At 48.1% G+C, this 70988-nt stretch overlaps 2 protein-coding genes across 3 annotated transcripts in view; both read right to left on the reverse strand.

Annotated features, from left to right (window-relative positions):
* Nucleotides 1-15482: 15482 nt before the first annotated feature.
* On the reverse strand, nt 15483-43448 carry GATA3 (GATA binding protein 3). Of its 2 annotated transcripts, none has more exons than XM_081062434.1 (6): nt 43265-43448; nt 33048-33676; nt 30233-30769; nt 24873-25018; nt 20527-20652; nt 15483-16697 (listed from the first exon to the last, which is right to left on the reverse strand). In XM_081062434.1, exons 2-6 carry the CDS (start codon nt 33286-33288, stop codon nt 16413-16415), a joined length of 1335 nt encoding a protein of 444 aa, XP_080918560.1. In that variant the 5' UTR covers nt 33289-33676; nt 43265-43448; the 3' UTR covers nt 15483-16412. The 2 variants fall into 2 exon arrangements, with proteins under 2 accessions (XP_080918560.1, XP_080918559.1); XM_081062433.1 differs by lacking the exon at nt 43265-43448 and adding an exon at nt 34097-34327.
* A 21846-nt stretch (nt 43449-65294) lies between these two features.
* The window catches only part of TAF3 (TATA-box binding protein associated factor 3), a 143488-nt gene continuing 137794 nt past the window's right edge, over nt 65295-70988 (reverse strand). The window contains exons 5-7 of the mRNA XM_081053583.1: nt 70869-70988; nt 67996-68102; nt 65295-67272 (exon numbers count right to left, since the gene is read on the reverse strand). The exon at nt 70869-70988 is cut by the window's right edge and continues 136 nt beyond it. Of these exons, the coding sequence (XP_080909709.1) occupies nt 67158-67272; nt 67996-68102; nt 70869-70988 (342 nt within the window). The 3' untranslated portion in view covers nt 65295-67157. The remainder of the gene's footprint in view (nt 67273-67995; nt 68103-70868) is intronic.

The following is a 70988-nucleotide window of genomic DNA, read 5'->3' on the forward strand; positions in this document are numbered from 1 at the left end:
CAGAGGACACATGGTTTCTGCCTTCAGGGAAGTCATCATCCAGCAGGGAAGACAAATGTTAAAAACAAACAACTATGATGTCACATGATAATCTGTGAAGTGGTGTTATAATCATCCTCTCGCAGACGATCTCATATATCTCCCCAATAATGCTACAAGGTAGATATTAGTGTTTTACACATGATGAGGCTGAAGTCCAGAGGTCACCGGGTTAGTCAGTGGACACTTGTGGACTTGAACCCAGGTCTTCTGAGTGCAGCCCTAGTGATACATATTCACCAGTCTCTTTTTTCCCTCTCTCTTCTAGGGTCCCTCAAAGCTTCAGGTGGACCCCCAGAAGACCACCTGATGCTGAATGCAGCTTTAAATCTGAACGTGAGGGCATTCACCCTAATGTGATCACCTTCGCCTGGTTGATGCAAAACCTGCAGATTTCCATCAGTCGGGGTTCATGCTTTTGTCATTGCCGCTGTTCTCTGCCTTTATAGAATTGCAACCCCCTGAATGTCACTCTGGGACATATGGCCCCCCAACTATAAACTGCCACCGGCCACTGCTGCTGAGGGCTGCCCTTCAATGCCTAACAGTGACAATTAAACATTGTCTATTAAAGGAGCCATAAAGAAGCCAGACATCCTGCACTGACAAGTAGAGTGGGGCACAAACAATGGGCCAGATTTTCCTGTCTCTCAGGGGAGTCGCTCGCTCATCTTTCAGAGGAGAAAAAAAAATCATGCCATGAGAATCTGGTAGAGTAACCTCAACAAGGCCCAGGGGTGGGCAGGGGCCAGGAAAGGTAGCCTGGACACAAAGGCCCACCCAGTGCTTACTTAGCTGCTCACGTTCTACCTCCAGCTAAGAAGCAGAAAGCAATTTTATTTCTTCTGAATTCTTATTGTCAGTCCTGCTGGTTTGTGTTATTTACTGTGGGAATCAGTCCCAGAAAAGACAGCTGGCCTGGCAGGCCACCCCATCCACAGTCTCAGTTTGATTCCCGCTCTGCTCCCCAGACTGCTGAGCATTGCTGGAGAAAGTCCCTAACTTCACCGGGGCCTGCCCTGCTGCGTGGCATTTTGTAATCACCGCCTGCTGACTCCCTACCAATTCCCAAGGAAATCCCAGAAGGGATTCCGTGGAACCCCCAAGCCGCCAGGCCTCCTGCCTTACTGAGAACATGGTCCTTGTCATGACGTCCCTCTAGTTCGCACGGTCAGCCTCAAACAACTAGAGGTGTGACAGCCCTGTCATGACACCCTTTCCTCTGCACCCCCACCCCCACTTCTGAATCTTTTTACATCTCTTTTCTCAAGAGGAGACCGGTTCTACCTCTTTTCTCCAAGGTCTTTGTTCCTGATCCCTTCGTCTCCCACCTCCTATAGGTTTCTCTCCATTTGGCCCCATCTGTCTTCCATCTTGAATCTTGGTAAGAACACTTAACATGAGATCCACTCTCTTGACGGATTTTTAAGTGGACAATACATGACTGTTCACTATCGGTACAATGTTGCACAGCCAATCTCTAGAGCTGCTTCACCTGGTTTCACTGAAACTATGTCCCCTGATTAATAACTCCTGTTTCCCTAACTCCCCCTAGGCCCTGGCAACCACCGTTTCACTCTCTAATTTTGTGAACTTAACTATTTTAGATATAGTTAATATAAATGGAATCATGCCATACTTGTCCTTCTGTGACGGCTTATTTCACTTAGCGTAATGTCCTCCAGGTTCATCCATGTTGTCATATATTGAAGTTTTCTTCTTTTTTAAGGCTGCATGGTATTCCATTGTGTGTATGGACCACATTTTGTTTATCTGCCAATGGGCATTTAGGGTGTTTCCCCAACTTGGCTATTGTGAATAATCTTGATTTCAGTTCTTTTGAGATAAACACCCTGAAGTGGGACAGATGATAGTTCTATTTGTAATTTTCTGATGTGCAAAGGTTTCGGCTTCTCCACATCCTCCCCAACACTTGTTATTTTTAGCATCATTTTCAAAGGTATTACACATATTGATGGTTGGGCCCTTCTAATAATATGAGTGATAGTCACCATCTGTTCAATATCGGCTCTACGTTCTGCACTAGGGCTAAATGTTCTATCTATGTTGTCTCATCTAATCATCATGGAAACCTGCATTCGACAGATGAGAAAATGCATTTTCTGCGATCCAAAAATGTGTGTCAGTTATTCTGTCCCTGTGAGTTCTACATAAGCTCTGGGAGCTTGTAGAATTAACTGAGATTTGGCCTTGGTGCCTAATTTTCAGAACATCAGAGTTTAGGCAGCCACAGATTCTCTCTATGAAGAGCCACTCATACGGAATCTGCCTCTGCTATTAATCAGCTCTAGCCACGAGTCAGGAAGATACCAGAGGCAGGAAAAGCAGTCAAACCTGTTTGTCTTAATGTGTCTGAATCGTTTGGTTTTCAGTTTTGAAGTTTCATGCATCTTTTATGCCATTGTATCCCCACTGAAGGCACAGCCTTATGTGTGGGACATTGGGGACCCTTAATACATTCATTGAAATTGTTTTTCCTCTTTAGGCTGTAGTTGAATTATTGTGCCTGCACAGCCATAACACATTAACCAGACAAATTTGCCTTGCTCACATGGAAACACGTCTTCCAAAAGTGCCAAAGAGAAAAAAATGTGCCTCCTCGTTCACTCTAGGGTTCTAAGACTCTTCCAGATTTGGGAAGGATCGGAGACCCGAGACCTATATGATGGCTGATTTCAGTCCTTGCCTGAAAGCTCTAGAAAACCAGTTTTGGTAAGAGTTCAGATAGTTGATTGACCCTTAAACCAAGTCCCAAGAACTCTTCCCAGCCTCTCTGTGCTCCATGAGAGGCCCAAGACCAAGGCCAGCAAATACACACACTCGCCGTGCCTGCCTCCCCAAGGAACAACAGGCCCTTTAAGTTCTTGTCAAGTGGATTCCCGATCCAAACACGAGAGAACCAGAGTGGACCTCACCGACCTTTTCCTCCAGGGAATTTGGCCCTACATAAAGAGGAGGTGACCCTGAAAAATAACCTCTTTCCTACCCGAATATTAAGCTTCTGGTATCTGCTCTGATGGAAGAGAAAAAACACACGGGCATTTCAAGATAGTGAATAAACCTAAACTAATATATATTTGGATTGGGAATATCAAGATAAACACACAAACATATAAATGCTTGCACATCCATGGAGAAACATGTAGACACACACCCTCAGAGATAAACACCCACTTTTCTGTCCGTCCTCAATATGACTTGAATCTGATCCTATTCTTGGAGGCCAATGTCTCGATAGTGTTAAATTTGATTAACTTTTTCCTTTATCTGGGGATCCCCCTGAATACGTGTGGGGCTGGTGTCCACACTGCCAATACTTCACTCTGGATGCCAAGGGTACTTTATGCATTGGGTTAAATAGCATGTTGCATTATAATATGTTTCAATATCACCCAACTACTTGACCTCAGTCAGTCTTGGTGAGACTAACAACCCTTGGGGCGGGGGAGCGGGTAACAAAATAGGCCACGATGGAGCTGACAACACTTTCTGATTGATACAGCCTTCACACAAGGAACCATGAGCTGTAATTACCGTGATATTCCATGGTCTTGAAATGAGGAAACTCTAACACAAGGAAAGTTAAGTCCCTGCTGCAGTATCACGTAAGGAGAAAGTTAGGACAAAGTCTGAGAATCTCTAGCATTCTAAATATTTTTTTATCATTTTCTGTCATAAAACTAGTGATTCCAAAAGGTAGAAAATAAAGTCCTTGGCAAATATCCATTTCTCATACTGACGATTTTAGTTCTTGCCTCTTTATAATATCGATAGAGAAAAGCACACATTAACACATTAACACCTGAATTGTACTTACTGATGCTATACCAATCCTTAGAATCCTAGGGATTTTTCTTTTAATGGACTCTCAGACAGACATTTAGAAGTTTGTCTTTGTTGGCTAATTCCTGGTGAAGCAGACGCTTTCATTGCCCAATAACTGTCTTTTTAAAGTTCAGTAGCCACCTCTGGGAAGGCAAGTCATTTTGATTTTCATTTGCTTTGGGTCCATTCTGAATGTTTTGATTTGTTCCACTGTTCCTTGATGGGTGATACCATTTATGGTGCGCCACTGTGGAGCCACCTATTCACACAACTTGGAATTGTCTGGTTTCGGGGGTGCTCTGTGTTCAAGAGTAAGGCACAAGAATGGATCATAGTACCCAGCTTTATCTTGGATGTCATTCGTTGCCTTCACAACAGCTATAACGGTTGGCCTTCCTGAGATGCAAGACCAGTCTTCATCTAAGGCTTCCTATATAACTCTTGTGCCCTTAAACATGCCTCAAAACAGAAAAGCACTGAACCAGTCTCCCCCTGTAGCTCCATCTCAATTCTGCTGCCTCCTAAAGTCTTCCTTTCAGCATCACATCCATCCACCCTCCATGATTCCATCCTCCATGCCAACTCCAGAAGATTCTCCCAATCTGGGATGTTTATCCTAAATAAATTGTTTGGAATAATTTTCTAAAGCATTGGGCTCGGGGTCACTTAGCTTCTCACCCACTCCACTTCCACTTTGGCCCACAGATGTGCTAGAGCCGCGCTCTCAAGTTCAATGTTCCAGGACCACTGGCAGGCTTCAAACAGGATTCTACATGGCAGAGATAGAACAAGATAAACACATTTTTGTAGCCCTCCTGCTCTCCCTGTCCAAATGATCCTTGACCAGCTAGGTACCTCTCCGAAGATCCTACCATTAACTAATCCTTGCTAGATAATCCATTGATAACTAAACTCTGGAAAGACTTTAGTAATTTAAAGGATAATAATTACTGTTCAACACTGTGGGCTGAATTGGTGACCAACATAGTTCTCCAGACATTATATACAGTATTTCACTTAATCCCCACAATGACTAAATGCCCAGAATATCCCCTTAATACAGATGAAGCAACTGACACTCTTTGCTATTAAGTGACAGAGCCAGAATTTGCAACCATGCCATCTGGCTCCAGAGTCTGTGCTCTTTACCACTGCTATTCAACAGCAAAGAAAGGTGAAGGGACAGATGGCTGCCTGTTGCATGGCTGACTTTGGCCTTGGCAGTTTTCAGGTCAAAGAATCGATCTTGGCTCTTCTAAACTTATCTCTTCCCAAATCCTTCATCTGATGGGTGGCTATGGAGAGTATGTCCCTCTGCTGTCATCATTCTGCCCCGAACTCATGGGGGAATAAAGAAATTCACACGTGACACACCAGCTTTGGAAAGCTGGCCGCACGTGCTGGGTCCTCCCCCTCACCTTCATTCCTTCTCCCAAAGCAACAGCACCAGCAATATGGGTCCTCAGGAGCCCGTTTCAATCACTAACCAAACCTGCTTCTTGGCCAAGCCCAGTGAGACTGGGGATAGAAACCAAACACACCCAGAAGTGAAGTACGCAGCACCATAAGCTGAAAACAGGCTTCTAAAATTCTGCCCTCGTAGTAACTCTGTTCAAATCCCAAAGAGGAAGGGAATCATGTGAAGCCACCAGCTCCTCCCCCCACAACAGAGCAAGCAAGTCTGGACCCAAATGTCACAGGAAGTCAGTGACAGAGAGATCTGACCATTTCAGGGAGTCTGGAATCCCAGTCCCAGATGCTCTCCATTTTCCTTCAGTGCACAACTTTGGACTTGCCCTTTGGGTCCTTGAGCAAAGACCTCAGGGTTGTGTCTTCATCTTCATTTTGGCCAGGCCCAGGGGCACCGTTTCTTTTTTAAAAAATGACAATAAAACAAAAAATTTTTAAACACACCAACATTCCTGCTTCCTTTCCTAGACCCATACCTACTTCTGACAGGGCAAGCCATATTAATTAGCATCAGCCAGCCACTCTCAGATCTGGGATGAAAGGCAGGCCATGTACAGTGTACCACTATTAATATTATTATTATAATAATTATATTTTATGGCAGTTTCCTAACCTCTGCTGCTCAACACTGGCTAATTTCTCCATTATAAAAAGTGGGTTCTTTTATTGGACTGAGTGTTTTGCGATGAGTTTGGTTGAATTTTACCAGCTGAGACATAATTAAGGGGGGACAAGTCTCCAAGTGATGCCTGAAAACCCGTTATCTACTCCAGTGTGCAGGCAAACAAGCAATTTGAAAGAAAATGACCACTCTTTGCCCGTCGTCCAGTAGGCAACCACATCCTCCTTCTGTCTTGAAAGGGGATTGTAAGATCAGAGCTTCCACACTGGAGATTATTGGGCAAAGATGGCCAGTGACCACCAAGCAATCAAGTCTAAACATAAACTGCCTCTGCCAAGAACATTCCCAGAGGGACACCGGCCATGAGCACTCTGGCTGTGAGTTTTCCCTCCAGTTCTGACTGCTGTCTGCTGTGAGACATTGGGCAAGTAACCTCCCCTCTCGGGAGAGGTAAACGGTTGGGCTGCCTTTCAGGGGAGAAGCTGCGAGCCCATCACTCAACCTAAAGAACCAATGGAAGAGTGCTTCCATACACAAAACGCAATCCCAAAGCCTAGGACGTAGGACCATAGCGTCCTTCAGCTTCTGAATTAGGCTGAGGACTGGCCACTCAGAATGGAGAGTAAAACTCACAGTGTGGGTCTGGAGCCTGGCCAGCTGCAAGTTCATGACTCAATTTAGCTTCTCTAACTAAGCCTCTTTGTCCCGCTGCATAAAACAGGGGTGACAAATAATGATATCTACATGCTACGGCCATTGGGACGGTTAAGTGAGAAAACACCTGCAAAGCACATAGTGAGTGTTCAGTATTCAGAGTGGCCACCAAATCTAGAAACATAGAAGAATATTTGAATGTTTATTGATATTAATTTCCTTACATGATAAACTGATTGCTACGTTTCCAGACCCGGTGGCCATCTTCCATATCAGCTGATATTCTTATTGAACAAAGTACACTGAGCTCGGTGTCGAAAGACAATGGAAAGCCCCTCTGCCCCCAAATATTGTATCATTCTGGTGCCTAGACAGGTACTGGGTTTAAGTTTTAAGGTGTTAATGGCTTCTTTTCCATGCAAAGCCCAACAAAGAAGCCTACACTTTCCTATGTACCTCCAGAAAAACAAGGCATTTTTTAAGAAGAAGATCACAGTTTATCCCTTTCTTAGCACGGCAGTCCACTTTGACAGCGCCGTTCTCACGTCTGGTGGATTTCTGCACAGTGGCCAAAAGTTCTATTGTCACCGGGATCTGATCTCAGATGTGGAAAATGACAACCCTCCCCTCCCTTCTTCTCGTAGCCTAAAGTAAGCTACGGATTGTTGAGTATTCCACTTTGTTTTATTACTTAAGCCTTCTTTAAATATTCTCCAGAGGTGCCAGCCAGTGAGTTCACCGAGGCCGTGCCTATGCTAGACCTACCGGCAGGGTGGGATCCAACAGGAAGCAGAAGCCACGTTAATTATGGGCCAGAAGGTTGGGCTGAGGGGGGCATGCGGCTTCTGTACGGGACATTCCATATTTCATGTGGACGAGCTTGATCCTTTAAGCTCTGAAAACACCCAGAGGGCAAACTGTCAGCGCCACGCACAAGAATTTTGCCCTGAACAAAATGACCTTTGAGTACTTAACTGGTTTCATATTCTTCAGGCCTCTGCGTACATATTCCCTCTTCGGTCACTCTCTAACATCTTAAATGCATTTGTTTGCTTGTAGGGGTGGCCCTCTCTGGCCAACAGCCACTGATTAACATCTAGTCTGCAAACCGTGTAGAAATACAATCCTTGACAAAATGGGGAAGTTCCGAGCAAAGCAACATATTGTATTGATTTGCAAATTTCAGGCCATTGTGAGCAGCCTTTCTCACGAAATTACAGCTGTGTCTTCAGTGAACATCCACTGGGTCTCTAGGATTAAGCTGGGACTCTTTCCTGTCACATCATCACAAATATTAAGTTCAGTGGCTGATGGGTGCAAAGCATGGAATAAAACATCCATAGGACTTTTTTTTTTTAAGATGGGACATCAAGGTGAGATCGTTCACTCGGGATATCTTTATCTAGATGTCCAACATGTTTCCGTCAGCAGTAAGCCAAAGCAGCATTTCTCTTAAGTTTAAGGCTTTGGCTGTAGGTGTTTCTATGTTTTACTGCTAACACTGAGAACAGATACACCAGTTCTCCACAGTCCAGGACAGGCCCTTGGGGACAGGCCTTTCTGTGTCTTTGGGTAACTCAGATATGTCCCCAGAGCTTCAGTTTCCCAGGTCGTGACAGAAAGGAAACACAGGCCAGCAGTACACCTTAGAGGACCGTTGGGATGGAAAAAGTGGATTGATACATACCTCTTGCTTTCCTCCTCTCCTTTCGCCTTTGTCCAGCCAGCTGGCTACGAGGGCGGACATTCCGCCAGCTCTTCTATCTGTGGTAATGGAAAGCAGAGACACCTAATCCCCAGACTTCATCTTAGCCATGCTGTAGTTGGAAACCTGTACTTGCATCAGAGCCACTGGTGACCAGGAAAGCAGGCCGGGGTACATGCTTTCTCCTTTCCTTAGAGCAGACATGCTAAGGGTCAGAGGAGGGGGCTGGACCTGGAACCTTTGAAGAAAAGTTACAGACCGGGCTTGTCTGATCCACAAACTGGGTGGTCAGCCTCTGATGGACTCTCGAGCATGGGACACTGGCCAGAGCCACAGCACAGTGACTTCGGCTCCAAGGTGCATCGCTTCGTGCCTCCAGGAGCCCAAGTGGCACCTACTGTCCTCCTGATCAACCTAGGAAGGCATGGCCCGCCTGTCTGCTCTGTTATAATCGAGCATCAGAACCGGCCCAACCAGTGAGCCATATCCGCATTCACAATGTAATTGTTCTCAGGCACATCTTGTCATCCCAGAGACTGTAAGCCTCTTAAGGGGAGTGTTGACTTCACACATTGTTGGATTAGATGCTCATTTACTTGGCGTACTTTACTGCGGGCTGAGAGAAGCCTATTTCTTACCCCCATATATACTGCTACTCACCCACTAGAGACTCTGAAATTTCATTTTACCAACTGTCGTGGGGGTTAAATACTGTCATGGAAATGCCCTCACATATACACAATTAAGAAGGGCAGAATAACAGGGGTCTCTCATTTTATGACACTCCACCAATACAGAAAGGTCCCCGTGGCACGAAGACACAGAGACTGGCCTTCCTCCCCGCCCATTCCATTCACATGTCAAATACATTCATCGTAAGATGAACAGGATTACATTCCCACCTCACCTTGGGGTCCAAGGATCCCAAGTCACCCTGTGAGACTAAGACTCATATATAAAACTGCCCTGGGCTTGAGAAAGGAATTTCTCCATTTCCTTATTTCTTTACGCAGTACCTTGGTATCAGAGGAGACATGCACAGCCAGTGAGTCCAACGCTGGTTGATTAACATCTGAAGCAAATAAAGGCAGGATCATGGGCTTCGTCTCCAGTCTGGGCTCGTCACCTTTGCAAAGTAGAAAAACTGCCCAGCTTCCATCACACACCTCACCCCAGAGAGGGAGGGAAGGAAGGGATACGGTAACCCCTAAACCATATCTTTCTCCAGGGAGAGAGATGGCTACAGATTTTTGACAAAAGAGGAGTAGGAGGTGTGAGGGTGGAAACAAGAGCTCGGAGTGAGACAAGGAAAGGGCCGTGAGCCAAGGAAGGTAGGAGGCCTCTGGAAGGTAGAAAAGGCAGGAAACACTCTTCCTCCCAGGCTTTCGGAAGGAACCAAGCCTGCAACACCTTGACTTCAGCCCAGTGAAACTGACTTCAGATTTCAGACCCCCAGAAGTGTCAGAGAATAAATCTGTACTGTGGTGGGCCGCCATGTTTGTGGTCATCTGTGAGAGAGACAGTGGGAAACTAATAGAGATTTGGGCTTCATAGAGGCCTTGGACATGACCTTTGCAAATAGTTTGCCTAGGAGCCACAGACTTTGATGTACACACGCCCATCTACTGCTACCCAACCAGAATGTGGTCAGATTGGAGGCCACCATGTCTCATGAGTGACTTTGACTTCTCTGAGAAAGGGACCCATGTATGTTCAAAGCAACATAGCATTGTCCCTCGTGCATCCAACAAAAGGTAAGGTGTGTATCTTATGTGCCCGGGCTGCCATACTAAGCAAAAAGTGACTGATTTCTCCTCACAGGCCAACCTTCAGCAAGGGGTGGGATCTATGCCCAGCTGGGTCCAAATCCCAGTGAATCCACTCACCGCTCTGACTTTGGGCAAGTAACTGGCCCTCCCTGCCCCACAATTTTCTTATCCATTACACAAGGATAATGATCTTCCCACTTGACAGGGCTTTTCTGAGAATCAAGTGAGAAAATCGATTTGAAGACCTGGGCAGCTTGCCTTCCACACAGGATGTGCTCAGCGGGAAGCTTAGCTACCATTTCTCCGTGGTCTGATGGGTCCACCTATCATATTGGTTGGTCGCCTACATGTGTTGCAACAGCCTCCCAGCCCATATTCTCAGTCTGAGTCCTCTCGTCATCCAGTTTAAATGAGCTCTGAGAGTCTGGCTGCACAGATGACCAGTCCCCCTTTCCTTCCAGGAGGCCCCAGGTTTCCAGGCAGCTGTCACGAGTCCTGGAGTCGGCAGAAGAATGAACCCGATCTGTTGATCGCTGGGAATTCTCTGAGGGAGGCCCAAGTTGCTTAAAGGCACCTCAGGAGCCTCTGTCCCAACAAGGGGGCCCCACAGGTGTCCAAAGGGAAGAAAGCGATGGCTTTGTGCACTCCAGTCTCAAGTTTATAAAAGACAGGTCCGCTTGTGAGCTTACCACAGGAATGCTTGCCTGCACAGAAGTAGAACTCAGGGAAGGATTTCTGACTCAGTGTTATGAGATGTCAGTGGAGGGAAACTCAGCAGCTTCAGCGGGGAGTTGGCAGGGACCATGGGTGGGGCCACGGCTGAAGCAGGTGGTGTGTTCGGAGCTGGCTGGTGTCAGTGCTCCAGAAGTACCCACTGTCCTTGCAATGGCCGTGAGAGGCAGTCCCAACACACGGAGTGGAACCTCCTGGACCATGAGGAGGGAGGGGGTGGCCACCTTGAACAAGGTTCATCTTCCTAATGACCCCCTCCAGTACACAAAATGGAGTTTTAATGACCCTCAGAAAGCAAACGTTGTAGCCAAGCCTCCCTCCCCCAGCCCTTCCTCCAGGGCCATCGGATTCATTAAGGTATTCCCTATCAAGTATTCAAAAGGCCAGGAGGCACAGGGCTCCCAAATCCTTGGTTTCTTCTGCTTCTTTAAAAAAACTTTATGTGTGGTGAGGGGGAAGGGCTACTTTCCAAGACTGGTCAGTAAGTATCAACTAATTTAATCATCAGAAAAAGAAAACAACTTTCATTTTCTAGAAGTTTCTAAGGTCCATAGGCCAGAAAAAAAAAAAGAAAGAAAACCGATTGGTTGATTTCTTAGTCAATACCTGGTAGTTTAGGCGTTGTGCAACCACCCGCCACATCTTTCTGCAGTGGTGTCCAGTTCAGAACAAGTCGCCAAATTAGGACCCAGCGTGTTCAGACTACACCCCTTAAGTTGCATGACGCCAGGCCCAAAGCAGCTTCCTTAGGAAGACACACTGCCCCCCAGGTGTTTGCACATCTATCTGGGGGCTGTCGCCGGACAGTGCAGAGGAGCGCTTATAACGCATGCCTTTCCTTTAGCCTGAGAGCTGTAGGCTGGGGTGGGGAGGGCAGGGGCGGTGAGCCCTCCAAATCCCTCTCCAATGCCAGCCTGCCACACTGTGCACACAGACATGACAGGGGATTGTAAAAATGCACCCCAAACAATGTGGCTAATGTACCGAGATCCCCTGTAAAGAAGCTCAAGGGCTTGGAGATATCAGAGTCCACGTGGGGCACCCTAAAAAGAACAGCTTGAGGGAACATTGGTCTACTTCTTCTGCTGATCCCCCTTCTCCAGAGAGAAAGAGAAGGGGCACAAGGACAAAAAGACTGGACTCTGGTATCCCCCTAGAATAGCCCATAAGCAATTCAGGCAGAATTTCTTTACACAATGGATGAGTGAAATGTGAAGCACGCTGCCAACGTCAGCAATACAAGCAAGTCCTGTGTATTCCGCTCAAGGGTGGCGGGGGGCGGAGGGGGGGGGCTGGACACATTTCAGGAGGAGCAGAGAACCTGCAGGAAGGGACATTAACTCCTGTCTTGGCTTGACAGTCAAAAAATACAAGTTAATTTGTTTCAGAAACTAGTATAAGGACAGAGGGGAGTAGAACTACCCCTGCCCCTTCTGGGATCTTTTGAACTATTATTGGTCAAAATTCTGACAGGGGTGTGAGGATGCCTTTCTTTTTTTTTTCTTTTTTTTAAAAAAACTTTTATTTATTTTAAGTGTGTTTTTCCAGGACCCATCAGCTCCAAGTCAAGTGGTTGTTTCAATCTCGTTGTGGAGGGCGCAGCTCACAGTGGCCCCTGTGGGGCTCAAACTGGCAACCTTGTCGTTAAGAGCACCGCGTTCTAAACAACTGAGCTAACTGGCCACCCCGGGATGCCTTTCTTAATAAAGGATGTTTACCAAAAACAAAACAAAACAGAAAAAGCCAGTGGAATCATGGTATTTTCTTCTTAAATGAGTCTTGCGATCATCTCACGCAATTATGCAGATAAAGAGTTGACTCCCAGAAAAATCAAACCAAGGGTCTTGCTGCACGCTGTACATTAGTGGCTGCCAGGAACAAAACCCAAGGTCCCAGACTCCTAGGACCTTCGTCATGACGTGTTCAAACGATCAATGAGTTTCTCTGAATTCCGAATTTTCTTCCCTGTACTGGGCTTTTGTAAAGGGTGTCCAATCTGAGGGTGAATTCATGCCATTTAAGCAAGATAGAACAAACAAAAATGAAAATGTTTTTCCTAAGTTTGAAGGCACAGGACAAGGGTTGGTGTGTTACTCAGCTGTTTTGGATAATGGTTAAAATTTGTATTTTGTAGGTAAAACTATAATATGCTACCCCTCAAACATCTCCTATTGTCCTTTCATTTTTAATCTAAAAAACATTTTTTAAAATTTCTCCTTAGCTTGGAAACAGAAGGGAATTTATCAACAAGAGGAGTCAATAATGACAGCTGTCCAGGTCTAGATTTGGGGGAGGGTTTGGGGTTGAGGACAGGGGAATGGAAGGAGAGAGTACATGGAGCAGTAATGCTTCTACACCTTTCAAATGCACGTGAGACAATTCACCGTTGTGAAGAAAGTACCAGAGACACGGAGTAGATGGCATTCGAGTCTGGACGTTTGAATTTTGTGAACAGGGGTTTTACTAAACTCAGGTCAGGCATATACCTGGGAAAAATTCACTCTCTTCCCAGAGTTCTAGACTTAGGAAATACTAAAATGAAGTCCTGCGATGAGGAGCAAACTTTACAAGTAAGTTTAAAACCTGAGAAAGGTTTAGAAAATAGAAACTGATCTCAGAAGGCAGACTCTGGCTGTCCCCACTTCCGGTTACCTGCTGTCTGCCTGGCGACCAACCCACAGGCCCTGTTAGGAACCTCACCACAGGGCATGTAGTTCATTTTAAAGGGGAATAACATGTAAATGTCACAAAGTAAGAATGAGACACTGCAGTCTTCGTTTCTCTATTTCCTGATCTGCTTAAAAAACAAAAAGTGGTTTTAAATGGACTTCAAGCTAGACACTCACTCGGTATACGTTGACTGCAAAAGAAACAGCATTTAAATTCAAAATGCTTACCTTCTGAACTTCCACTGTTAGATATACAAGAGTTGATAACTTTTTCTATCATGTTGGCTTTCTAAATGTTTTAGAGAAATAATCCAAACTTGCACGTGTATTTCTCATGTAATGTATGGATGAGCTAATTCAACTATTTCAAAAGGGAGAAAAAACATTGAAAATTGAGTAGGGGTACAATTTACTCAAAAATATGTCAATACTGTTTTAGAACTATAATCCTGTTCTGTTTTTCTAGATGAAACCCTCTCTGGTACTGCTCTTCTAGTGTCTTAAACTTATTTGAAATGAAGAAAAAAAAGAACAAAATCACTGAACCATGAAAACATACAACTGTCTAATGAAGAAACTGAATCATAGCTATCATATATATTTTTTAAATCAATTGTATCCTTTTCTAGAAATGTCTTAGAACGTTGAATCAATAGACAGAGTGATAAAATGACATTTCTCTGAAGAAGGAATAGGACCTAATGTGCCATTATCACTATAGTACCTAAAACAAAATGTGGCTAGAGTACTGGGTTTGGGATTTTTCTGTGTGCCCCCGCCCCACCTTTCTCCCACCCCAAGAATGTTAGGAATTTGAACTCCCTATTCTTAAGGTGAAAGGGCATTAATTAACTCAGATCTGTTCACGAAGAAAAGAGGTGGCAAATCCTGAGACACTGGAACCATCCAATAAACTCTCCCACATTTAAGATAGCAATAGATGGTGACTTCCTTTGGTGCCTCAAAGGTCATTGAAAAAAACCCATGCGAATTACAGATCATTAATTGGGAGCCAGTAAGATCTCCATTTGCATCTCAGTGATTCTCTACTCCTTTATTTCAACATTGAGCTTTAGGTTTAAAATATTTGCTAAGAAAGCAGAAGAGGTGATTAACAGAGATTTTAAAATGTGCCATCGTTACACATTCTGTCAACAGAGGAAAAGGAAACTATACAGCGTAAGTTACAAAATGGTTATTTCATGTTTCGCGAACGTTCAGTAAACCCTCCACAGTGATGTTATTCGACAGTAGAAAAGCAAAACAGAAATGAACTCAAGAGCCAGCCCAGCTCCTTTGGGTCTTCGCAAAGAACCTCGAGGAATCCCCCAGCTGCAGTCCGCCTGGGGGGTTCAGCGTGGACATCTTCCCACTGCTCCTGCGAGAAGATGGTCTACTCAAGGTGCACAAGAACAGGAAACTGCAGCTCACTAGGGGACCACAGAAGTTACTCCTGCCCCAGGACATGCCTCTGGGCTGCACAGAGAAGCTCCGGAGATGCAGTTTCCCAAAGGAATAAATGCGAATGACCTGGGGTTTGTATTATCTCCTAGTGAAACACTCAACACGTTTGGGTGTTGTTTCTTTTTAAATTCCTTTTTCTTAAATTAGCTAGAGCTACCAGGTTCTAGAAGAGCTTGGCCACCACTTCGATAACGATGTTATTGGGTTGTCTTAAAATAGTTTCAACTTTTATTATTATTTTTATATTATTACTCCAACAGACTGGATTAAAGGCAGTGACCACTAACACAGACCACAACAGAGCTAACAGCCAGCCAGGCTGCTCCCAGGACCGGGGCTGACGGGCCTACGGCGCTGACATGCACGTCGGTAGCTCATACACGGCTACCCTCAAAGCACAGGCTGCTGGAGGCGTGAGTCAAACGACAGGTGCTGCTGTACCCTTAGAAGCTATTTAATAAATATCATCAAAAAAAAAAAAAAATAGAAAAGAAGCCCTCCGGAGCACAATTACCTTAGATCAACTGAATGTCATCTAGTTTATTAAACCATAAATTGAGAGAGAAGGAAAATATTAAAACAAAAAAAAAGCAGATCTTAACACTAGCAGTAAATAAATTTGTACAACGATTCAGTCTGTATAATATGATGAAATAAATCTACATCTTTTCTTATTTTGGTGCTTTGAATTATACATACAAACGACAATTACAGGGACGTGTTCATACAGCATGTAGGCCTGGAAAAAGGCTATGTCAAACCCTTAGTGGCAATATGTGAGTGTTAACACGATTGCCCAGAACGGATAGAATTTTCTATGCTGAGGCCCACAGCTTTGAACGAATGATTTGCCTACGACATTTTTTTTTCTTTTTTCTTTTCTTTTTTTTTTGTTTCTTTTTTTGTTGTTTTTTTTTTGGTTTTTTTGTTTTGTTTTGTTTTTTGTTTTTTTTTAATGCATCAAACACCTGTGGCCAGTGAAAGGAAACAAAACTGGCAGTTTGTCCATTTGCATATCAGACCTAGTTTCTTCTTAATTTCCATATTTTATTTTCCCCATATTCCTTAAAATTCTTGGCGTCCTTCATGCCTTCCTTACAGCTACCCAGATGCAATAGTCTTCTTCAAATGTACAGTATTTCTTACAATATAAGTTATATGCAATGTTCAGCATTTTTTTTTCACAGCACTAGAGAGACCCTGTTAAATAGGGAAGATGAGTCTGAATGGCTTATTCACAAATGGGATCCAGATTCAGTGATTGGGGACGCAGACACCACAGTGAGCTCCTTGGCAAAAGTAGCAAACATCATTTTGCTTTCTGCCTTCAAACAACAGATATCCATCGGTTCTCGGCTTCATGATACTGCTCCTGCAAAAATGCACACAGAAGGGGCTGGAGGGACTCTCGCCTGGAGACCTTTACGCGTCGAGTAGAGACTCTAACCCATGGCGGTGACCATACTCGAAGGATGGTGAGGTCCAAAGGAGAGGCTGGATGGCGGGTGCATCGGCGTTGGAGTGGTCAGCATGTGGCTGGAATGGCTGAAGGGTGAAATGTGGCTGAGAGAAGACATGTGTCTGGAGAGGGCGGCTGGGTTGAAGGAGCTGCTCTTGGGGAAGTCTTCCAGAGTGTCATGCACCTTTTTGCACTTTTTGGATTTGCTAGACATTTTTCGGTTTCTGGTCTGGATTCCTTCCTTCTTCATAGTCAGGGGTCTGTTAATCTAAACAAAGATCAATTTTTTTTTTTTTTTTTACTTTTTTGCTGGCTCTGAAATGGTGCAGGCTTTCACACCCCATCATGGGTTCCTCTGACTGCCCCAGCTCAGGGATCTGCTTTCAGGGGGCCCCTTCCTCCCACCTCTTCCTGCCTCCTTCCCAGGGACCCAGAGTCTGGCAGGCTCGGTCGGCAGCAGAGTTCTGACTGTCGGTCTCTATCAGTTTCAGAAACCAAGAGACGACAGGTAAGGTGTTCCCAGCAGAGGTTATTAATTCTGTCCATCTGCATCAGTTATTTGCGGGAAATTTTGCCTCAGGGAACTTGGCGTTCCCACGGACCTTATTCTAGAGACCCACCCAATATGACCGTATTTCTCTGATAACTGAAATATGATAACTTGTCTTACTTCACTAGAATTTTTCATGAAAATGGATGCAAGTGAGGAATCTTCCAAAGGGAAAAAACATTTTGTCTACTGGTCTGAAATCCATACGGGGACTTTGCAAGCACTGTCACCGCCACCAGTCTGAAGTGTTCAGGTTGAACTGCCTTAAGAAACGAGGACGGCACCCCTCTTTGAATTCGTGTTTGGCTGTCTCTCTTCTACCTGGCCTTTCTGCAATGGGCGGTGCTGGCAAATCTTCCCCAGGAATTTGTGTGTTCTGGGGTCTTATTTTAATACAGCGTGCCTTCCCAAAAGGTCATCTGTCTTGCCCATGTCACAACTACAATGATTGAAAGTTGCAATTTCCACCTAGTTCTGACTATCCACTTCTAACTAGACACACAGCAGAACAACCAATCAGCAAGTATTCAATAACCACATAGGGGTGCGAAGTACTGTGCTAGCATGAAAGTACTCATTCTAAAATTCAAAGACCGGGCATGAACTAAAGAGACAAAAAGATCACTAGTCTTCAGTCTTCGAAACAGCATACCATCACTCTCAATAAGACTCTTTGGTTTTATTTTTAAAATACAGTTGCTTTGGGGTGGGGGACAGAAGGCGGGAAATCAAGAGAGGGGGCCTTACAAAGCCACAGAGACCACGCAACACAAGGAGTCAGAATCAGAATAACTGCAACAGCAGCCATCGGCCCCATGTAGCAAACCACACATCTGGCCGTGTTTCCAGGGAAACGTGGCAAAGTAATTCAAGAAGGGAATGTCAGGGTCTCAGTCATTCCTGGCTCCTTGGGAAAAAAGCATCCTCTCCCTCCAGGGTCCTCAAGGGTGCAGGAAGGGAAGAGGCTGTCATGACTACAGGATCTACCTGTCTCCTCCAAAAGTGAGCAAAGGACAGCTAAGGAAGAGAGAATTCCAAAGATCAAGAGGGATAGGCTGCTGACAATGCTTCTGGGCGCAGCAAACACACAGCTTCCTGGAGCTGAGGTGGGAGAGGTCACCACGCAGCGAGCATGGAACCTCACAGTGGACCTGATTGCCCCTTGTGCCAGGAAGGCAGCGTGAGTGAGGGCAGAAGAGCTAAAAGGTCGTTGCCAAAAGAACATCTCAGGGTTCCTTCTTCAAAGTTATAATCAAGATAAAGGCACAGCTGACAGAGGTGATAGGAATCTACTGTCACATCAAATCTTCCCCCAGATAATGTCTAGACACACAGCTCTTTACCCGGATATCTAGATACACATAGCCAGGTATCTAAATATAATATCTAGTTACACAGATAGCCACACAAACCCAGATAACTAGTCCCAACACCACCTAGACACACTGATACTGAGATAGGTAGTTATCTAAACACCTAGATAAGCAGAAAGGAACTAACTTATGGCATACATATACAAGGGCGGAACAAAATACAACACGATGAGAATGTTAATGGATTATTATCTCTTATTGTTAAATACACACAGATCGCATCCTTTTGTGAATTCTTACTAAATCAAAGACAGAAAAACCACTCTTGATAAGCAAGTTTCTCTCTCCCCCGCAGCCCAGCCCTGAAGTCAGGAGCTAATAAAGAATACAGAGCAGTGAGGAGGGTTCCCTGACGTTTATTTGATTTGATGAGAAATTCATATTCTTCAGAAATATATGTTTTTAGATTGGACACAACTGAAATCATATCACATCGTGGCTAAGTAGTCAAAGATATGTATAGCTGCTGAGTGTCCCATAATTCCTATACTTCCATGAAAGTAGGAAAGAGCTCATTGCTTTAAATTGAACTTGGGTCTGTTCTAAAATGTTCTATCTAAAGCATGTACCTTCCACTGGTCCCTATTAGTCCTGATGCTGCCCAGGAAAGCCTTCTGCCACTCTGAAATCGGCCCTGCCTCTTCCACTTCATCAGCCCCATTCCCTTGCACACGTTTCTTCTCTGAGTCATAACTTCTTCAAGTAAACCAGAAATAAAAACAATTTCTGCCCTGTCTACATCATGGGACTGTTTGAGGCTCCAGTGTAATGAAGTAACATGAAAGTTCTTTGTAAACCATAAATTACAACCCCAAAATAATGTTATAGGCTGTGCCGACGACTGGGTAGCTCATAAAGTCTAATGCCCCAAATCTTCCAGATTTTAATCACAAATCTGTTTATCTCTACACAGTAAGCAGGTAAATTCCCCAAAGTGAAAATGGGATTTGGGTTTCATTGCTGATAAACGTGTATAAACCACAGTCCAAGGATCTATGGGAGAAGGACCAACTGTAGGAAGACTCTAGTTCTATCAGGGCTGGCACTGCTCAGGTGTCCCATCAGGAGGGGATGGCACCGAAGGCAGGGACCCTGGGAATCCCAGCAACTTATTCCCCAAAGGGAAAACCGGAACAGCATGCTGGGTTACCCTCAGAAGTCCTCCTGTGACTTGAGAAATGTAACCAGAAAAGCTTCCTCCCTAATTCCCAGGTATTCCTGGGTAAGACGAGGTGACTGCCAGAACGGCTGTGAGCAAAAAGCTCTGCCTTTTCCCCGTTCAGCCCTAGACTTTGCCAAAGTTAGACTGGCCAAGAGACTTCAGGAGAATCAGACAGAGACGAAGAGGTGAGATAGCGAGAGAGAGGTGAGAATTCTTTCTTTGGGACTAAGGCATGCTTCAGACCTCATTCGGTCACGGCCTGTCAGCCAGAGTTGATTGGAGGGGGGGAAGTTTTAAGGTAAAGACATTGCTACACGGGTGGACCCCAAATTAAAAGACTAGAAATGACAGAGCTAAACCTAGGTGCCTGGCTGGCCATTATCACTCTGATGATAGGACACAGAGGAAGGAAACGCAGTGCAGCTTTTCTCAGTTCTCTGCTGATTAGGAAAAGCCAGCAGATGAAATCTCTTGGACACGTCATCTCATGTCGTCTATACAGAGAACCCATTTAAAATTCACAGCACAGGGTAAGACTGTCCCCCTCAGTAACTGAAGCTCAGTCCTCTTAGCTTCAAGAATGTGTGTGCCATGCATTACAATCTGTTAGCTATCTCTTTCGCTCTCTCCGCGCTCTTTCTCACTTTTGCAATAAGTATAAACCGCAAGGAAACGTCGAAATACAGCTGGTGACTTTTTTTGTTTTCCAAGGGGAAGATTCTTTTCCTTTAAGAACCCAGACCGGGCCCACCAGGCATACTGGGTCGCTGTATGGCATGCACTGTTTTCTGGTGTTTTCCATGCCTACTAAGGGGGCCAGGACATCCGGTTGGAACCCTTTGCTCTCAGCAAGACTACATAGTACATAGCAGTTTCCTACACTGATTGATTACAGGAGGCTGGTTCTGTGGCCCAAAGGAGGACAATGCAAACCGAGAAGAGGGATCTGGAAAGGCTGACAAGGCACATCATCAGCCAGGGACACGGTGAGGCTGGTCCCCGTGACACTTACATTGTGCAGCTTGTAGTAGAGCCCGCAGGCGTTGCAGACAGGGTCCCCATTGGCATTCCTTCTCCAGAGAGTGGTAGTGGTGGTTTGACAGTTAGCACAGGACGTCCCTGCTCTTCTTGCTGCCGACTGCGAAGTGGGGAGAGGGAAAGGGTGGGGGAATCAAAACAAATGTTAAATGTGTTTTCAGAATTACAGAGACAGATATTAAAAAACAAAAAGAAAGAAATTATCATTGAAATCAAAACTAGCAAGTGGCCCACATGAAAGTAAGAAAGATACCCAAAAGCAGCCTCAAGAAGAAAATTATAGCTGATGGACTGGTAGAGGAGGGTGTCAGCCTGCAGCCAAGTGGTCAGGGTCCAGCCCACTCGGCTCCCGGGTAGAATTCGGGGGAATTCAAAAGCCCACACCACCTCCTGAGGTTAATTCTGCCCCTGCGCCATCCCACAAAGTTCTCCAGATGTTGGATTTTTATGGGCAGCAATTTTGAATGAATTAGACCAGTTTAGGCTTTCAGTAGCCTCCTTCGCCAGGCCCACGAGGTCTTTTTCAAGGGCATCTGCTCAGATATCACTTCTCAGTGAGGCTCCCGGCCATCAGTTAGTAACAGCAAAGGAAAAGCAAGCCCAAGCACCAAACGCACTTATAGATCCCTTAGAGATCTTTATAAATAAAGAAACGCTGGCTTATACAGAGAACAGAGAGCTCACGGAATAAGAATGTCTGCTTTCAGACTTGGTCACTCATGGGGACCACCATCCTCATTCTGTTTAGGTGGCTTTTAGTTAATGAGACAAACTATAAAGAAGGCACGTTGGACTTCAGCAGGGACACAGCCCCTCCTCCTGTTCTCATCTCATTCCACCTTCTGAAAATTAGGTATTTCCTATTTGTTGTTCACAGAGCAGAGGAGCCGCAGGTCAAATGTCGGCCTCCACCTGAAGTTTAATTATTTGCCTGTGTACTGCCTTCATTTCTTTTAAAAGGCAAAATTATTTGCCTTTCACTTTTTGACACACATTTATAAGGGGGCCTATTCTCTATGTCCCTGCTTGTAACTAAAACTAAACTGAAAAACTTTTGAAAGAAAATGGGAGTTGAGACACCTCTCACGTCCACCTCTCTCAACTCCTTAGCATACCCCCTGCAACATAAAAAGAAATTTCTAACGACAAACTTATTCCTGCTGCTGAACTCAGAAATATTACCTAAGGCATTTCAGCTGGCCTTTATCTTGATCAAAAAAATTCTGGGGTGATTATAAAAGTGTGGAACAGAAACGGCAGTGATCGTGTTACACATTTCCATCAATATTTTATCAATCAAAAAGTTGGGCTGAAGACCGAAACCTGCCAGGTATGGAAAACCCAGTGGCAATTCTGAATTAAGCAGACTGATTCCTTTCTTTTCCAAGCCACTAAATTGTTCCGCAGATAGGCTTTCTCCTTCCTACAGGCTTAAATAGTAGAGACTTTTTTTTGGGGGGTGCGGGGGGGGGGGGCGGGAGGGTTAGTAATTCTTTATTCTCTGCATCTAAGAAACTGGAAATTAAAAACAGTCCTTATCTATCATAATTGAGAAGGTTTTACTTTTTGGCTGTCCATTTTGAAAATAATTCACCACAGCCCAAAAGCGCTGTCTCTAACCTCCACCTGCCTTTATGTAAGGTGATCGTTTAAGACTTAAATAACTGTTTCTTCTGTACTCTTGGGAAGAAAATAATACATTAAATCAGAGCTTAATGGTTTGGGCAATTATGTTATTATGTGATTATTATTATCTTCCTGTACTTTTTTTTTTTCTTTAAAAGAAACACTTGGATATAGTAGACTAATATCTACTCGGGCACCAGATTTCCCAGCCCAACAACTTGGAAGGCCTAGTACAAGCACATCAGGCCAACCGGTAAAATCAGAGCTCCAAATGACGAGGTTCTCGACGCATCCTTCACAGTATACTGACAGTAACATAAATACAATCGGGCTCAGAATACGTCTCCGGTCTACAGACTTTATGCGAATTTATACAGAACCTCTCAAAGCCACACTGTTTGGTTCACTAGCAGGAGACAAAGTCCATTAATAAACCAAGCTAACTCAGCTGGTTGTTAGACATATGAAAATCCTGGCGACACTGGGGTAAAAAATTCTATGGCGCTTCCCGTCAGTCATTTCTATTTCCTGCACGAGTTTATTTAGTGTTAGATATTCATCTGACGGAGGAGCTAGCTAGCTAGCTACATGATGGGCTGGGTGGTCTTCAGTGTATCTGCAAATGTGCAAAACAAAAATAGCAAAATGGAGAGACGGAGCTGAAAAGAAGGGACAGGAAATAATAGGAAAGAAGAAAAAGAAAGTTCTAGGTCAAATGCATCTAAGGGCTAAAAAGAATTTAATTTAATTTAAAAATCCTGAATGTGCTCCGAGTCTCTCTCTGGAGCATATGAATTCTATGGAACTAAATATATAAAACCACCCAGAACAGATGAGTAAGATAGAAAAGACAGTTTAAAATGTGGCAGCCAATGAACTCTAGAATTAAGAGTGATTATTACTCAGAGTCTAGAGAATTCTTATGAAAGGTGAATGAAGACAAAATTATATAAAATGCAAGTGGAGTTTCCTATGCAATCTGCCCAGACAAAAGAAACCCCAAGAAAATGTCAGATACACCCTTGCTCATTAATCAGCCCATAGTCTGAGACTTTACTTCCTCTTTTTCCTTCTTTACTTCTACCTTTAAAAAAAAGCCTAATTGTAATAGTACCATGACTTATTCTTAACAAGAAGGTTTTTGTTGTTAGTTTTTTTTTTCCTTTTTTTCTTTTTCTTGTTTTTTTTTTTTTTTTTTAAAAGAAGGCCAGGTTTTCAGTGATTCAGAACATTCTTTTGTGGTGTGATCATATTCATTCTGTGCTAACACCTCCAGCCATTTTTTTTTTCAAACACGTCTTGTTCTGATATGTTCAAACATCTTGATGTTTAGGTTGGGGAAGCTGAGTTGTTGTTTATGAGTTATCTCCAGTGCTCAGATATCCGGCAGCTTTTTCCTAGGAAGTCAGCTTTGCACATGAGAGAAAGGAAAAAAAATACCAAAGTGCATGGGGATGGGGAGGTTGAGAAAGTTGGAAAAGGGGGCAAAGATCAGAAAGAAAAAAGCGAGAGACTGAGGATTGCCAAAAATTAGTCACATGGGCATTTTCATCCCTAGAAAGTTTTTCCTTCTTCTGAAGAGGATGTAAAAGGTGGTGAGTTGCACTCAAATCTGATGGGGAAGACAAATAATTCTTCAAAAAGAATAGAAAGGATTTGGATCCCACCCCCACCCCCCTTAGAATCTGAGGGATGCTTCTTCATCCATTAAACTGCGTGGGGAAAGTCCCCTCCTCCCCTCTCCACGAGGTGAATGTCGTCACCACAGAAAGCATTTTGATCCTTGACTGTGGTTAGAGTTATCATTTGCAGAGCTTGCTTTTATTTGTCTGTTACATCCACTTGCTATTCAAGCTGGCCTGAGGTTCCGAAGGCACGCTGACAAATGAACTCTTCCTGCTAGTTTTCCTCATAAATGCCTGACAGTGTCAGGTTTTCCCGAGTATTCTGAAGGGTCAAGAAGTTTCACAAAGAAAAAAGAAGGGGGAGAAAAACCATCACCCCAGCGATAGTAGTTCAAAGGGGATTTAGGACCAAATGCTGGGTGACACCAGAAGGCAAGCCAGGTCTCACACACTATTTCCCACAGGACTTACCTGTGGGAAGTCCTCAGTTCCTAAGACCAAAAACTCCACTAGGTGGAATGGCTGTGGCTTGTGAAATCCCGTTAACCGGCCCCATCCATCTTAAATCATTGGCACACGCCATTCATCCAGCCTAGGATCCCACTTCTACCCCTTTAGGAGCAAGTTATGGGGGATGCCTGGGACCATCCATCCTCAGATTATAACTTTCTCTGCCTGTCACGCAGTAATTATCAATGCATCTTACGTTAGTGGTCCTGGCCCTGTTTCAGTACTCCTTTGGTTAGGGAATACTTTTCATATTTGATAACCCAGATATCAGCACCCTTAAAAATTTGATAAATGAGTTAAGAAATATGGAAGGGAGAGAGAGAGGGAGAGAGGGAGAGAGGGAGAGAGGGAGAGAGAGAGAGAGAGAGAGAGAGAGAGAGAGAGCTTTTCAGTATATCAAATTTGAAAAAGGGAAAGAAGAAAAAACCTCTCCCAAGCAAGCCGACATGACTGTGAGCTGTCCTGCCAATTTCCTGCAGAAAGCTCTCCTTCCCGAAGAGAGGAAACGAAAAACACCAAATGGTTAGTGTTGGGTCAGTGCTTCCCCAAGACGACTCACCAGCCTTCGCTTGGGCTTAATGAGGGGTCGGTTCTGTCCGTTCATCTTGTGGTACAGCCCACACGCATTGCACAGGTAGTGCCCGGTGCCATCTCGTCGCCACAGTGGGGTAGAGGTTGCCCCGCAATTCACACACTCCCTGCCTTCTAGAAACAAGACCACACATAAGTCACTTATGGAAGAAAAGCTCACAGAGAAGCTGCCAGCGCTCCCCTCGGAATTAGGGAATGACAGTCAAATGGAGAACTAGTTTTTTCCCTCTCTTCTCCCTCTTTTGGGGGACTTTCCCACCTTCACCTCCCTTGAAGGTGGCTCCCAACCACCTGCAAAGAGTCACTGGGTGACTGGCTCCTGGCCCAACCCGTACATAGGAAAGTGGCCCAGGGATACTTTGCAGAACCTCATCCTGGGCCTGCTCAAAGGGAGGAGGACAAAGGCACATTTGAACTTCAGTTCCCCCGAGGAAACGAGCCCCCAACCAGGCAGAACTGAACATTTCACTCACTCCGCTCAAAGGAAAACAAAGGTGACCCATTCTTATCCCTACAGATTGATTTAAATAATGAAGATTAGGGGGGTGGGGGGAGAAAGGAAAAATGAATCAATGGTGAGATAGATAAACAGATAGTACGCAGATACATAGATTGACCAATTGGCCGATTGATTTGGGGGGACTTGGGGGGACGGGGACGGGACTTTAGATTTTACAATAGCACTAGAAATGCCCCTGTCTGGCAAGTAACAGGTGATGACCCAGCACGGTCCTCTCCTTCTCCACTATCCTTTTTCTCTCTAGAAAAGGTTTTTCCAGTTTCCCAGCCCAGCCACTGTGACAGGGACTAAAGTGCCACCTTTAGGTAAGGAACCTAGAGATGGGGGGGCAGGGAAAGGGAAAGAAGAGAGGGTGGGAGGGGCAGAGAGGGGGGCAAAGGCTCAGCAGAATAGGCCAGGTAGGAAAGAGGGTGGAGGGAGGTCTTGGTCGGTTGATTAACCAAAGCCTGCCTACAGTTGCTCTTTTTCCAAAAATACAAACAAACAAAATAAACAAAAAACCGGCCAGGCCAGGTTCAGTCAGCGTTCACTCCAAGGGCGGGAGGAGCCCGACCCTCAATATACCATTTTAGGACACCGGGGAGTTTGCTTACTGATTGCTTTTCAACTTCTACAGGAGGAGGACGGTTTCTTGGTGAACCTGTCCCGCTGCTGGGGGGGTGCCTGTTCTCCCCGCCTGGCTGCCCCGAAACAGGACCCCCCAAAGAGCCCCTGCTCCATCCATCTGTGGGTCCCCAACCTTGCAGGAGCCAGTGGCTCCACTAGCGGGACCCCCCAGAGGAGGCCTGAGTGGGGACAGGGTCTCCCTCTCTTTAGGGTACTGAGAAGGAGGATTGCAGGATGGCAGGGGAAAAAGAGAAGCCCCTAAAGGTTGTTTTGTTTTAAGAGATTAACCAGCTAACCGGAAACTACCAGAAGATGGTCTGGGGGAGGAGAACCACACCGGAGCTCAGAAATCGTGACTCCCCACAGGAGGGGCAAGGCTGCCCTGGGGCCAGCGCCTGTCCCTCCTTTGGAGACACCCCCAGATCAAGTGTGTGGGAATTGGAAATTGGGGAGCTTTACACCTGTGAGCCTGTGTTTTCTCCAGGGCAGGGTCAGGGGAAAGAAAAGGACTTCTGGAAATGGGAAAGGGTTTTGCCTCCTTTCACACTGGAGTCCATGCCGATGCTGAATAGTTTTGGGTCCACTTTCCTTTTTTCAAAAGAAAAAATTGGTGAGGAGTTAAGACAGATTTTTTTTTTAACCTGAAATCAGGAAAGATTCTTAACTCAGGGTGTACAGAGAGCCTCCTGAGAACCCCGGCGATTATCTACAAACATGTGGCCCTTATGTGCCATAAGCACTTTCCAGGGACCCAACAGCATCTATCGGTCCTCAGAAAAAGGCTTTAGACTGAACTGCATCAAGACACCTTTCACTGGGGTCCAAGCCTGTGGGCTGTGGCTGGTGGATGTGGGCGAGGCATGGGGGAAGGAAAGAAGGGGCATGTGGGTGAGGTGCTCCCAGGGGCTGCTGGAGCCAGGAGGTGGGCAGGGTCTGTGCCCCAAGTGGGCGCTAGATCAGCTCCTTCTGGGGCTGGGGACGCTGGCCTGTCCTGGCTGGGGCTGCCCACTCCCCATCCTGCCGAGACAGGGGCCTCTCAGGTCCCCAGCCACTTTGTCCCTTTCTTCCTTGGGGTGTGAGGTCTCTTGGTTCCATGCTCCTCCAGCACCAGGGCTGACTGCCCTGCTCCTAGGCACCCTGGGCTGGGGGATCTCCCAGCCTGACTGCGATTAGTCTGATTTCCTTTTCTTTGTCAGGCGGTGGGGAGGATGACAGCTTCCTTTTCAGAGGGACCTTAAAAGCTAGCAATGGTTGCCTCTTCAGCAAGGCTCTGCTCAGTAGAGCAATTTTCTGTCTTGATTCACTCTGCAAGTTTGTGATTGCCTTGTGTGGGTTTTTCTTACTTTTTTTTCTTTTCTCCTTGTTGCCTCTAGCCTGTGACTTCAGCAAACAACCAATTTTCCTAATAGAGGCCCTGACTGTCTCCTGCTTTCTTTCCCTCTCCTCGCTCACTGCCTGGTATGAGCTGCTCAGACCGACACCTCTCTCTTAGGTGACAAGAACCACAAAGCTGAGAGGCCTCTTGACATGCAACAGCCATTTTCAAACACCCCTTCGCCTCCGACTGAAATCCTGAAACTGGGCTGGACAGAATGGGCAGAGGGTAGGGTGGGGTGGGAGGTCGTGAAGAGGAAGGTGGGGCGAGATGCCCACAGGACGTGGAGAGCTAAGAAATGGCCCTTTGCAAAAGTCTTTGTCTTTTGTTTGCAAAGATATATCCCAGCTCTGACAGCCGGCTGGCGTTACAAAAGCAATAGGTGCCCTAACCACAGCTTCAACCGTTTCTCCAAAATGCGACAACCCTCTCTTCTGTTGTCTCCTCCTTCAGCAAGTGCGTTTACAAAGAGGTTTAAAAAAAACAAGCAACCACTAAAACCAAGAGAATCCCCTCCTCAAGAATTCCCACCACTTCCACCCTCTTTACACAGAAGGCATCTAGAAACTTCTCCACCCCGCTCCACACTCCCAAAAGTCCCAGCCCCCTCACTGCCCAGGTGTGCTGCCCGTTGGTTTTTTGACTGTGAGAAAGGAATAACAGGAGGAAGTAAAAAAGCCAAATTTAAATCGTCTCCTTTCCTCTGCTCCCCCAACAAAAAAAATAAATAAATAAGTAAAATAGGTATATAGACGCCCCTGGTTCTGGTTTGGGGAAACCGCGGATACCCACGCCCCACCACCACCCGCCAAATGTGCAGTCTTAAGGAAGGAGATGCGAGAAAGGAAAAGACTAAACCAGAGGCCGAAGGTATGCACAACAGAGGGGGAGAAATCAAACACGGAAATGAGGGCAAAGAAACCAGAGGCTTTTGGAAAAGTCAACTCTGTCCCTTCCCCCAACACAAAACCACCACAGCAGCCTCAGATACCACGATCTTCCCCCAAAACTTTTAGTCCTACCAGAAAAAGAGAACTTAAAAAAACAAAATGCCATCACTACCTCAAAAGGCACAGGTCTGCTCTCTTTGCAATCAGCCCTCACGCCTTGATCTAATCCTGGGGTTTTCTGCGAAAGGCTGTTCCCCATTTCTCTGGAACCCTCCACTCCACGCCCCAGCCTGGTCCCTGACCAGGCTGCCAGGCCACTTTCCTAGCCCACTCTCCCTCTCGCTTGTTCTGACTCCACCAGCCAGCCTACCTCCCTCTCCCTCTGCCGACTTTCATGTACAGAACATACAGGTCTGAGTTTTTCTGTCAGCCTAACCGCATCCGGACTCTATTAAAGTTCCTGGCGCGGGATAAACAATGCAACTGTCGCGTGCAGCAGTCTGAAAATAATTGGATTAGCTAAAACATCAACTAAATAGAGACAGTCCTGCCCAGGCAGTCGGAGTGAATGTCACCCTGGAAAAAAAAAAAAAAAAAAGAAAAGAAAAGAAAGAAAAAAAAACCCTGAAAACTGATCTCATGGTCACTGGGCTCTCAGAGCCCTCCCTCGGATGTTTTCTAAACCGGGGTTTTGCCAACTCTGTTGTTTCAAGACGGCTCATCTCGCCCATAAACGACAAGTGATTTTTGCCACTTCTTGGTATACAGACTCTCCATAGGTCGAGGGCAGAGGCAGGACAGTTGGAATAGACCAGACAGAGTCACCCACCCTGAAATGGACACACACCCCCAAGAAGACTCAACGATATTCACAAAATTAATCTCTAAAAATATAACTAAATCTCATCTCAGAGAATCTGCGATTCTTTGATTCAACTGCTTCGGTTAGAAACAAAATTGGTGGTGGATCATTTCATTTTTAAAGCAACCGTATTTTGTGTAGGTTTTTTTTAAATGCAAGTGTCTATACCAAGAGAATTAACAAGCAGAGCGCTGTTAAACAGGGTGTGCTTTTTTGCAAGAGGATGAGGAAAGGAAGCAGAGACACACACCTGGGGATCTTTTTCAGTCCTTCCTACCTCCTCTGGCTTCAGATCAATCGAGAAATATGTCGTAAGACGCCTTCCTGCCCTTGCCTGGGCTGTGAGCACTGGAAGATGCTTCAGGTAACTGGCCCAGGTGACTTTTGATTTCCATGCAGCTGTTTCCCAGCGCACAGCCCACCTTGCTTTCCCAGAATTTACTACGAGAGCCCCCTTTTCCATGCAAAGAATATGTTGGCTGCTTTTGCCAGGGTCTCTCCCTCCCCCTAACCCCCGCAAATATATATATATATATATTATTATTTACACAGGTCTGTAAAAAGGGCTGTCCTCTGTTGACTGCATGACCCTTCTGAGCTGGGCCGAAAGGAACAGTCAAAGGGACTCAGAGGCCAGGAAGGGTCAGAGGAGGGACCTGGGCTTGTTTAGGTTTCAGGAGGTTTCGGTTTAGCATTAAACACTAAAGAGTCATTCCCTCGCCTTCCATTTGGCCTTCCGAACTCACTAAAGGTTACTTAGTGAGTAACCTTCTGGCAGAACCCAGAAGGCCCCCCTGGCAGGCAGGAGAGGATCGGTTTGTGTTCGTGTTTGTGTCTTTCCTTAAATGAGATCCCACTGTCCTCTGCTCTGAAGACTGGAAGGAGAGGGAGACACACCTCATTCTTTCCCGCTGGAAGAATGGGAAGACATCAAATCTCAGAGGGGTCGGGAACACCACCCAGGTCCCCTGAGGGGCCAGACTGCGCTCCGTTTCCCTGGCTCCGGATTTCCCTGGCCCCAGGTCCCCTGGCGGAGGGGGCGGGGAAGGGACCCCAGGGGAGAGCAGCCGCCTACCTGTGCTGGATCTCGCCTTGGGCCTGGACTTGCAGCCGAAGCCGGTGGGGGAGCCCCCCAGCAGGCTGCTGGGCGGGAAGAGTCCGGAGCTGTATTCCGGCACGTAGGGCGGGTAGGTGGTGATGGGGTGGTGGGCCGACGCCGCCGCCCCTCCCAGGGTGGTCATGCTGCCCCGCGAGTGCGACGACTCGAGCTTCATGCTGTCTGGTAGCGGCACCTGGTACTTGATGCATTCCTTCTCGTCCTGCCGGCCCGAGCCGGCCGAGCCCGGCGTGGACAGGGACGGGTCTGGGGAGACGTCCTTCGGTGGGGTGGGCGGGAAGGTGAAGAGATGCGGGCTGGAGTGGCCCGCCGACAGGGAGGAGGACGAGGCCGGGGGATAGACCGAGAGGGGCCCCGGGGAGCCATGATGGATGGACGTCTTGGAGAAGGGGCTGAGGTTCCAGGGCGAGGCGGTGTGGTGGCTGCCCAGGGCTTTGCCTCCGTCCAGCCAGGGCAGGGAGCCGTGCAGCAGCGGCGGGCGGCACACCTGGCTCCCTGCGGGAGAGGGGCAAGAGACAGAAAGGCGAGTGAGAGCAGCCCCAGGCCCTCAGGTCCACCTGGGGAGTCTCCCCTCCACCCCAGCCTCCCTGTCGGGAAAATCCCAAACACCGGGCACCTGGGCTCCACGGCCCGCTCTCAGCCAGGCCTTCCCAGGAGTACCTTGGCCAGCACACAATTCACCCCTCTCTCCCACACAAATGTGCCATCCATTCCTGCAGAATGAGGGACCTGTGCCTGACATCCAGGAGGCGCTGCCATGGAGCGGAGAGGGGCCCCTTGGCTTATTGGCCTACCAAGACACACTTTGTAAATCACATCCCCCAGGACCCTCTCTAGAAGCTGGTTTGATTTATTGGTTTCTTCAATGGCCGGGTGTCCCCATCCCAGACCTAACCCCAGCAAGGCTGATAAGAGAGTCAGCTGTGAATGACGAGGCCTGAAGGGGTGAGCCTGGCCTCACAAGCTCTCAACACCAGGAAACTCCACAGCCCCAGATAGGCCAGCAGCTCCCAGTGCCCAGAGCGGGAAGGACAGGGCTGGGAACAGAGGACAGGGGGTTCTTAGGGTTCCCTCCAAGTAACCCTACTTCAGTGCTTGCTCATGATTGGCAAGGCCTGAAATGGGATTTGCAGGGAAATTTTAATCTCTCAGACTACTGGAGCAAGTTTCCAAGGCTGGACTTGGGATGCCTGTCTCACCCTCCCAAATCCTATAAAAGAAGATAAAATACGCCCCAGATGCCCTGAAAGGTGTGATTCTACCAGTGTGATATGTGACTTTTCACCTGAGCCCCTGAGACACAAAATTCCAGTTTATGTAGCCACAACCCAAACAAGGCCACGCACTCTGTGAGGGGCACTTTCAAACTGCAAGTTCAAATGCATACACTTACTGATCTTTTAATCCAGTACCTGCCCCAACGTTTGACGTTCTATTTAACCATTAAGAACAATACTGAAACTAAAATCTTAAGAGAGAGGAAGGGGAGGGGAGTGGAAGGGAAGGAGAGTTCTCTGAACACCAAGGGTCAAGATTCATATTATGCAGGAAGTAGTATAGTAAATAATATTAAGCCTGCATCCACTGCATTTCCACTTAACTGCTGATCTGCAGAGAACAAGGGCAAAGAGCGCCCCATCCGCAGAAACAATTGTTTAAACCTGGTGACAGCAGTGCGGAGGACGCCTGCTGCCGGAGGGGCTCTGTCCTCGGCGCCAAAGCCGGCTCCAAGTCGGGGGCATGGGCAGACCCCAGTCGGGGGTTACTGAGCGAGCCACACATTTGCTCCGCCTGAAACTTAGCAGCTTTTTCTTGCTTAGGAACACACGTACAGCTGGGAAGCCTTAGAGCTTTCCCCGTAACTGCACAGGGCTGGGTTTCTTTTTAACGTTTCAGAACTCTCCCAAACTTCTCCAGGTGAAAGAGAAAGAAAAAAAGGAAAGGCCCCTGGAATCTCTCGCTCCTCCCTAGAAAGGAAGCCTCTTGGATCCCCAACCTTCTTTGGGAGCCTAATGGACTGTTGTAGGCCGGAGCAGAGAGTAAAGCCCGAGTGGCGAGGAGCAGCGATGAGGCAACCTAAAAGCAAAGCCGCAGGAAAATTCTATGCAACCGGGAATCCAGGAAACCCGCTTAGGTCTCAACCCTAGGACAGTAGGCTTTCCACCAAAACCCCTTCAAGCACTAGATAGGATTCCATTCCTCAGAGCCAAGGGGCAGCAGACCTGCCTAGAAACCAAATACACTGGCTTTGGGGAAAGCTCAGAATCAGGGGTATGAATAAAAATGTCCTACGGGCCTATCTAAAACTGTGCGGGAGAAACAAACTGAGGCTCGCTGGCAGAAGCCCCCGAGGAAGAATTATGGGAAAATTGGGAGAGTCAAGCCCTTTGGAGGCACCGAGTCGCAGTCGGGTCGGGCCGGCGCTGGGGCCCGGCCGCGGAGCGGTGGCGGCGCCTGGGCCCTCGGAGGGCCCCGACCTGCGGCCGCGCGGGGACACAGGGCTGCAGCCAGGCGCCCGCCAGGTGAGAGCAGGCCCCGGGGACACCAGCCGGGAGAGGCGCCTCTGCGACTGTTGTTAAAAACACACTCTCTTGATGATCGAGAAGGCTTCCTCGCCCATTTCCGGGCCCTAATTTTTTTTTTTTTTTAATGAAGCACTAACGGCACTTGGGGGCTTTGGCTGGGTCTCCCCACCCCTGGTACCTCCCTGCCCCCCCGGGCCCGGGCAGCAGGGGCGGTCGCGCCTGGGTCCCCGCACTTGGGGCGGACTCACCGTGGTGGGTCGGAGGGTACCTCTGCACCGTGGCCCTCACCGAGTTTCCGTAGTAGGACGGAACGTGGTTGCCTTGACCGTCGATGTTAAAAAGTACATCCACCTCCTCGGGCAGTGGGTACTGTGCCGGGTCCATGTAGGAGTGGCCGAGGCCTGGGTGGTGCGTGTCCGGGTGCTGTCCGTTGAGGACCGCGGGGTGGTGGTGGCTCACCCAGCGCGGCTGGTCCGCCGTCACCTCCATCGCCCCGGCTGCGCTCGCGCCCTCTCGCCGGGCCCGGAACCCGCGCGTGGAGAGGGAGGGCGGTCGGGCTGGGAGGTCGGGGGGTGGGGGCTCCGAGGCTCCGCAGGTGCGCCTGCCGTCGGAGGAGCGGGGGTCGTTTACTGATTTGTTTTCAGTGGGGGAATGGGAAAGGTGGGAAGGAAAGGTGAGCAAATGAGATTTTTAAAAAATATCTTTGAGGGGTAGTTTAGCCGAGAGAAGAAGAGCAAGAAAAAAAATCCCAAAAAACAGGTACGATAAAGGGGAACCAAATTGTAAAGCCGGGGGCTGGGGATGGCGAGGACCGCTGGAATCCTGCAGGCGAGGCTCCTCTGCAGCGGCTCCGAGGCTGAGTTTCTCCTCGGGTCACCTGCAACGGAGAGAAGGGGAAACCTGGATGAGCTCCTAAGTACTTTGGCACCTGAGTTTATGAAGAGGCACCACCTTCCCTGGAGCCGCCGGCCCGCGCCGGGTCACAGGGACACGCACACACACGCAAACGCGCGCGCCTCCTCCAAAGCTCGGAAAACGGGGACGCCGCCGGGGAGGGCCCGACTCCCAAGGACATCCCCACAGCCCGGCTCTCCCTGGAGCCCGGGGCTGACTGAGCCCTTCCAACACGGACGACAGCTCCCTCCCTCCGGGACACCGGTCCCGGGACCTTTCTTCCAGCCTCTAGAAACTCTCCAAAAGAGGAGGGCTGCGTTTTAAACGTTTTTAAAGTTTTCCCAAATGCAAAGGGAAACCAAATCAAACTTAAAAAAAAAAAAAAAAAGTCGCCCGTACCAACCTGGGTAGTCAGGAGCAGAGAGGAGAAGAGGAGGCGTGTGACCTGAAGAGCAGAAACTGCTCGGTCAGATTGCGTGGCTCGCTCTGTCTCCCGCTCTCTCCGTCTCCCTCTCTTTTCCTCTCTCTCCCTCTCTCAGTATTTTTTTTTTTTTTTTTTTTACAGGGAATGCATTCTTTCTGAAAGTATCAAGACGGCGCCAGGCAGCTCAGTGCTCGCAGACAGCTGTGGCGCGACGCAACTTAAGGAGGTTCTAGTGTCATCCGCGCCGAGAGGGAGGAGCCTGGCGCTGGCGAGGAGGGGACAGGCTCCCTAGCGCTAGGAAACTGCAACCCAAAGCCGCTCCAGGACTTCACCCCCGCCCCTCCTCCCGCCCCTCCACAGACCGGAAGGGGCGCCGGAGGGCTGCCCGGGCTGGGGGCCGCGGGGCGGGTGGGCGAGGCGGCAGGGGTGGGGGCAGAGGGGACCAACAGGAGGGAATTCGCGCTCTGGCCCTTTAAATGAGGCTCCCGCCGCTGCCAATTCTTTCCGGCGGGGTGGATTATTCCGTGCGGGAGAAACCGGCCTGCCCCATTCATAAAGTTAATTTCTGCAGGCAGCCTTGCTTTTGCAGACTTTCTACAATGAGCAAACATTTTTTTTTTTTTATTCAATCCAGAAGGGTGTTAAGGAGTTTATTGATTTGGGGCTATGTGCATGTAAAACTGATCAGAAAAAAATGAATGTCAAAGTACTTTGAGATTGGCCTCTCGAGAGAATTGCCTAGGAGGTTGAGGAATCCGGCCAGAGGGATATGCCTTTGATTGAAATGTCCAAGTTATTTGGGGGGGTCGTTGTCAACATGCTCCCCAGCCTTTTTGCGTTAACAAGCCCCTCAGATGAAACGTTTCTGCTGTTGCAGCTGTCCTTGCCAGACTTAATATTTGTCATCGACGTGTGCTTTTTGACTTAAGTGACAACACTGATGGATGAAAAGGAGAGAAGGGAAAAGACTAGTTCCAAGTGCAGTGAGAAGGGTTGGAAAGAGGAACTCAGGTCTTCACTCCAAGTACCCAACTTTTCCCTACTTACTCCGGCTCCCGGCGTGTTTCCCCAGCCCCCTTCACCGACCCCCCAGCCCGGCGGTGACGACTTTCGCCGGACCCCTCAGCTACTCAGGACTCGCACTGCTGGGCCCTACAGCCCGGGGCGGAGGGAGCGCTGCTCGGAGACGCCCCTCGAGGGGCGGGGCTAGGCGGGCCCGGGAAGGGGCCAATCAGCGGGCGAGACTGCGGCCGTGCTGCGATTGGTCGACCCCGCGGGCTCCAACCTCCACGGCCCGTCTCGGTCCTTTGAGCCACTGCATCCCCTAGCGGCGCTAAGGCTCCAGCAGCTGCGCGGCCTGAAAAGGCGGCTGGGGCGCACAAGGGTCAGGCGGGAAAAGAGGACTCAGATTCCACCCCCTGTTCACCCAGGGCAATGTGTGCGAGGAGACAGTGTAGGTTCTCCCGTAGGCTTTCCCACGGACGGTACTGAGCTTGATGTGCGGTTCTGTTTGAATTGAAGACATTATTTCCTCTTTATACTCCACAAAATTCCCTACAGATACAAAAATTCGACCTAGAAGAGAGCGTCCCTAAAAGTAGGTCTGTAGGATTCCTTTCATGCGGTGAAGGAAAAACATCAATATTCAGCCTTAATTTGCCCGGGGGGGCGGGGAATATCTTGTTTTAACACACAATCTTTGCAAAAAGATTAGTAAAACGTATTTGGAGAAAGTAGTGGAAACATGAATCTTCTCGATTTTGGATTTAGAGCTTCTCTTGAGTCTCCATCTTCTTAAATCTGATGTGTGTTAGAAATCAGGGTTGAATTCCTAGATGCGGAACAGGAAGAAATTCCCTAAATTACACACACACCCGTGTTTCCCCTGAGCCCGTTTAGTCCCCGTTTATTTGGGCGGCCGGGCAAAGGAGCATCGATTTCCCTTTTCTCTGACCACTTCTCTCTAGGGCCAGTCAAGCTGCCAGCTTCTCCTACTCCTGCTCACGGCGCTCTCCAAACCTTTTAATTATTTAGATTTGTCTAACATTCACTGGAAACTACTCCACAAACAAGGGCAGACAAACGCACACACATTTTTGCTAAAAGTCCCGAGGTTAACATTAAGGGTGGAAGCAGAGAGAAAAGGTGAAAAGCGCCAGTCCAGGACGGGGAGATGCTCGCCAGACCCCGGTCCCAAGCCACGCGTGGCTGTGCGGTCCTCCACTCCCAGACCGGGAAGCCCGGGAAGGATAAAGGGAGCCTTTCTCCGGGGAGAAGTGCTGCCGACGCCATGACTTGAAAATGCTAACTTCTGAGGCTGAGAACGATTTTAAAAGACAAAGAGAAAAGATTTGTGAGAAGGCCTTCCGGTGTAGCGGCGCCTCTCTGATAACGCACAGAACTGGGGGCTGGGGGCATTATTCATTTTAATTAAATCACGAGCACCAAGTCGGGCTGCACTGGGATGGGGAGCCCCCGCCCATCCCCAACCACCTTGGAAAAATAAAAGATCTCGAAGGCCCCTCTTGGTCTGGGTGGTTTGGAGCTGGCAGAGAGGCGCGGGGGGCTGCGGCTGGATGCCCGGTATAATGGAGCCAGCCTGTAGGGGGTATTTAACATTTAATTCCCAGCCGGTCCGCCCCTGTTCCCGTACTGACAGTGGGTAATTGGGAAAGAGGACGTTGCTCTTTTGATGGCCCGCGCCGGCCAGTCTCGCCGACGCCACACTGGGTTTGACGTCACGGGCCCAGCCCCAGAGCCGGGAGCACAGAGCGGGGGGGAGGGAATAGGAGGGGAGGGGGATACCGGGGAGGGAGGGCCGCGGTCGGCCCCGGGACCCACGGGGAAGGAAGGGGGAAGGGAGCGCGGCCGGAGAGAGGCTGCTGCGCGTGGCCTGAGGCGCAGAGCCGGGCTGCGGGGGTCTGGGCTAGGCCAGGCGCCGGCCTGACCCGCCTCGCCGGCAAATGCAGGCCGGGCTTCCTCCTCCGGGGGCGCGGGGGAGGGGAGGGGGCTCGAGGCCGGGGGAAGGGGGGGCGGAAAGGTGGTCCTGATTCCCTCTCTGCAGTAGTCTGCAGAACTGATCCTGGCCTCCCGCAGAGACGCTCAGCGCCCTCCTGCAGACCTGACCGTCCCCCAGGCACCCCGGCCCGGGCCTGGTCTACAAGAACCCCTTCTCCCTGGGAGCGGCCCGCGGAGCTCCGGTGGAGAAAGCCAGGAGGAGACCGAGGAGGATGCTGCCACCCCGGGCTCCTGTAGGGCGCGAGGCCTCCCTCACCAGGGTAAGGGGCCGGCGAATGACCTGGATGCCTGGGACCCTAGGGGCAAGTATGCGGGAGCCGAGCTAGCGACGACGCAGCCACCGCCCTCCCACCCCACCCCCAACCCCCCAGGAGCCGAGTCCCTGTGTGGCGGCAGGAGCCAGTTTGGCCTATGTGCAACGCCAGGCCTCCAGGCGGCTGCTTTAGGCGTCAAGTTGAGCGGGGTGTGTGTGCCCTCTTGGGGAAAGGGTAAGAAATGGAGCCTTACTTTCTCTTCTTGGTTGGGGTAAGCCGTGACTCAGCCCCCCCCCCAAAAAAAAGGAAGAAAAAACATGCCTATGTACAGGTCCCACCCACCGGTCCTCCCGGGAGCGCAGAGACTCCGTCCGGATGGAAGTGGGGGCACTCAGTCCCGCGAAGGAACCCGAGCCCGCGGCGCAGAGGGGAGGAGCGTGCCCCCAGGCTCACCCCTGGGGTCTCAGGGCCCAGAGATCGGAGATTCACGCGGCCAGCGCCACCCACCCGAGCCTGGCGACCGGCGCGTCCAAGCGAGCTCCGCGGTGCCGGGAGCCGCGGCCCCCGGCGCCCGCGCGCTGCCCGCGGAGGGAAACCAGAAAAGCCGAGCCTCGGGGTCGGAGTCATAAAGTTACTAATCCGGTGCAGGGGGAGTGAGCGTGCCTCCGGCCGCCTGGGGCGGTCATTTGAGCGTGTTTACTTAAGGACTTTGCAAGAGGAGCGCGCGCGAAATAGTCGGATTTCCAGCGAGGCAGCAAATATTTGCAAGCGAGAAAAAGAAGCGGAGCCGGGCCGCGCCGCCGCGTCCCTCCCCCCGGAGCCGCGGCGCCGGCCTGGGCGGACCCGGCCTCACAGTTAAAGACAGAAATGAAGCCGGGAACCTGCAGGGCTGGGGGCGGGGAGGGCGCAGGGCGACAGCAAAGTCCAGAAATCGGAGCGCAGCCCCGAGGCCCTGGCGAGCCGGGGCTGGGGGAGGAGAAATCCCTTCCCATTCCAGCTCGATCAATCTTCCTTGGCTGCGATCGGTCAATAAAAATGGTGTGAACTGGCCGCGGTCGCTGTGCGTCTGGGGAGGAAGTGGGGGCCAGAGGTGCCGCGGCCGGCGCCGGCGTCCCGTACCAGCCCGGCTCACACTCCGGCGGTCTGTAAATCCCCAGGCTCCGGCCGGTTCGTCGCGGGGAGCCGAGCGCGGCCCCAAGGGTCCTTTAATTGGGTGTCTCCACTTTAATAGTGGCCATTGTTGGAGCAATTAGCGAGAGACAATAACCTCCAAGAGGCGTTTAATTCGATTCCCTGCGCCGGCTGCTGCCGGGTCAAGGAAACTCTGGAAGAGCCTGGCATGGGAGCCAAGATTTGCTTTAGTGCCGGCTCCCTTCCTTGCGGGTTTTGTCTTAGGTGTGAGAGTTTTAACGGGGCAAGTTGCAAGCGAGGCGAGAGCGACCAGGTCCTGGTCGTAGACGGGGAAATCCTGGCCTGGGCCTCGCTAGCCCTGCGGGGCGCCCGCGGGACCGCAGCGCCTGCTGGCAGCACGCGTCCGAGCTGCGGCCACGCGCGTGTCCCCGCTGCCAGTTAGAGCTAGGAGAAAAGCACAGACGACAGGGACGTAGAAACCAGTCTCCTTCCTCCTTGGCCCTGGGTCTCCCACCTCGATCTCTCGAACCGAGTCCCAATTTCCTTCCCCATCGGGGAGGAGGGGCAAAGCAGAGAACCCCCTTCTGGCGCGTACACACCTCCCTCTCCACTGAGCCAGCCTCACGACCCCCTCCTCTGCCTTGGCCCGCGGATTAGGTTACCGCGGCGGGGCGACGATTTTTACTGGATACGAGAATGCACAGGTAAAGCTGTATAAACAGCTCGCCGGCTGCCCGACGGGAGGGTTACGCCGGGGACACGGCCCAAGGCGCCACCGCGGGGCCGGGGCTGCGCGGGTGTAACAGCGGGGAAGCCCGCTCCCGAGCGGCACCCCGGGACCGCGCAGGTTAAACACGTACTGCATTCTGTCTGTGCAGTTCCCACCCAAGCGCCTTTCTCTTTCCCGCATGAACTGAAATGCAGAGTGGGAAGCGAAATCAAAAGGCGATTAGAAAGAAGCAGGCAGTGTGGGCAGTGCTAGTTGTTCTCTTGAAAAGAAACAGCGAACCAGGGACCTAGGGGAACGCAGAAAAAAGGGGACCCCAAAACTCACTGGCAAAGGGAAGATGCTGGAGGTGGAAACGTCAAAGGGGAAACCCGCGGGAACTCAGGCGAAAAGAGCGACGCGAGCGCAACCCTCCTCCGGGCTCCCACGCCCACCAGCCCCAGGCCCAGGGTCCACCTGCCCTGGGAAATGAGCCATCGCTTCGGGGATGGTGTGTGGTTTGAGTCACATTTTTTTTTTTTTTTTTTTGCTTATTCATCTATCACCGATTAAAACTCGGAAGGAGACCCGCCCAGGCCAGGAGGAGAGGCGAGAAATGTGGAGCGTCAAAAAGAGAGGAGATGCGCTCGAAGATTACCCCTCCCGCTCGCCCCACCTCTAGACCCGGCCCTCCAGCTTCCAGGGATTCTGGCCCTCCCTCTGCCAGTACCCTCTTCCCCCCGGGTTGAGAAAAACCCTGATTGTAGCGAGATAAAAATGGGGCAGGTAGGGTGTAGCGGAAAAGGGGAGGAAAAGGGCAGGGGATTTCTGTTTTGTAGTGGAACAGTGCACAGGTGCGGGGGGCTTGCAATGCGGGAGCCCTGGGGTTGGGCAGGAGAGAAAGATCTCCCCTAGAGGGTGAGTCGAAAGGAATGCGAGTCACTCTGGAGGAAGGGCGCACCTCGTAACCCTCCCTCCCTCATGGCCTTGGCGGTTTAGGGGACAGGTGGAAGCCACACAGAAAAGGAAGTGGTGGAGGTCCTCCGGCTGGTCGCTGTGGTGGCTCGTGGCCACCGGCCCCTGATCCTGCCCCCAGTGACTCTTAGAAAGGGACTCGCGCGTCTGGACCCTGGCTCTCCTCCTGGTGTGTCCTCGGGCCGCTGAAGCAGCTGGGACTCAGGGAAGGGAGCCGCCACCGCAGCCAGGGGAGAGGTCAGCATGCGGGATTCACCCATGTGAACTCTAGGCCGCATCATTTTTTTCGGGTGAGGACGGGTGCACGTGGGCACCTGCTCCACTTCCCATGGCCTTCGGCCTCCCGGCTTGGCACCGGCCGTTTCACCGCCACCATCTCCAGAGCCCCGAGCGCTTGCCTCGGCTGACTCTCCTCTGGCCACCTCAATTTGGCATTTCAGGAGTAAGAGGGCTTTAACACGGGGCTGTTGTTTTTACTTCTCTGGATTAACCAGAAAACGGGGGTGTGGGTGTTGCTGGACAATCGACAGTGGGCTTTAAGGGAAACGGGAGTTCACGACAGGGAGACGGAAGATGCGGGAGGGTGATTTCGTTCAGATCGGGAGACAGTAGAGGCGAGCTCCAGAATGCACGAATTGTTCTCGTCTTCCTTTGGACACGCCGCAGACCCGGTCGTGACACGCGTGAATCTGCCCGGCTCAGGTGTAAAGAGGCCTTCCCGCGCGCACCCTCCCACCCTCCGCGTGCCCCTCCCCGAGGGATGGCGTCCTGCCCGCAGCCTCTGCCCGCCAGACCCGCCGCCCGTCACCTCGTGGACCCCCAGCAATTTATTATATAAAGCGAAACAGCAATCCCACACGTGTGCCTGCGGACCCGCGGCGACTGACACGCAGGGAGCCTCGTCGGCTCAAGCTCCTGGACGGTTTTCTTTCTCGTCCTTCCCACGGCCGCACCTACCGCCACCACCTCTAGTGCCTTCCGTCCAGCCGCCACAAGCAAAGGGGGGTTCGGGCTCCAGTTCCGGGGCTGCCTTGGCAGAATCGCGGAAACCTCTCTCCGGTTACTCCAACCATCAAGAAAAAGAGGCGATCAGGAATATTTGGTTTGGACACAAAGACTCCACGAAAGAAACGCACATTTCTGTGTGAAAGGGCTCAGACACGGAGAATGAGGCACCATTTCAGTGCAGCCCAGAAATGGTTAGAGAACACGGGCTTTCAGACGCTTATCAGGATCACTAATGCCCAGGATCACTAATGCGCATCCAACAGTTCCTGCCACAAATTGCCTTAACCTCTAGAAAACGGGTTCTCAGCCACCCGGATCCCACGTACCCGCCCCTCCCCCAGGCTCTCTCTGTAGCCCTGGACTGGCGGCATCCAAATGGAGAGGTTCCGCCAATGAGTGCCCAAGGGTACCCACTCCCATCCCTTTACTGCAATCCCCCTTACCTCACATATCGTCTGCAAAAAGGCCAGTGGAAACATCAAATAAAGGAAACTGCAGCTTCCCCTGTGTCTGGGCTTTCGGTAGGACAGACCGACCCAACCCTGAGTCCCCAAGACTGGCGGAGTTATCTTGTGTAGTTATCAAGGGTTGGCCTGCCGGGTCCTTGGGCTTGTATACTCAGTGCCACTCACCCGTATCCTCAGAATCCAGCTGGCTTCTCAAGCCAGGAACCTCAGGCTTTGCAAGGCAACTGGCTGGAAGCTGGAAGCGGGGCCTCCTGCTTGAACCCACGTAGGACTCGATAATGGGCCCCCAAGCCCCCCTGGATCTTGGTCTGTCTAACCTGGACACCATACCCTGCCCCAGATTCAAATGGGCAGAAAACAATTTCTTGCCTCAGAATCACACAAACGTTAAAAAGTTTTCATGGTAAGCCCCCTCCCACAACCAGCCACTGCAAGCATCTCACTTCCAGACACCTGGGTCTACTCGACCCACCTCACTAGGACTCCCTGCCCCAAGCCTGTCACAGAACCAACAGCCAACACACAACACCTTTTCTGCCACAGCCGCTAAGGGATGAAAGGGCTGCAAATGCTACTTGATTATTTGTCCCTTTAAATTTCATAACCTCCCATCCACAATCCTGGCATCCCCGGTAAATGAGGCTGACTGAGGAGGAGAAAAGGACCAGGAAACATGGGAACCAAACCAAAGGAGATCCTGCCAGCTTGAGTCATTTCCTGTGCCCTGGACGGAATCACCCCATGCCAGTCTCCTCAGCACCCTGTGGTATCTGAGAGGAGGCAAAGATGTATAAAAGCAACTCTCTTGCCCAGATTCCTTCAACCTCCCTTGCATTTTAACCATTCTCTGTCTTGGTTGGGAACTGTCTCTGATTGAATGACTTCTTGGAGGCCTGTTGGGCCAATGTCCCAGGAGAAAGTAGAATTCTTGTCCCCTGTGGCCCTAGTGCTCCCCATCACCCTGGGCACCCGCTCACAGAGGCTGTGGGCTTTCTTACCCATCTCAGGGTGCTCCAGGAAGCACAGGCACCCCGCTACCAGCTCCCCCAGGGGGATGTCAGATGCCCACACATCTGGGCTCTAACTTTTATCTCACAGCGGCACAGCTGATTCTTTAATTATATGCAGAGACAATGAGCCTAAACACACACTTGTAAGCAGAGGGAAATAAACATGAAATTGACACCCGGACCTTGCGGCCACCTTTGGGAGAAGGCTGCCCTGCTTCTCCGCAAATGGGGTTTTCCCCAATCCTCTGCCCTCCTACAGTGGAAAATGTGTCGGGCCCATCCTAAGCATGCCGGTCATCTCTTATTTTTCTGTGTAGTTTTTCTTTTCTTCACATGCCTTGTTCTACTAGCTCTTTTCTCCAAACAAGGACACACATGCACATACCATGCTCACCCAAGGTCACTGCAGAAAGCCCGAGATTCCCAGTGACCAGAAAGAACAATAGGACTGGGGTCTAGTTCACTTTCTCCCTGGGGCAGCCACCCCTGTGGAGTCGAGACCTCCTTTTAATTCTCTCCACGTGGAGCGGGGAGAGCGAGTGCAGAGTCAGAGAGAGAAGATAGCGATATTTACTGACCTGGGTAGCTCACTTTCGCCGGCCAGCTGTTTTTTATTTTTTCCTGACTTGCCGGAGATCTGAAGGCAGAAATGACAGGCAGACTTGGCCACTGTTGTTGCTGCTGCAGCCCTCAACGCCCCGGCTGCATCTCACGCAGGCTTCCAGCAAGAAGTAAAACCTGGGTGATGTGCATCCTTCCCACAAACCCCCTCCCTCCGCCTTCTCCTGCCACTGTAGAGAGCAGAGCTCTTCCGGGTTGCGAAGGGGGAAAGGGAGGGAGAGGAGAAGACTGAGCGAGGAATGGATTTCACCCCCTTTTGCAAATGCAAACCGCACTTAAGGGGTGGGTGATGCTGGCAGAGTTTGGGGGACGAGAAAAGATTGCTTGTAATGTGACCAGCCCCTGCTGCCTACAAAGCCCGCTGTCTCTGGCAAGGTTGGAATGAACACTAAATGTCATCAGTAGTGTTGACTGGGTCATTACTATCATAGACATAAAGACTTTTGCAGTTTTCCTCTCTTTTTTTGGAGAAAGAGGAGACCCAGTGGGCACATCTAACCATACAACTGGTGGCCACCATTAGCAGGGGGCTGTGCCCCACAAGGCTGTCTTTCTCCCTTCTGACTGTTCCTTCTGTTTCTGTTCATGCTGACACTTCAAAAATGCCTGCACTCTTCGACCACCTCTATCTTCTACCACTGCTGGCCAGTAAAAGTTAGGAAAAGCGGGATGGTGGGTAACTGGCCTCCTGCCACTCTTTGGCCCTCCTCCTGGTGGGCATGAAAACATTTGGAGGCTGGGGTACCCAAGGACGCACTAGAGGTTTGGGGAGGAGGCTCTCTAGGGGTCCCAACTCTTCTCATCAAGATTTCTAGGGGGAAATTTACCTTTTAGGAGAGTGAGATAAGAGAGAGAAGCAGAGGTCGCTCTGAAGATAAAATACCCAAGGAAAAGGATCCCATTAGTCTACCCACCGGCCTCAGTAAACTCCAGCCCTCCCCTTCAAAGCGCCCCTTTCCCATACCACCCCTACTTCTGCTGGTAGGGGATCAAAATAACCCACCAAGGAGTCTGTCCAGAATAAATTTCTGCAAGAGTAAGACGAAACTCCATAAACAGTGGGGTAGAAAGGTCAGGGTCCATTTGTTTTGACAGGTAGAGTTTTCCCTTCACAATATTTATACAATAAGAATATGGAGACTGACTTTAAAAATAAATAAATCTTTGGGGAGAAATAAAATAAAAGGTGTCCAGGGCCAGGCCAGGAAGTCAAGACGTTTCTTGTGCTAGAACCAGGTAGGAAGGAGTTGCCCGGCTCAGCGGTGCAACGTGCTCAGGGCTGGCTGTTCTCAGGGGTGGGGGGCGAAGACCTTGGTCAGCACGGTCAGAACGGAGGGCGCAGAAGTGGGGCGGCCACCCGAGGAGGGACAGCTGGGGAGCGTCAAGGAGCGAGGCGTGGAGTTTGGTGTCTGAGGAGCAGGTACCGAGCGTCACGGGGGCGTCACGTTCGGAGTGGGCTGCAACTCCCGGGACGCGGCCGCGGCCTCCAGCCGCCTAACGCCGAGAGTGGGGGGCAGCCGGCCTCAGCACGTCGCAGCCTGGCCGGGAGAGGAGAGCAGACGGGGCTCTGTGCCTCCGAGGGAGCCCGCAGCCCACCTCCGTCACGAGCTCAGCCCCTCCTCCGCCCTCCTGCCCTCTCCCGCCCGCCTTCCGCCACCAAGTGGCAGAGCCAAGTTCTCTGGCGCCAGGGCGCGGAGTCGGCAGGGCTGCGCGTTTCCAGGACGCAGGGGAGGTCGCTTTCTTGACAGCTTTCACCCAACCTGTTGCCCTGGCGCTTCGCAGGGGGCTGCGTGGGTGTGCCAGGGAGGCTGCGACAGCTCGGGCGCTGCGGGCGGCGAGAGGAGCGCGGCAGGGACGCGGTGCCCTTTTGCGTCCCGAGACCCCCTGCTTGTGCTGGTGCACTGCCCAGTGGGGAACGGGACCGCGGGCCCCCGGAGGGGTCATGTGTCACCCAGATTCACACAGTCGTCTCCCCAGCCCGGGGGTTAGCTGCACCCCAACTCGCCGCCCAGCAGGCCCGTGGGGCCCTTTGCGTCTGTCTCCAAGCTGTCCTCCCGGCTTCTGGCCCCTCTCAAGGGTCCCAAACTCCCACACCCGTCACTTTCCTCCCTCTCCGCCCACCCCCTTTCTCCTCCAACTGGAAAGCCCGGGTCCGGTCCCTTAGGTGCCGCGCACGCACCCCTGGGAACCCAAGTCTGGTTCCCACTCCCCGCTTCTCCGCTCCCTCTCCTCCACCCCGCGCACCCACCCCCGGGCTGCCGTGTCCCCGCGCGTGGCAGCGGGTCTGCCGGCCCCTCTGCGCGTCCCTTTTCTGCTGACGCGGGCACTCGCTTGTCTCCAGGTCTACAGTGAGTGTATGGTGAGGGACTGAGAAATGCGATCGCAGCCACGCCGGTCCCCGGTCACCCCAGTGCTACCTCAGGAAATTCGGCTACCGAAGACATCCAAGCTTAAAACACACCAAAAAACCGACATGACCCAATTAAAATATAAGTGATTTTCAATGTAAGGGTCAGGCAGGCAACATTCAGAGAAGAAACAGCAGGCAGCTGGGCATTTCTTGTCTTGACAGACTTAAGAGGTGGACACTGTTGCTGGTTAGGGATACAAGAGAGAACTATTCCGGGGGACGTGGGGGCAGATTTGGTGGTGGGGAGGCAGTGGTGGTGGGAAGAAAGGAGAGAATCGATCCTGAGAAATACACAAAGTGAGGCGCTGGTCTCTTGTCGCAAGGGCTGAAGATTTATTCACGCCTGGTGGACACCGGCCTCTGTACACTGTAAAGATGTTGCTTTAATGAAGCTATGAGTCGCTCTCTGAATTTTAAAAGCTCCCACTCCGGCTCGCTGATTCGTGGTTCGGGTCTCTGTGCGTGTGTGTACATACTCGTGCGTGAGCGGGCAAAACGGCCGTCCGTTATTCCTCAGCGACCGTCTGTGCTCACGGCTCAGGGCAGCGGCTGCCGGGTGCTAAGAGCCTGCCTTATTCCAACAAGTAAGAGGGGACACGGTGGCTTCCCTCCCGAGATTTCAGACTCTCAGGTGAACCTTTTCATCGAGGAGTCCTGGTCTGGTGCAGGCAAGAAGACAGGGAGCCCGCTGTGCGTACACACAGAGGGCACACTCAGGTGCTCCTCACCTATCGCAAGCCCCCTGCCCACGTTCCCTGGTGCCCCCTCCCTGCCTCCTTTCCCCTCCCGTGAGCACCTACCACGGACTTTCAGTCCCTTAACCCGGGCCAGGCGGTCATCCTTCCTGAGCTTGGAGTCAGAGGCAGAACCAGGCAGAGAAATGTTCTGAGGCTACTGGGCCTGGGGACAGAGCTTGGTTTGGGGTTCTTCCTGGAGGCAGTCGTGCCATCCTAATTCTATGGCACCACCATCCACTGCTTTAAATCCCCAGTTGTGTTGGGCCACATTCCTGCAAGCAAGGCATTTGATTGGATTTTAAATATAAAGGGAAGTCACCTGGCGTGTGGGGGTAGAAGATGGATCAGTAAATGACTAATAGATAATAGAAACCCTGTGTCCCAGATCTCTGTGATGGCCACGCAGATATGAAGTTCACATGTTGGATAAAGAAAAAGGAGAGAGACCCTATAGGAAGGAACAATCACTGCCAGAATCTCCAATCTTCCTAAGAACGTGTGGCCACTTAGAGTTGTTCCATGTAGGGCTGGGGGAACCATATATTTATTCTTCCAAGTTTCCAACACGTTCTTCCTAAAAACACAGGTACCATATTTTTCTTTCTGCTTACTGGTCTTCAGCGTCATCACCCTTGTAAATTTTTCTGCCTTTCTGTATGTACCCTCAGATTGGTTTAGCTCTTTCAAGTGCCCTCTCTGCCAGATGAAAACTCACTCAATATTAGCCTTGCTTCAAAAGTTCTAATCTTTCAACCCCACTCATTGAGATTTAATTTATTATAAATGTGTAAAGGGTGGGGGGTTGTTGGGAGGAAGTAAAGGATGTCTGGGGTGGGTACGACCAGTTCTCTCATTTTTCTTCTTTTCTTCCTAACAGAACATTTTTCATTAAACTCAACTTTCAGTTCTGTGCCTTTGCCTCTGTTTTGCTGACCCAGAACTGGCAGCCTAGTTGGGGGTGGCTGGGTGGTGCAGGATGGGAAGTGGGGGCCTGGGTGGTGTGGAACCACGGTCGTCTCAAATGAAAGTTTTACAAAGCAGTGACTGGAAATTAAAAAAAAAAAATCAGACTTATTCCACCCAGGCGCCCTAAATAAATAGCCCCGTTTGCAAATTCCTATCAATTATTACGTGATGGGAAAAAATCCTATCTGAAAATAAAGCACGTGGACGTGGAGAATTTTAATTAAATCTTACTGTGGATATAATAACATGGAAGTGATTTTTCATTCGGCGCTTGCCTGCTCACCAGTGTTTTATGGCGTTTTCTTGCCTCTGACTTTATTTTAAAATATTAGACGAGGTGGAGAATTATAAACGACTCTTTCCTTATCTGTACTGCTCACATATCCAGGATCAGAGGAGCTGATTAAGAAAGAAGTCAGAGGCAACGTTGGATTCATAATGATTTGGAATAATGAATCCTTATCTCTGCTTTCCAGATTATCTGCCTTTCAGCTCCCAATGTTTTGTTACATGGGATAATTTATTGCATCTAATACATCACAATGAATCTGATGGTAGAAAGTGATGGCCAACGTTGTGAAAAGGGGGCCCTTATTTTTTATCCCGGGGCAATGAAACTGCTTTTTGCAGTTTTTAATTGGGAAAATATAAGGTAGATCTGATAAAAAAAAAAAAAGAGCTGGGTATAATCTTGCCTGCTCATGCTTTTCCATGCTGCTCTTTAATTAGTGTGTCAATTTCAGGCTGAAATTAACAAGATCGACCTGAAACCATTGCTTAGTTTCTCCCCAACCCCTAGATCCTAATTTTTAACATGATTTATTTTTATGAAAAAGGAGATAATTAATCATAAACACTGACTGAAGCACAGAACCAAGTTAAGATAAAATGCCATTTGCATCTTTATATAGAAAGATACCAATAATGTTAATTTTTCTGAGATTTCCTCTCTCCTCACCATCTCCTGCCCCCACACCTCTCTCACCCTGACCGCTGTCCACCCCACCCCATTCCAAGTAAACAAGAAAAAAAATTAATTCCAGGTTCCTCTTGGTATTCACTGCTCTCTTTTTTTAAAGTATATATATTTAGCTCCTCTGGCTTTGTCTGTTAACACTTGTATAATGTGCATAGGTTTCCTTTTCCAAGAGCAGAGTGGTGGGTGGATCCGCTGTTCTCCTAAACGCCCTCCTTTCCCTACCCTCATCATCTTCCCTCCATTTTAGAGTTAGAGAGAAGAGGGCACACATCTCATTTAATGGCTAATTAGTTACAATAATTGGCATTTTTGTTTCTTTTGTCTTTTGCCTTAATGCCAAAGGAACAAAAGCCATCTAAAAGCAACAGGCTTCACTCTCTGCCTCTTTTAGGACAGATTTCAGAACCCAGAGTCCCCCCCCACACACACACCAGCACACACACACACACACACGACTGACAACACTAGCAACCTCCAAGCTTCAGGAAGTAGAAGGGGCAGGAGTCACTGGTAATTTGCTCTTTAAGCTTTTTGTGCCTGTTGATTACTTTCTGGTGGCTTGGATTAAACAATCGTTGCAAATATGCAAACCAGTGAGAGGAGACTCATACATATTCGCTCTCCAATTGTGCCTGCTTACGTCAGATCATAATTTCTTGGTAATTGGATGGCTTGCACCTGAATAATGCTCATCTGAAATTCTCCACGTTTCTCTGGGTTGCGGTAGATTTTGTACTGGGAGGTGAGAGGAGGACTTGATTTTTTTTTTTTAAGAATTATTTTCTGTTCCCTGTAGTTCCTATTGTCCTTCTTCCTCCCCTATGCTTAAGTACATTTACTTTTGAAATGTGAGGATATAGAGTTTGTTTCCTGAGAATATAACTTCCCCATAGTTCCTGAGTAGGTTGAAGACGGGCCCATAAAGATGAAGGAAATGGGGGTGCCATTGGGGTAGAAGCAGAGGTGAGGTTCTATGGAGCCAAGACGATTCCCCCCGTCTCAGTTTAGAGCTACAAAAAGAGTCCTGGCCGTCACCGCTGCTTACCATCCAGATTTCCTCTCCTGAGATTATCCTGCGTTCCCAGCTAGCTGGGGTTCAAGACTCCATTTCTGATTCTATCCCACACTCTCAAAGTAGGCAGCCACATAATCATGGATTTTAAAAACTTGAATCTTGATTACAAATATATTTCAGGTTTTAGGTGGAGAGGGAGGAAGAGAGAGAGAGAGAGAGAGAGAGAGAGAGAGAGAGAGAATTTTCTGGTGTATTTTCCCTTCATCTTTCAGTTCTCTTTGGACTTAGTGGATTTCAGAGGTCTAGTTCCAATATTGTATTCAATATTGTGTGACTTCCTCACCTTCCTCTCTCTTTCTCTCCCTGCCCTTCTCTTCTTCACCCTTTCCCCATCTCCCCTTCCCTCTCTTCTCCTCTTTCCTCTCTTTAGGACACATCACTCTAAGAATTTCAAGTATCAATTATAAGTAATATTAATTTCTCAGCCCCAACCAGTGAAGTGCAGATGATCTGATAGGAGTTTAAAACCGGTGCTTCCCTAGATGAAACAGACCAGTGGAGCCTACTGGGCCGTTTCCCATGCCCAGATGAACATTCAATTTTCCAGCATTATCTCCGCACTTAAACTCGCTTTCTCCATTTCTGTGCCAAGATAAATTTGCATAATATTTGCAGCTGTAATTAGCTGATGAGCATCTCCCAGCCTCCCCTTTTGTTTCTCTCTGCATTTGGTCTTCCATTGATGCCACGTTTGATCTTTAATATTACAGGATTCCCGATAGAGGATTGCATATCTTATCTTCTCGGCTCCAAAATCTTTTAAGAAGTAGGGAGGAAGGGAGAGACGGGGTTTGGGGAAAAGAGTGAGTGAGGAGAATGAAGCTTCACTAATCAGAGTTTGAAAAGGTTCTGTTGGAAGAAGGTATATAGGTAGTGACAGAACAAATCAAATAAATGGGGAATCGTGGTGGGGTGGGGTGGGGAGAGGTGGGACTAGCCTCTCAGAATGGGAGAGTCTGGGATAAATGGGTTATTACTTAGAGAATTCAGGAGTGGGTTTGGGGAGCTTGGGCTGAGATCTGAAACATGGATGGGGTGGGGGAGCTGTGGTTAGCCGCCAGCTGCAGCTCTGTGGCCCTTCCTCCATTTCTGGGGAAACGTAATTGCAGGGGCTCTGAGTAAGACGCCCTGCCAGGTGCTCTCTTCAAGCAAAAACTGGAACTTTTGAAACCAGGTGACACGCCTATCTGCTCCTCTATTTGTCTCTCTCTAGTAGAGGGCACAGCAGTCCTGAATTTCTCCTATGGTAATTGGCACTTTTCATGCTCATCAGCACTGTTTAAAAGAAATAACCTCACCTCCCCCCCACCCCCCAAAAAAAAGCAAGGAAAGAAAAGGAAAATCAGAAAAAGAGAGAAAAAAAGGAGAAAAGAGAAGGGGCTAGGAAAAAGAGGAGACGGGGAGTCCGTGGCAGCCAACAGAGGTGCCTCCAGAAGTGAAACAGAACCAGAAAAGTGTCCCCCTTGCCTCGTCCTGGTTGTCATTGTTCTGTTAGTGTTGTGACTTGGGTGGCAGCAGGGTGGGAGGGAAGGTGGATTAGAGGAGCCACTGGTTGAATCAGTATTTGTGGGAATCCGGAGGGGCAGAGAGAGAAAGGAAAGGGAAGAGGGAGAAGGAGGAAAACAAGAAGACAAAAAAGAGTCGACTTTCATGCCAATCATTGGAACAAATAGCTAACATTTAACGTTTACACCCGCACTGGCGGCGCCCTGGCGCTCCGCGGACCTGGAGCCGGGCTAAAATGTCCCGAAAGCCTTTGGAGAAACGAGTTTCCAGCTATCAGGTTCTCCCCATCTCCCCCTTTCATAAGGCTTCGGTTTCAGGCTGGACTTGTCCAATGTCTGCGTTACTGCTGGGAGCTCCTAAATGAGTGTCCAGGAGGCAAATATCAAATAGCGCCGGGGTCAAGGCGATTTAGTTAACCGTGCGGGGCGCTCAGGACTTGAAACTTGTGTGGGACTCGCGGGGGAGTGAGGCAGGCGGAGGGAGGGCGAATGAATGAATGAATGAGTGAATGAGTGGGCAGAGGAGACCCAGACACTGGTGGGCTGAGAGGCCTCCACGCACCTGCACGCCCTCGCAGGGCAAAGTAAGGCTCTCAGTTTGAGAAAAGTCCCATGAAACTTTTTGTTTGTTTGCTTGTTTGTTTGTTTGTTTGTTGAATGAGGCCAATTTTCTAAAGTGAAGTTAAGAAACCGGGCTCTAGTCAATGTGTAACTTGCGTAATTGTATTGTGTCAAAGCCTCAGTTTCCCTCTATGCTAATTGGGGGGTTGGACTTGATGATGGTCAGGGTTCCTTGCTGCTGGGGGAAAGGGCAGACTGTGGGCGCAGGTAGGGAGTGGAGTGGAGTGTCCGGAGGTGACCTGGGGACCCTGAGACAGCTCCCCCCCAAGCCTGGCCCGCAGGCGCTGGCCGCTCAGACTCCCAGAAGACAGAGCCATGAACCTCCTCAGCTGGAGCGCTGAGGGCCCCCCCAAACCCCAGAGCTCTGCAGCCAGGAGCAACAGCCACTTTTCTGGGGTTACCGTCTGGGGAAGTCCAGCTTCCCCTACCCCAGCCTACAAGTTCCTCAGGCACTTTCTACTCGGGGTCTGTGTCTCCTAATTGTTTCCAAAAGAGAGCATCTCCACCCCCCGGGGGGGGGCGTGCGGATTGAGGTCTCTATCAAAATTCCTAACTCCAGTGTCCGGGCGGAAGTCCCGGCAGCACAGCCTTGGGACAGAGAGTGGCAGTTCCGCCGCTCCGCGCCAGATGGGTTAGGAATCGATTAACCGAAGTCGGCTCCTTAGGATTCTGTAGTGTTTTCTTTTTCACTCTTCTTCTTATTTTGAGATCCAGGTTGCTGTACTGAAAGTAGGGGCAGGCTGAACGTCCGTGCGTGCGTGGGCGTTCCAGCCGTGTTCCCGGGGGGTGGGTCGCACAGGCCCGGAGGGGGCCACAGCAGACGCAACGGTCTGTCTCCGCGCACCCTGAGTGGACAATCGGGTCCAGGCTGCAGCCGCTGCTGCTCAAGCTCCAGGCTGAGACCCAGGTCCCCCGCCCCCACCCACCCAGCCACCTTCGATCAACCCCTTCCTCCCGCGCAGCTGAGGGTCCTGCTGAGGCCAAGCTCCAGGCCGGCCTCGCAGTTCAGTGCGGCTGGGCCTGAGGTTTGGGGGTCGGTGCTGGAGGCAGGGGGGGCAGCGCGGGTGGGGGCCACACGGAGGACACAAGAGCGAGGTGCCCTGCCGTGCAGGGGTGGGCCCGGGACCCTGTCTTCTTCCATCACCCTCTTTTGGGCGAGTCTTTCCCTCCCCTCTGTGTACCTCCCAATGATAGTCACGAAGACGAATCACGATGCTACTTTTCCCCCTTCTTTCTCAAATTAAAAAAGAGAGAGAAAATACGCACCCAACTCCACTACGTTCGGGTTCCGGAGAAATTCTCAAATAGAGCAGTGTAATTTCTCAGTTGATTTTGATTGACATACTGTCCCTGGGATCATGTGTTAATCCCTTCTTCACTCAAGCCTTTTCATAACTCATTTCTCTCTTGCTAGATGGGGACTCTGATGGTTACCGAGGCAACGATGATAGCACTAAGCTATTTCCCTCTCTGCAAGGAGACCATTATTCCGCATGCATAGGCCATTTGCAGCAGAGGTCGTCACAAAGTCATTCACAACACAGCACACGTTTATTAAACTTTTATTCTCTTTTTTCCCCCAACACAGAAACTAGTTTGCTCTTGTACCAGGGGGTACCGTTGTCCTGTTCCGTGCTGGCAGGAACCGCACCCGAGTGCGTGGGCCCCACATGCACGCACTCCCCGCGCCAGGCCCAGAGGTGTCCCCACTTCCCCATCTGCCCTTGGGGTCCTCTCAGAGGCCACCTCTGGGACCCTGAGGATAAGAAGTGGCGGTGGCAGCACCCACGTGCACACGGGAACCGGCTTCCCAGGCCATGCCATCCCTTCCGGGGGACTCAGTCACCAGAGGCCCCTTGTCTGTCTACCTTCTTACACATGGCCACCTTTTGTCCCCTTTCTCAGAGCCCTCGGTCGGCAACGACCCTTTTTCCTCCCCTCCCCCCTTCTTGGGCTCCGCGCCCGGCCCGGGCCCCTCCCGGTGTCGTGCGGGCGCCGCCTGGCCGCGCTGGCGGCCCTGGCTCCGGAGAAGCCACCTGCCTGGAGCGCACGGGTCTTAGGTTTCTTTTCCCAGTTTGGCCAGGAAAAGGGCCTGCTGGGGGTGCGGGTTCCTGGCCCGGCCTCCCGCACGTCTGGGCGCTCGTAATCCGTGACTTCGGTCCCCAGTCACTTTGGTCCCCTTCCCGGCGGCGACCTGGGGCGGAGGCTGCCGGGTGGGGTAAGGAGAAGACCCGGGACGTCTGCGGCAGTCCGTCAAGGACAGATTTACCGTCTATATTAAAGCCATCATGGCAAACATGTCTATTCCGGGTCTGCGGAGCCACCCGAACCACAGCGCACTCGGGAAGGCCTGGGTGGCCGCGGCCTTCATTGCCCCCACCTTCTCCCGGGGCCTCCTGCCCCCCCTGCTTCCTCCACTTCTTTTCCTTCCCTTTCACCCCTCCCAGTCTTTGTTGTGGGATCAGCCGCCCCACTCTGGCTCCATCGCAGCGTCTGTGAACTTGCCCCGGCCCGACTTCTGCCTTCGCGAGCCCTGCAGCCCCCGAGCGCCCCGCCGGTGCCCAGTCCCGTGGCGGCGCGGCCGCCGCACCCACAGCCGGGGGCGCGTCCCGGAGGAGCGCCCGCCCGGCCACCCCAGCGCGGCCACGTCCGGCAGCACCAGGCCGCGGAGCACGACTCAGACGGGGACCGGGGCTGGGCAGGGACAGCTTGGGGCCAGGCTCCTAGACCGGCAAGTGGAAGGTGCTCCAAAGGGCGCGGAGGGACAGCCTCCCTCCGCAAGCCCGCGAGTGCCCCACCGCGTGTTGCGCCCGGCAGGCGGCATTATGGTCCAGAGGAGGTGCCTTTTGCACGGTGACCCTGTCTCTAGAACGCAGGGACGCTCTGTTTAACCGTGGAGGTGATATCTCCTGCCTGGTCAGGAACGCGCGGGGCTCCGGAGCGGACGGGCTCCAGGAGAGCCGGTGGTGGGTCCCCATGCCCCCGCCTTAGTGCAAGGGAGGTCCTGGGGAGAAAGGGAGGGAACGCTGCCCCAGGAAGTCAGCCGGCTTTTCCTGGGTCTGTCTTTCCTACATCTACAAATTTCCCCCAGGAAAACGATCTAGGGAAAGGCCAGCTGGCCCTTCTGCAAGACCTCCCCAAAGGGGTGTCTGCATGCTGACATCTAGAACACTCCACTGGCAGAGCTGAGAGGGGACATGGGCGTGAGGTGGGCAGCAGTGGCCTGAGAAGAGGCCACAAGAAGTGAAATGTGGGTAGGCCGCTGGCCTGGCCTTTTAAAAGGAGACTCCAAGCTCTGGGAGTGTGGGGTGAGGGCTGGAAGAGGAGCCAGGAGGAAGTAAAGCAAGTTCCTGTGCAGGCCTCTGCTCTGCCAGGGTTCAGAGGGTCACAGCAAGGTCACGTCTGACTGTCCCTGGGTGTTGGTCCTGAGCGTGGTGGAAAGCTGGGTCTCTGAGTGTTGGAGCCTCACATTTGAGGAGGGTAAGGGAAAGGCCACAGGTCTATACTAAGGGGTGTTAGGTGCCCTCATGTCCTGTCAGGCTGGAGGCCAGCTTACAGGTAAGTGGAGGTGAATATGGTAAGAGAAGAGTTCTGATGGCCACTGGAGTCTTTGCTGAGGGTCAGCTTTAGGGTTGACAAGTCTGTGATCTGTGTGTTTGAAGGCACCGCATGTCACATGACTCATCACCCAACTGAATTATTTTTGGGGAAACCAAATTGATGGAAACTGTGTCCTAGGAACAAGGGTGTCTAGATGACTGGAAGCTTAGGTACTTGTAGCAAAGACCACAACAGTATTATTATATAATAACAGTAACTGCATCCATCATAAATACATAGGTCACAAGACATAGGTTACAAGATACTCATTAAACACTCAGAACTTCCTCTGGGATGGGTTTATCCCTTCTTGACAGGGGATGGGGTCCTCAGCTGTCATCACTACTCCAAGGACCTCCTCCATTGCTTCCAGATCTCCGCATTCACTGAGGAATATCAATAGACTTACCAGCATTTATATAGATTCATTCATCATTTCTTCCATTTTTGACACTGTGTCCCTCTAATGGGCACCCTGCTAAGCTCTGAGACTGCAAAGTAGGAAACTTTCTCTGTCTACAGGTGGAGAGGGGAGAAAGACAGCAAATAAATCATCGTAGAGGCAATAAATACTTATTAAACGCATGGCATGATGCTGTATGAGCCCAGAGGACAGAACACCTGGGAAAGCCTCCAGTGTGTACCACCGTGGCTCTCAGGGGACACGCAGGACCTGACCAAGCAGAGCAAGGGCAAAGGGTGTCCCAGAGGGGAACAGGCACATTCAGTGGCGTGGATAGGGTTGGGGAAAGGGAGAGTCCAACAAACCGTGAGAAATGTGGTGTGCTCTGAGTGGGGAGAAGGGAGAGAGGTTGGGGCACACAACCAACAGCATGACACCCTGGAAGTCAAGCTAAATGGCTTTATCCTGTGGGCACTGGGGAACCAGGACAGCCTTTAAGGAGAGGAGCAGCTGGATCAGAAGGAGATGTTACAGGTTCAAGATGCCATTCTGGTGACTAGCTTCCCCCTCTCCTCAGCCATACACCCAGAGCTAAGGTGTTTGCTGTCATATTTCCAGTTGCATAAAGTAAGTGGGTAATAACATTGGTTTGTTTGCTTTTGCTTTTGCTTTTCGTAAAATGCTTAGGCAAAGGCAATATTTACACCAAGGCTCACGTTTCTCCTGGTGCTTTTGCGATATTGCCGTGTGGGACCTTGGCCTATGCAACTGTGTATGTGTATTGAGAATAGCAGTCCTGGTCATTGGCTGTTCTTCGGAGTCACAGCTTTGCCTGGACCAAAGGCACTCTGACAGTTTAACTACTGCAACAGAGATGAACCACAGCCCATGAGGTGAGCAGTGACACCACCCAGAAAGCCACATTGCGACGTGTCTGTGATGGAGAGAGACGAGAGAGCAGCACTCTCATGAATATATGGCAGGTATCTACAAACCTTCACACTAATTGATGGGCTCTCTATATATCATCCCAGATAAAGGGCCCCTGTGCAGTAAATGCTGATGGTTAGAACATCCTGATAGGGCTTTGTTAACAAGAAGATAACAGAAGAGCAAGATATGTTTGTTAGCTGCCTATAGATAAACCCAATAGGTCTTTGTTAACTTTTCATGACTGATGGCAACCACTAACCATGATAAATAATCCTGCAAAGGGAACTTTATTTAAAGTGCCAGAAATGGGGCCTAAAGTTTTAGCTCTTTTGAATGAGGAGGAAGTATTCTGTGCTTGTGTGAGTACACACCTGTCTTAGTACGTCAGCACCTGATTTCCTCTAAATAATTTAAACCATCAGCCAAACCCCAGAATCACGTTGAGCCTTGATTCTTTTCCAGGGTGTGCTATATTCCAATCATATAAAACCTGAGCAAGTCTGAAGAGCTGGATTTCACAGACAAGTCGTCAAAAGAGTGGCAGGACCTTGAGAAACCAACACAGACATTTTTCTAGTAACTACAAACAGGGAAAAATATGCTTTTCAACAATGTAAGGAAGATGGTGGCCAAAGCTGCTCGTCCCTACACCACATTGGAAGTTGCAAAGTTTTACCCAAAACTGATGGCTGAACAAGGATTTATTTTTAAAAGCTGAGAAGTTATGTTTTGTCTCCTGTTTTTAAGCGATGTTTTGCCTACTTAGTACATCATTCCTTTAACTAGTTGGAGCCACAAGTAATACTATGCCCAGGACTCACCCGAAATGAAAGCTCAAAGTATGTTGAAGGCAGTTATTTCATAAATCCTGTTACAAAGAGACCAAACTTTTGTGCTGTTATCATGACACTGTTATCTTTTATGTGATCTTTTCAAAGAAGGCAATCATTTTTACTAAAAACATCATTTGAATTTTATCTTTGCTAAAACGCTAGGGAGTAGGGGAACAGTTGACCTGACCATATAATCTTCCCTAACCTGTAGACTAATCAATTTTGATGGAAGAGGTGATATTGGATCTCTGTGAAGTTAACCAGATTTGCCACCAGTCAATGGAGGTCCTAGGTAAGAAGATGTTTCAGTTAATAACAAGACTATGAAAAGAAATTCATTCTTAAAAAAAAAAAAAAATCACTATTTGCAAAAGCCACAGGTTAAATTAGAGAAAGTTTCTTTTTCTTTCTTTGTTTTTTTTTTTTGTTTGTTTTGTTTTTCAGTGTGACACAAATTAGAAAAAGCTATTGTAATTCAGTTCCCTTTTTGGTTCTGAGGGAAAACTGTTGGATTCACTCTATGGGGCAGGCAGCTCAGTGCTGAAAGCATCAGGTTTGATTCCCTAGACTTCTTGGGAGCAAGTTTACATCCCAAAGGGGTTGGGCTCGACCCTTCCTCTTTCCTAGGCAATAAATAGCATGGAAAGCAGGTTATCTACGTGGCCAACTTTCAGGAAAGACCTTGAAAACAGAGCTGGGGTGGACCTGGGCGGTCACGTGGTGCTTTCCATTACAGTGTGTGTGTGGGGGGGCCACGGTGCAGGGTGGCTGGACCTACTGGGGCCAGCCGGCAACTGAACGCCATGCCGATCCCAGGAGATACTTCAACTGGGTTTTTAATAGAAGTCCCTTTAAAAGCCTGCGATAGCCGGCGGAGGGAGCCAGCTCCGCTTACCGCCGTGTGAAGCACTGCGCTCTATCAGATTAGGTGTGAGAGGGCTAAGGAGTTGGGAATGTTTACTTTCATGTGCAGTATTCGGGCGGCATTTCTATAGCTCCTTAATATCCTAGCACCATATTTTGTATTCCTGATTAGTGGGTTGGCTTACGTACAACACGATTATTGTTTCTTTCTTTTCTTTTCTTTTTCTTTTTTCTTTTTTTTTTTTTTTTTGGCTCAAAGAGCCAGTGCCCTCACCTGAGTCTAAACAATCAAGTTACTGAAATTCTAGCACACTTTTTAAACCTCGTGCCGCTTTTTTCTACATAAGATGCACTGTTTCCACTTGCCTTTGCAATACGGTTTGTCCAGTTTCTGACACTATTCCACTTAATATGAAGAAAACTAGCTTTTTTTATGAAGAAAAAAAAAGTATCAGACAACGCCAGCGAAGACCAGCGAATGGCCATGTTAAGTAACGTCTGTTTGTTTTAGTGACATGGGCTGTCACCACACCTCATGTCTGATGCAGACAGCCCACCGGGACCTTTCCTTACTGTTGTTCTGAAACTTTTGATTCTCTTTTGATCTGTGAGCATTAATGAAACATGATTTTTTTTTTAACAACTCAGTGAAAAATAGGACCTCATAAACTCTTATCACTTGTTTGCAAGTACATTATACATATTAGAAACGATAACCATTTAATGTGACTTTTGTGTCTGTCAACTGCATAATTACAAAAATTATACATAGCTGTACGTAAATATGGAGTGTTGTGAGCTGTGTAATAATCATGCTATGTGTTTTTATATAAATGTCCTTCAGATGCATTTACATACACAAAGTTTGATAGGTTTCTCAGAGACAAAGCGGGCAACTGTCTGACACCAAACATTAACCCAAGTTGCTGGGGAAAGGAGGTGGATAAGCTCTTATGGCACAAATACCATCTTTCGAATGTGAACAGTCAGGATTTGCGATGCATTAAATTGCTGTATTGTCTGTGGCTACAAACTGAAACACGGCTAGCTTGGTTTTGGTGGTCTGGTAACTTGAAGCCCGTAAATAGGGCTTGGTATTTTGTAGTAGAAAGGTGGACCTTCTCTATTGTTTTTAGTGATTTGAAACAAAGTCCAGCAACAGTGATTTGGGCACAAAAACATTTGAAAACATAACTAGCCATCCAAGAAATGAAGTATTAATAGATGTTGAAAGGGCTTCTATTACCTTCTAGATGCTAGCAACCTCAGGGAAGCAGTTCAAATGCCCACCGATTCTGTGTCTGTATATGCACGTCCTATGTTCGTGTGAGTGGTGAAATCACGGCAGGAGAAATTTTTCACTAAAATCATAGACAAACCAATGATATTTTGTACATAGGGGAAGACACCTGGATACATAAAATACGTGCTTAATGAAACTTGTAAGTGAAAACATCAAACTCTGTCCACTTGGCTTCTTCCATTTTGTTAACAATAAAGCAATATAAATGCCTCTGTGCTGTTTTATTAAGCCTTGGTCATTAAGGATACATGCCTGTGCAGGAAACGTGAGGAAATATTCAGACTCCATCAGCAGCTCAGCCGTCCCATCCTATTGAAGACATTACTCTGGCTACAGAAACATTCTTTTGTGGGCCTTTGGGAAATTTGCTCTTGAGAAAGGTAACCAATCTGAAAAGAAGGGCTCCTGTGCATAATTTTGGTGTCTTATTTTTTTCTTTCTTTTCTTTTTTTAATGACACTTTAGAAATGTGCAAGGGGTAGTCGTTTCTGATTGAGTTCCAACCACACAACACACATACCCCTTCACCTATGGACTTGACGTGATAACAGGCATTGGATGGATGTCACCTATCACTTCCTCTTAAATGGGACTTATTTATTAATAACTTTTCAAATCTCAAACACAGAGCGTGAGAGCCACAAGACCTCAGAGGTGTCACGCGACCTCTTTGTTTCCAAAGGAAAGGGCCGAGGCCCTTGGAAGAGTCAGGGCATATAGTGAAGTGTGCTTCTGCCACACCTCCTTACAAGTCCTTCCTGGCCACCTGGCAGGAAGGACTGCAATGACGTAGCAAGGACTGTCTACATTTGTGGATGTTCTAGAACCGCACTGTGCAATGTGGTAGCTACTAGCCACTTTGGTTATTTAAATTTCAATGAGCTAAAATGAACTAAAATGTAAAGTTCAATTTCTCAGTTGCAGTAGCCACATGTCAAATGCTCAATAGCCCACGAGGCAGTGGATACCGTATTGGACGGTGCAGAATTTATGGAACATTTCCATCAGCACCGAAAATCCTATTGAACAGACTGAGACCTGAGGTTGAGTGCAAAGACTAGAGAACACAAATATTAGTGTCATGAGCAGATTCCTAAACGCACAGAGAAGGGGGTCCAGGGGCACCTTCCCCACTAGGGGGCGCCCTAACAATGAGTGCAGCCCTGCAGACGGACCGCGTGTAGAGGGCTTGGAGAGGAAATCTCATTCTGAGTTAGCTTCCTCACTTTATTTGATACATTTACTGCACGAGGGCCTGAGATCGTTCCAGAATGGAGGTGCAACCACGGACCTGCCGAATGCAGGTGAAGCCAAACTATGGCTTGTCCTCTGTGATTTACTGTTCTGCTCGGTACTCTGAGATTGTTAGCTGTAATAAAGTAGAACATGCCAATTCCGGCCAAACCAATTGCATTTTGACTGGTAGCAAATATTAACACTGGCTATGCAGTTCTGCTAATTTATGCACTTAAGTCAGGGACGGTGGCAAACTTGCACCTCTATTCTCCCACCTGTGTACCATGTAGACATTATAAAAAAATCTGAGCTGGGCTGCCCACTCTGGAGATGACGGGCTCTGGGAGAAAGCCTCTCTCTCCTGGCGACCTTCCACGTCCAATCATCTAATCGTTTGATAATGAAATTGCCCAGTTGATGTCTTGTCCAACTTCTCAAGCCTTGATTGTAATACCAAGATCAGTCTTTCGACGGGGTGTTGAAACTCAGAATCTGAGGCTCATAGGAAATTCAGAATTCATACAGCACTGAAAAATTATTGGAAGAGCAAGATAAAACATTTTAATGGATTAAACTGAAAAAAAAAAAGCCACAATAGGTACTGTAGTTACCATTTATTGGGCTCTTACCATGTGTTAAATGCTATACCTATGATTTCATTCAATTTTCACAACTAACTAAAGCAGATCTTTTTTTTTTTTTTTTTTTTTTTTTTACAGAGAAGGAAACTGAGATTTAGAGAAATTAAATGATTTATTCAAGTCAACTCAGAAGTTCAGCAACAGATCCAGAATTCAAATCTAGGTTCTGACTTTAAAAAATAAAGTGTGGTCTTGGCTATAATCATGCTACCTAGATTCTTAAAATTCAGATAAAGATCTGAACACAATTTAAAAAGAAGATATGTAAAGCAGGAAGTATCAATTTAATACATGAAGCTCATCAAACACCTCGTAAGCACCTTAAGGGGAAAGCATAGGTCTGGCCAATTCAGGAATACATTTATTTCAGTAGATGGATTTTTATCTCTCTAGAGAGGTCAATCTTTTGTTTTTATTGTTTCAGATCCAATCATTCTTCCTGGAAAGGTTGTAACTTTGTCAACTTCCTTTTCTTGTTTTCCAGTTATGATCTCTTGAAATTGTGGAGAATAACAAGCACAAAAATAGCTAAAACTTACATATGTTGTTTTTAACAGTTATAAAGTGATGTCTGTATGACCACCCCCCGCCCCAGGTGGAGAAATAAGACTTTACCTGTACCCTGGAAGCAGCCGAGCTTGCTCATGCCTTCCCACCCAAACCCCCTGCTCCCCACAGGGGAAGCCACCATCGTTACTTTTACTAGGACCTCTCCTTGCTTTCCCACCCTTGTATGCCTCCCTAAACATACAGCATATTTCCCTCTTTTGTATATACAAGGACTCATACTATAAATGTTCTTATGTCTGTGTTGGTTTACCTGTGGCAGAATGTCCCTTAGTCTCATTGACCAAAAATTGAAAATGGGTCAATCAATAGTCAGAAGAGAACATGTTTCTGCAAACGTGTGGCTTGGATCTGTTTTTGCGGCGTGTACCACATTTCCAACGTAACCACCTGTGCCTGCCCTCTACAACACTGGGGACCTGTCGCATTTCACCTGTCACATTTCATCCCCATGGTGCATGATGGGCCTTGCCTAGAGATGACTAATGAGGAGTTTTTGAGAGGTGTATGGATGTGGCTCAGAACACGACATCCTGGCCCTATGACTTGGTTTTGTTTATGTTGTTAATGGCCAGGTCCAAATTAATAGACTGAGGGAAAGATGAGGGATTGGTTATTTAGAAACCCACTTATATTCCCTTTCTAAAAGCTAGCAGAAGAAAGCTTAACAAACATGCTAAACAGTACGCAAGAAGAAATCATCAGAATATAACGTGATCATATTTTTGGACGATTTGAATTCCCTCTGATAGTACTATTATAGATCTAAGTGAGTTTACCGGAAGCAGCACAAATATTTTCTAAACCATTTAACTTGGCAGCAGTCAACTCATGAAGGACAGTAACAATGACGTTGTTTAGGTTTGTGCTGTTTTGCTTAAGATAGTCCCATTCTAAGCGTTTCATTGATCAAAAACAAGAACCAACCAAAACCAAAACCAAACAAACCAAACCCTTCCACAAAACTTCAAAAGGTTAACAAAATACTAACTAGGTTCCAAGGACATAGTAGGAAATTATTGCTTTGGGCAAAGTACCTAAAATATGCTTCTGTTTTGAAAACCTAACACATTTAAATCTTGTGGGGGTATATATGTTGTATGTGTATTTTTTCCCCCTATAGTGTCAACTCTGCTAATTCCTAGTATAGTTAATGTAACCACTTGCTAAGCTGTTAAATATTCTGTTGTAAATATAAACATTTCAAAGTGCAAAGCTATATCAACATTAAAATCCAGTCTAAGGTGGACAGAAGGATTATAGAAAAATGGGAAAAGGACAAGTATGGAAGCTGCTTAGTGTTTGGATGAAGTACATATTGTGGAAACAACTGGAAAACCATGGAGAAAGAGAAGCAACTGGAGTACCTCAGAAGCCAGGGTGCTGGACAAACCACACATGGGTCGAGTACATTTTGCCATTTCCATGAAGTGAGCCCAGAAAACGCTGGATGGACGAACCAGTGTTTAAAACTGTTCTTCCGCAAACTAAAAACTGAGTTGTTCAGGATAAAAAAGGTAGCTAGCATTTGTTTTAATAACCCACACGTAAACTAAATGTTATGATTAGATATACTGAGAATCTATTACTCGGTTGTCCCTCTAAAATATCTAATGTCCAGTGTCATCTACTGGGCTGCACCCATGGAGTAATAGTTACTTTTTACTTTCTGGCTACACCTAACGCAATTCTCAAAGAAATCGTCCCCTACCAAAATGGCTGATACCATTGTGGAAAGAGACGTTATTCAGAGCATTATCTATTTCATTCCTCAGCCAGGGCAACTCATCTATTTTTAGACTTAAAACTTCTGAAGAAAACTGCTAGGATCGAAAGAGATTGGCCATAAAACTATTTGTATTGAAAAGTTAGCCAGCATGCCTTTAAGTGAACTTCATTCATTAGCATTCGTACTGGCAAGGTTTCCGTATCTCGGCGTTCATTTTATACTTTAATTTGGTTAGTAGGTCTTTGTTTAATCGTCCTATTGAAAGGAGAACAAAGGCGGTTTAGGTGATACAGGAGAGTAATGCACTATATTTTATCTCTGAAAAAAGCCGGACAAAGCTAGAAGGCTCTGATACCCTCTGATTTTCTTCAGGACACTTGGAACCACGAATCAGCTGGAGGATAAAGACCCTTACTGTACTTAACTGCAGACACCTTCAGAAGAGAAACACCGCGTCAGTCATAGAAATGACGCTTTGCCAGCTACACAGGGCTCTGAAGGCAGCTTATCTCACCAGAAGGGTTTCTGTTTCCTGGGGGGGGGGAAGGCGTCTGTTTCTTAAATGCCACCTCCTCCAAGAAAATCACTAGCCAGGGCAGGTTTTCCCCCCGATGGCGTCTCTTTATAAAGTATTGATGCGAAGGTCAGATGATAGTGCTGGTGTAAGTGAAAACAGTCCCTGAGTGTACTGACAACTGGACGACTTCTAACGCTCCAAAGGGAAATACCTTCCATTCCTTTGCATCGAATTTTCCCAGTCGCGGTAGTTCCTCAAATTCCTGCAGCTCTGGGATTTCCTTCTTCCTCAAAAGTCAAAACCCATTTTCTTCTTATTGCTTGGGTCTCCTTACGCGTTTCTCCCAATGAAATCATCTTTCCCAGTTGTATTCTTCTCCCCTCATCCAATACTTTTCTCTTCTCCTATTTTGTTCCACTGCATTAAGGAAAGCGAATAACCCCCATTCTCTTTCTTTGTCACATCTGTGGCATTTGTAAGCTACTCTTTTCTTCAGTACTGCTTGGTGGAGAATACTATGCCCAACTTTCTAACTTTGCTTTGTAACACAGGTATTTTATTTTCGAATCCGTATTTCTTTTTGCAGTCTCTTGAACTTGTTTGCTTGGTGTATGGACAGCCATCCAGTAGAGACCGAGACCACCAGTCCATTTCACACAGGCCACTGAACAGTCAGAAGATGGGAACAACTCTGGGTCTCTAGTGAACTGGACTGGATTCAACTCACTGACCTAGAGGTGAAAGGCTCTGTATTCCATTACTAATCCCTTGAGCTATCCAGCCCCCTGAAAATGATTCTTTGGTTTTATTATTGCAAAGGCCATTTATAAAATCATGAACTGGATTTAGGAAAGCAACCATGAAATAGCAAGAGACAACAAACTGATTGAAATTCCTTCAGTGTAGTATGGGCTGAAGCCTCTTAGTGGGATTGGGGGGAAAGCTAAATATAGGCACCTCCATTCTTATTTCAGCAGCATGACTGGCTCACTTAACATGGCAACTTTAGACCCACCGACCATGCCTCAAGGAACTAAATCCTAAATAAAGAAAATGGAAAAGCCAACTATGAAACAGCCAATAATCTTTATTTTGCACTTCCCCACCCCCCTCATCCCTCTCCAAAAAGCACTATAGGGTATATTTGTTGTGCATGTGAAAATATTGTATAAAGTATTTAGAATGATCTCAAATTAATAAAACAGAAACATATATCTTAACATAGATGCTTTGTTTCTTTGTAGGGACAGAAAAATTTGGCTTCTAGAACAAGGAGGGCAATGAAATACTACACCCTTAAAAGGGCTACTCCATTTCCACTGATTTGCAATTTAACATTCATGGCAGAAAACCTCATTTCTCTAACAAACCTCATTTCTCTAACCATATAATATGTCTTAAAATATGACTAATTTGTACACTAATATCAATTTACTTGGCATTAAAAAAAATCACAATTTCTATTAATATATTTGTATTAGGTTCAAAGCCCATAGTCTAGCATTTAAGATATCCATTACACTGGCCCAAATTGAATTATTTCAAAATCAAGTAAAAGTCCATATTTATTCCAAAGTTGCTAAAATATGCTAATAAAATTAAATTTGATGTTTTACATTAAAAATAAAATATTTGGTTTATCTCTCAGACATCTATATAACATACAATAAATAGTGGGCAGTATAGTAATATAATAAAGTTTTGTGATACCCTGAAATTTGATGAATTTTCTTAAAAAAAAAATTCATAATATTCTTCATTTCAGCCTTAAACCACAATATCAATGAAATAGATTTTTCAGAAATAAAACAATATAAACACAAAATGCTACAGTATATATATATATATATATTTTTACTTTTGGGGAATCTACATGTCCTTTTAATAAAAGTAAGTCAAAGAAATGTACAGGAACAAAATAGATAACAATTTCCAATTATAAACTATAGATTTAAATTGTCGTGTTTTCCTCCTGCCTGCTGGGGCCCTTTCCCCACCTTCTGGGCCCTGTGTAGATTCGGCTCAAGGCAGATGGCATTTTCTAGCCTCCTTTGCTTATGTACAGCAGGAATCACAGACATGGCTGAAATCATGGATTTCAGAGAAAGCCTGAATTAAACACGATAAAAATTTAAAAAATAACTACTTCATAAATATTTATTATTTACATGACGGGAGCTCCTCTAGTCTGAAGAGTTTTTACACAAGTTGATGAAATGTATATAAGCAGTGAGAAGAACGCCAGCAGTTTGAAGAAGGAAAGGGTCAGAATGCAACAAAGACAGAAAAGACGTGAGCGTCAACAAAAATAATTTGCATGAAAGCAAACAGGACACGATAGAAACTTTTTTCTTAAAAAATATAAGGAATTTCACAAAAGCCTGAACATTTTACACGTTAGTACTAAAAACGGGGAGGAGGGGACGCTTCATATATTTTCATCACAAAAATATTTACCAGTACTCCGACTGGAGTTCTCTCTTACGTTGTTACGATTATCTTACTATAAGGGAAAAAGGCTGAAAACTGACATCATCCTTGTATCACAGTCAAGGCAGTTTACACATCATCTGCTCACCTAACACCTTTGTGAAAAGGCCCTTGAGACAATACAGAAAATCAAAAGGGAAGACTATGGTCTTTTTGTCAATAATACTTGTCAATGGTAATAGGAAAATGGGAGGCATGGCAGGCCTCATGCCACAGCCCTACTTGAGTGTCTGTCTCTTTGATCACACCACCATGTGGCCACAGGCCAGTCTGTTCCCAAAGGGACGTATCCAGGGCGGACGTGTCCTCTGTCCTGTCTTCCGAGATCCCCCTCAGCGGGAACTTGATGTAGCCGGGATGGCAGAATTGCACCGAGTCCCCTCCGCGAGGCAGGAAGGGCGCCTGGAAGCCACGCCGCGGGGGGCCCACAGGAGCCGGAGGTCAGTGCGCCCGATGCTTTCTCTTTTTGTGCTTTTTGTCCTTTTTCTTGTTGGCACACTTGGGGCAGAACCACTGCATCTCTTCTGGTGGTGCGGCCATTAATCCCACGCAGGGCCTACACAGTCAAAGAAAGATTTGGGATACACACATTACACGTATCTCTTTAGGCTCTTTTTCTTTCTATGTTTTTAAATAACTTTAAATAATCAAATGAAATTTTGAGACTATGGCGTTATTTAGCAGAAATCCAAGCCAAAGAGCTCTAATTTATGTGGCACTATGGCTGGGTAAGTGGATGTTACATTACATAATGCCCCTTTTATAGGCTCTAGTGGAGAAATTAATTAGTTCATGTATCCTCTCAGCCACGTCCAGTATAATTCTTCTGAGTAACAGCTTTGTTTTTATCTTATAGCTATCGCACATCATGTGACTGAATGGATTTCTATCTTTTTCTATCTCATATTTTAAGGATAAAATGAGATTATGTGCAGACATTTTGGTAGCATTTCTTCAGTTGTGGGGAGCTAGTGAAGCGGTGTGAAAAAACAAATAAGCTGCCTCTTTAGTTCTGTAACTTATGACACATGTACAAAGAGGTTACCTTCATGTTACTGTCAAGCTCGGCAACTCTTACAGAAAGTATCTTTTTTTTGTTTCATAAGGATATGTAAGTTAAGCAAAATATTCAGAATTTAGGCCGAATAACAATAGCCCAAAGACTCCTGATCTCTCCCACCGCTGTTAACGACAGGTCATTGGCCCCGTATGTTGGGGGGGCAGCAGCAGAAGGACTAGAAGAGCCAGCGCCTCCCCGCAGGCCGGCCCGCGCGCTCACCAGTGGTACCAGTCGTCACAGTCGTCACAGCCGATCATGGGGCTCCCGTCGTCAGGCTTGTCGCACCCCGGACAGATCCAGATCTGATTTCCCCACTCGTCTCGGATCTGAGGGTGGTTTTTTTTGGGGAGGGAAGGGACAGATGGAATGGGGAAAAAGAACCAAAGAGAGAGCAGGATGAGAATGATTACTTAATACACCGGCAAGTTTAACTAATGAAAATACAGTAGTTAATTTATTATGGTCATCACTCTCCTGGGATCACGTGACACAAAGAACAGCTAAGTGCTCAGTGCGAAGACAAAACCGAAGCCTTTTGCAATAATTTCTGTGAACAATGTGACCTATAGCCACCCTCATCTAAAGAAAGACAGCAGACACTGCAGGTCTTAATGATCAGGGTCTTTACGGCAGTACCAACGGATACCTCTGAACGCTCAGGGCTGCACTGTGTCTGATCCGCAGTCGCCACGCCGGCATGGAGGGGCTGCAAGCCCCAAATGGGCATGCATCGCCTCATTACTTATTAGCCAAACCCTTCTCCTGAACTACTTGATAAGATCAAGGACATAAAGAGCTGTTACTGAGTAACTTTCCATTCCCCTGATGACATTTTCAGCAAAGTACAGTCACTAAAGGGCAAATGAAACGAGGGCCCGAGGAGGACAAAGAGCTACGCCTTTGAACATTACTTCGCTACAAACATGGTGCGCTCTGGAGTTTACTGAACTTAGCAGTTCTAAAAGAAGGGGCATCCCTAGTTGTTCCACTTCCTCAAATTCCACATCAACCAGACCAACTGGGAAGACACAGTGCTACCGTGTTTCCCCGAAAGTAAGACCTAGCCGGACAATCAGCTCTAATGCATCTTTTAGAGCAAAAATTAAGATAAGACCCGGTCTTAAAGCAAAATATATCTGTATATAGTCTTATATAGTAAAATAAGACTAAAATAAGACCAGGTCTTATATGATATGATATATTATAATACTGGGTCTTATATTAATTTTTGCTCCAAAAGACGCATTAGAGCTGATTGTCCGGCTAGGTCTTATTTTTGGGGAAACAGGGTACGATGGGCATTTGCAAACAGTGACCACTAAAAGCTAATTTTCACATGTTTTCACAATGACACAGCAGATAATTTCATTCGGCTTATTTTGCAAAGTATGGTCTCTTCCTTCACTTTCAAACACTGACTACGCAGAAAAGAAAGGGCTTTTTTTGTGTGTGATTGGTGTAGTGGGGGAATAGATGTTTTGCTCTACCCATGTGCCAGTGTAAGGATACCACTTTTGAAAACGTCTCTACAAAGGCAAACAACTTCATATGAACGCTTCCTAAAGTAACCTGTGGGCAGCTCCATCTCTGACTCGGCCCTCTCTCATTTCCAGGGAAGAGAGCCACCAGTTACCATGTGCCAGCTGTCTAGGGTTAGGGCTGGTTCAGCATCCCACGCTGAGGCGGCCACGCATGGCCAGGCCCGCTGCTGGAAGGCACTGAGTCTGTGGCTACATGAGAAGTTTGCCACAGCATCCATAATAACTAACACCCAACACTGGACAATTTATTAAATTCTTTTGAACATCCACTTCGTTTAACCATCTTAAAACAACCCTTGGGTAGGTTAAGAATGGGGAAAATGGAGCTAAGGGTATGTAAGCGACAATTCAAAGTCACACTATTTGGCAGCACAAAATCAGCTTTTTTGTTCGACAGCCTATGTCCTTCTTCCAAAGCACACTTCTTGTCCTCAGACAGAAGGCTTTTCATCCACATCTATGCAAATTCGATCCATCTCCAGGGTGTTAGCTCAAAAATCCACTGGAGAATCAGAAGTTTTAGGGCTAGAACATACTACAGCGATCATCTAGTCTAACACAAACCCCTTAATTACAGATGAAGAAGCGGAGGTTGAGAAGGTTGAATATAAAATCCTTCCCGATCAGCCCAACGTGGGGTGATGTGGCCTCAATTAAACACTGATGGCAACTGGTCTTGAATAGACCAATCTGATGATCACCGATTTTTCTCTCACGTCTTCTGTTTTCGTCTTGAATTGCAAATTTAATATCTTTCTGTTAATTTTCTCAATAATTTTAAGATTTTCTTCTATTCTTTGTATCATTATAGTGCCTCAAATATTGAATGATTTGTTGAAATGTCCTTTCAAAATGCCTTAAAGAGACATAATGTTTGCATGATTTGTAACGATCATCATGAATCCTACCCCACCACTTTCTAACCACAGCTATTCAGAAAGATCGGAAACATCGCTGGGCTGACAGGTCACAGTCCACACATTTGGTGGCACAGCAGTGTCAGTGGCCGAACTCACTCAACAAGGTGAGTTTTGCTGTTCGAAAACAGGCTTGGATACTCAGGGAGCTCTGTGGTCTGGAAGTTCATTCCCATTCTGGAGGCTAGCCAACGAAATACCGTAATTAGTGCTGTTACTCAGAAATAGCATCTGGTACGTCAGAGCTGCTTATGTTGCGTAAATTATACTCTTTAAGTGAACAATGCAATTGCTTGGTTAAGAAAGGCAATGTGGGATTTAAATACCATTCTTCTTCTCTGTATTTATACATTCACATTGTACGTATGTTTATAGTCATATTCTAAGGCAATGTAAAAAAAACCCAGTGCTTTGACATTACTTATGAAGACTAAATATGTGACCACTGTAATACAATACATTTCAGCCAAAAGCTCAAAAATGCAATGAAACTACTTTGCCAATCATAAAGAATAGCCTCTGAAATTCAATAATGATAGGTATGATACTGCTTTTTAAGGAAACACTTTCACGATGAGAGAGGAAGCTCTTGAGTGACTTTTTCTAAAATATTACAAAAATAAACGTCACGTACCACGTAAGTGCTGACTGTCTCCGTGACCACGCTCCGGACAGGGGCTTTGGAACTTCCGGCTCCAGAGGTGGCAGGGGCCGGGGAGGGCATCAGAGCAGGGGACACGGTGGCCTGGGCCAG

Source organism: Rhinolophus hipposideros (assembly GCF_964194185.1).
Source record: "Rhinolophus hipposideros genome assembly, chromosome: 1".
NCBI classification, from domain to species: domain Eukaryota; kingdom Metazoa; phylum Chordata; class Mammalia; order Chiroptera; family Rhinolophidae; genus Rhinolophus; species Rhinolophus hipposideros.

Coding starts and splice junctions, on each gene's coding strand:
- GATA3 (XM_081062434.1), bottom strand. CDS start 33,288: ATGGAGGTGACGGCGGACCAGCCGCGCTGGGTGAGCCACCACCACCCC. Junction 20,653..24,872: donor TTAAGCCCAAGCGAAGGCTG/GTGAGTCGTCTT, acceptor CCCACTTCGCAG/TCGGCAGCAAGAAGAGCAGG. Junction 16,698..20,526: donor TCTACTACAAGCTGCACAAT/GTAAGTGTCACG, acceptor ATCTTTGTTTAG/ATTAACAGACCCCTGACTAT.